Source organism: Salvia hispanica, chromosome 3 (assembly GCF_029641045.1).
Source record: "Salvia hispanica isolate PSC_SH4W2 chromosome 3, Shi_PSC_v1, whole genome shotgun sequence".
Taxonomy (NCBI): domain Eukaryota; kingdom Viridiplantae; phylum Streptophyta; class Magnoliopsida; order Lamiales; family Lamiaceae; genus Salvia; species Salvia hispanica.
Window position 1 is genome coordinate 48,208,101 of NC_142694.1, and position 72,089 is coordinate 48,280,189.

Sequence of the window (72,089 nt, forward strand, 5' to 3'; positions counted from 1 at the left end):
GAAAATTTCTCATGAGGAATCATCTTCGGACACAAGTTATAAATGTCTCCCGTTAGGTCATCATCATGTTTAGTTCCATTTCAATATACTTCCATGCTTTATCAATTATGTATTAAAATATATAATACTCCTACCATTTTTGTTTTAAAAGAATGAGGTAGTTGTGAGACAAATGGACCCAAATTGGGATTGACCTTGAGAATTAATTTACTGGGCTGAATTAATTGTGAGGCCCAGATCTATTTGTGATGGCCCAATTTTGTGGCCCGTTACTTACATGGGGGTGACCGATTGCTGCCGTGTGGCACCTCCACGAGGATTGCGTCTGCTGACCGTTGGATTGATGGTTGTGTTTGTTTACTGAGATAAACAATACTCTATCTCACTTCTCTCATTATGCGATGTCCAGTCACTCTCTCCCTTCTTTGATCTTCGCCGATCTTCTTCTCCAGTCACTCTCTCCCTCTGGTTTAGTGAGTGAAGAGCGTAGATCCTTCAACCTCTGTGTTGATAGATCGGTTTGACTTGAGATCGAACGGTTGAGTTCCAGATCTGTGTCGATTGGGTGAAGATCTTCGAGGGATTTCTTGTGATCAGAGAGATCTGTGACTCCTAGAGGATTAGGCGGTGATTCAAAGGCGTGGTGGTGATTTCGTGTGGAAGTTGGCCGGTGCGAAGTAGCAATCGGTGGCTCCCTAGGCTTTGGGGTTCGATTGGTCTCACGGTGCTCCATTTTGACTTGTTGGTGAAGATAGGGGAGGTCTTTGGTCCTGTGAAGTTGCGTGTGCAACCTGAGCCAAAATCCTACATCTTCATGACTCTGTCTCCCTTAGTAGCTTACTTAGATCTGTTTTGGATCTAGTTTTTGGTGTTACCAACGTGTGTGGTTAATGTGCAGGGTTATTATAAGTGGTGCCTAGATTCAAGTTAGATTCTGTGGAGAATCTAACTAGTGATAATAGAGCTTTAGCTTGTAATAGATATCTTGATTCTAATCTTTGATTGTAATTGGCCTGTGTTCTTGGGAGATTGAACATGTCTGACTTGCGGTGTAATAAAACAGGTCTCGGTAATCAGTGAATCCCGAATGGTCTCATCCCTACAGTTTTATCAGAGCCACGGGGGGAACATTCGGGCACACCGAGTCGCAAATTAAAAGGAGGTGGGCTCGTCAGAGTAAGACTCGGCCTCTGGTACAGGCCTTGAGGTAAGACGAGTATTCCTTAACGAAGGATACTCGTTCTGGTAAATTGGCTTGGTCCCTAAAACTTTTACAACTTTCTAGTTTTAGGTTTGGGCAATTATTGCTGGTAGTTGTCGCTGGCTGCGACATAGGCTATGTGCTCTTGTTTTCTTGTATAAGTCTAACTAGGATTTTATCGCTTTCAAGTTGCTCTTTCTGTTTTCTTTAAGTTCTTCCGCTGTAAGTGCTTTGGTGTTTTCTAAGGGCCCGTCTGGTAGGCCAAAAAATTATTTTCAGGGGTATGTGGTAAATGGGCTTTTCATGAGTGGGTGGGTAGAGTTGTTAGTTGTTTGGTTGAGCCCAAGAAAGTAGTATAGCCCAATTTGGAGTGTTTGGTTGAATGGGAGTAGGGCTGAAAACAATTTTCTCATACTAAACTACCCCTCTTCGCCTCCTCACATGCCTTCATCCGCCGCCGGCCCGCCACTTCTTCTTCCCCAACACTAAACTAGCACTCTTCATCCCCAATACCACCCTTCATTCTCCGTCTTCGTCCTCTCCACTGCCTCCGTCAGCTTTCTCCGCGACGCTGCTTCTTCCTTCACCTTCCTCCGCCTCCCCTCCCCCAATCTCTCGCCCGGCTCCAATTAAGCAAATCGAACAGATCGATGTCAAAGCTCAACAAGTCCAACGAATTGAACGGCGCAATCGTAGATTTCACGTATACCTGATTCGGATTTCAATACCAAAATGTGTGTCGGTCTGAAATTGGGAAGATGGTGATGACGATACCGTCAATTGGAGAAATAGCACCGCCAAAAAAGAGGAGGGACAAGAGCAACGGTTGCTTATTTTCGGAGGGAGCTGAGGGTAAAATGGGTGAAGAAATTCTTTTCAGCCTAATGGTGAAATGAGTGTTTGTAATACCTGCTCTCAACCCTGATTCAGTTTCATTAATACATGGATAATAGTATGGAGAAGCCTGAAACCCGCTTGCATTTACCGGGTCCTCCGAATAGTTTCAGTGCTACCAAACAAGAGATAGAAAGGGTGAATAGTGTTGTTTCACCCCATTTCACAGCTACCAGACGGGCCTTAAGTGTTGGCAAGAATGTGTTCCTATGAGTATATTGCTTATTAGAGAGAATTACCTGTCCAACAAGTGCTGTTAACTGCCTAGAGTGATCCCCTGCGCGCTCATACATTGAGTGCTTGCGAACTGGGAAATCCTATAGGCAAATATGATCCTAATCTAATTCTAGTCCTACAAAGTATATGGGCATATCCATAAGGTTAAATACTTAAATCAAAATAAATCTATTCCTATTTTATTGTAACTTAATCGTATCTTCCAATACCCCTATCATGTTAAGTACTTATCGAATATTTCGTTACGCAACCTGTATGATCTTCAATTTGATAAATAGTTTATGACTGTACCAATTCATCCTTCTTCAATTCATCATTCATAGTTTAAACTTGTACCAATGAGTCATTTCTTTTTCTTTATTGAAAGTTTAGATTCGTTTTAAGGAGCTCTTCATTCATCATTGAAAGTGTAGGCTCATTTCAGGAGCTGATAGACTGAACTTAATTGGCAGCCTAAACTTTATTTTAGTGGGCAATTATCGGCCCATTTTGAACTCCAGTTCATGAGCCCATTGTATTTAATTTTTTTCCTTTCTTGAGGCCCACTGACATTGGCCCAATTTACTCATTTGAATTTCCTCATTGCAAAGGAAAATTTCTCATGAGGAATCATCTGCGGACACAAGTTATATATGTCTCTCATTCGGTCATCATCCTGTTTAGTTCAATTTTAACATATTTTTTCTGTTATTTTATATTATGTATTAAAATATGTATTACTCCAGTCATATTTGTTTAAAAGAAGGAGGTAGTGTTTATATTCACCCACTAATATTCATTATTTACCATAAAAATGGGGTTGAAACCTAAAATTAAAATTAAGTTAGCAGAAAACAATTTGTACTATTTTCATATCACACGTTACGAAATGCGATAAATAAATTAAACTGGTTACCTCCCAAATTATTTAACTTTTTAAAGTAACTCTACATTTCTTATAAATAAACTAGTGTAGCAGCAATATATGTGTCGAAATCATTCACTAATATAGTTTATCAACAATAGTCAATAGATACAGTCATAAGTTAGTAATTTGATTATATAATCATTATTTCCAATTAGAAAAGTTGTTGCTCACATTCAACTTTATGTGAATGTCATGTAATATTGCTTCGAAAAATATAACTTTAACTGGCATGTCAAATAATGTCAGAAAACATAAATAAACTGATTTTCTGAAAATTCCTGATCATTACTAATAATATTTCCCAATCATTGAAAATTCAAGAGTTAGATGCAGGAAAATGCAAAATGCAAAAAAAGGCAGATAATTAAACCCACCCGTATTCATGAACTCAGTTCACAAATTTAAATAAATCACGGTTTTTTAACAGAAAATTTATAGGGCCACGTTATGGCTGCAATTTAGTGCCAAACAAACTGGTTTAGTAAAAATTCCGGTTCAAATTTCATAGTTTTACTTTTATTTATGTTCAGTGCTCGTTTGGTAAAAGAGTCGCGATAAGGAGCAAATAAAAAAGTTATTCCATTTGATAGCATAGTTTCATTTCACAGGTAACTGACGTATGAAGTTTGTAAAAAGCAAGAATGACCATTTTATCCTCACCAACTCGTTTTTACGCACGTGACCCAGGCCCTCTAAATAAGCGTTGTTCTAAAATTAACATGATCTCCCTATCGTCGTGGTTAGGAGTTCGTGTTGGAATCAAATTAATGATTCACATGAAATATTATATAAATCATACATGTCGAATATGATAGATAAACATAAAACGAAAGCATATATGGATTCAGATTCTTGGTGTTTGATGTTCTTGATGATTCTGAAGTATGAAAATTAGTCTTTCAAGTGTCAACGCATTCACAAATTCTCTGTAATAAGTGAATTAGTATTATACGTCTGATCAATAGGAATGAGAATCTATTGACCTATCTATAGGTTGCACTTGAGGATCATAACCATGTATTTAGAGAACAAGTCCCTAACTTTATTATAACTCTAATTTCACCCATAGCAAAATTAAAGTTATCCAAAGTAGTATCTGCTCAATAGTCATACTTTTATAGATAATCGTTTTTACCTTGTAACTTGTAAGTTATATAACCTTAGTAGATCACGTAATCGGGTCAATCAATAAATAGTCATAAATATTATACAATCTTTAGACGATTATGTTGGACCATATTAAAATTTCCCAACAATTCTTTTTAGCTCGAATAGGTTGATTTGGTTTAACCTCTCATCATCTGAAAATAGGGTGGTCTTTTTAGGGTGCATCTCTATATCTTCTCGGGTTCCAATTTTCATTTGGATTCCAACTGCTAGCCGCATTTACTTGAGCTACGTAGTTCATATCGCCTTTAGACCCTTAATTCTGGTATTGCTCCTCTTGACCATTTTCCAAATTTGTAAATTAGTCAAATTAGGCAACCGTAATAGATGCACAATAATGCCAAATTTGTAAATTAGTCAAATTAGGCAACCGTAATAGATGCTCTTATCCAGTTATAATATATATTAAATTACCTAATTAGTTAAACTTAAACTTATATCAAAGTGTTATACAATTTAATTACATTTTTTTTGTTTTAACCACATGTATACTGAACGAATCTAACTAATCATGTTCGACTGGGTTTGTGGATTAGGCAAAAAATCATCCAACGAATGGCGGAGTTTGAACCCGTGACCTCATGGTCACCACGTTACAATCTTTATTACTCCATATTATTGACATCTTTACACATATTTAAGAAAAATATTAGATTTCTTGCACCACTCCATCACTTTGTCATTTTTATAAAGGAATATACATAAACTTCTTTACACAATAACATCTTATTATCATTGTTCTGCATCATTATAGATGAGAAAATGATCTCAATTACAACTTGATTAGGATAAGCACAAATAAAATAGAGAGTCATTAAAGAGGAAGGACAATATCCGGCGTAACCGCGCGCTAGATCACTAACTTATTTCTAATTAGGTAGGACCACTTTTATTACCATTATTCAATAACAAATATGCTAAATCACATTACAAAAACACATCCACTAATGTTATTCACTTGGATTGGACCCACATTCACAATTCTTCGTTTCGAAATACAGTCTCTAACCATATTCAGAACTTCTCTATGAAATTGACTATTACTATCCCATGAATATGTTGGTCTCACCTAAGTCACCAACCACCTTTCAATATTACTCCTCCGTCCCCGATTAATTGTCACTCTTTTCTATTTTGGTTTGTCCCCCAATACATTATCACACTTCATTTTTACCATAAAACATATATAAAAAAGTGGGTCTCACATTCTACTAACTTTTTCAACCAACTTTTATTTACATTTATTAAAACACGTGCCTAGTCAAAGAGTGACACTTAATCATGGAAGAAGGGATTATTTTGCATATTAATTACATATTTACATGCATGTGTAAACGTGGTAACCAGTGCTATAATATTTCTATTCATTCACTTAGTTTGTTCAATGCATTATTCTCAGGGCTCACGTGAAAAACATAATTTATACAACTACTATATGATTCTTCAAATCATATCATCCAACAAAGAAACTGATCTTCAAAAAAAAACTTGTGCTTCTTTCATTTCGAAATGCCATAATTTTTCAACTTTTCCTCCATATAATATATACATTTCAAAACAAATGAAGAAAAAAAATACTCACTACGTCGGTAATTACGAGTCCATGTGGGTGCGTCTGCATTCCACTAATTCATTCTACTTACATTTTATTACTACTGCATAAAAATGAGACACATTTTAATTTTATCATCCGCTTTTCTTGTGGTATTTTTAAAATTCGTCTCCAACTCAACTGGGACTCCCAATCGCGGACTGTTGGAATATCTACAAACCAGCCGTAATTAGCGAATAGTCGGCGTAAAGGTGGGAGATGCCGGAGGCAAGCCATATTCGCTCGTCGAATGCCTCCAGCATTTCCTCCGGTATGAACGGCATGCGACAGAGCGGGCACGTCTGCCGATCGTGGTCCATCCACCGATCGACGCAGCTCCGGTGGAATATGTGCCGGCAGTTCCTCAGCCGCCGGATCTCGTCCTCGCCGCCGAATTCGTTCAGGCACACCGCGCAGCTCTCCGGCGAGTCAAGATCCTGCTCCAAATCTGCAAACTTGACCACCGGCAGCAGCTCGCGGATCAGCGCCGCGCTAGAATAATCGGGCGGCGCATACGACGCCGTTTCCGGCTCCAGAAAATTCCCCAGCCGTAAAAAAGATAGCAGAGCGCACACAAATTTCTGCACAAATCCTAATACCATCAGTATATATACCACAAATTTGGGAATTGGATCAGTGTATGCAACTGGAAATCCCATTCTCAAGAATGAAAAAATGAGCGAAATTTGGGTGTTTTTGGTTTCTGTTAGTGCGTGTATTGTGTGAAAAATATTTGGAAGTTGAAATGAAATTTCACTGTGTGTTTATATAGAAATGGAAGGGCTGAAGTGAAATGACGAAAGTGGGCATGGAGTTTTAGTTGTTGTACAATTTTGAACGTGTGCGTGAAGTAATGACGAAAGTGGGCATGGAGTCTTAGTTGTTGTACAATTTTGAACGTGTGCGTGCTTTCATTTATTTTCAGCCCCAAAAATTAAATGATTCATTAATTAGATGTCACTCCAGGTTATAGTTGAGGGACCCTTTTTATAATTCACTTTCTCTATGAAGTGTTTTATTCCAAACATAAAAGACTATGAGTATTAGTAGTATATTTAAATTAAATTAACTCTCTTTTTCGCAGATTGTTAGATTTTATTATGCAATAGGTAGAAGGGCGGGGGAGTTTTATTCTCTCTATTTCAGTATTTGATTTCTAATGTTACAATTATTTACAGAGATACAACATAGACATATTCAATTAGCTATTTAGAACTTATTCAACATAAACTATTGCAAACAAGTATTACGAGTAATATTAAATTATAGGTGTGACTGACTTAGAAAAAAGATGACGCTTTAAAAAGGAGCCAAAAAAGTGATCGTTACAGCACAAAATAAAGTGCAATTATTAACTAGTCAACTTTATTATCGTTATTGTAATATAGAACAAACAGCTAAAAACCAAATTTCTATTGTTTATTCTAAATTCATAATTATTAGAATATCTAGTAGTACAAAGTTTCACTCTTTAGTTGAAAAAACAAAATCATATCCAAGCAGTTGAGTTCATCTCATTTTGTAAATATCTCCACACAAACAAAACAAATTTCTTCTTGATCAGAATCGAGGCGCCAACACTCGAAATTTATATAGACATATAATGAATTAATGATATGTCTTACATTGTGTTCACGAATATTTGAATATTTTAACCACACGGGAATAACATGTCCCACTTTAAACCTTTTACAGCTTTTATCAGTTTATTTTTTTAATTTTTAATTTATTTTATTTAGCCGCGTGGAACTATATATATGTTTAAGATAATTAACTACCACTAATTAACTAATTCACTAACTCAATTAGGATTTTCTGTTTTTTATTAATCGGTAAATGATTATTAGAATTGATGAGATTAAGTCGTACTCTTTGTCAAATTAGGTGTTAATTAATTTATTCGAAAGGATATTTGCCATGTACTTGGACCTAGCAAGTCGAAAGTCGTACCCAAGCTACATACATATAACCTCATCAAATTCTCTTGTAAATTTTATATTCTATTGTTTTAAGTCTTTAAATTAATCCCAGCCGTCTTGATCGTAATAGGTTTATATACTCTGCAGTTTTGTTGTTACTTGTGTTGGATGGTAGGCATGTGTGAAACCACCATCTTTTTCGTTTCTCGACGAATATATATCCATAAAAAAATTTGTACAAGAAATTAAACATGCCTTAATTAGTTAAATTGTATACTATTCAATTGATACCAACAATTTGTGAAATATACATATTAGTGCATAAAAAATTGACTGTTGTCGTGAATATGTTTAATTGAATTAAATTCCAATATCCAGCCAACTTGACTTGTGACACTGTCTGTTCAAAATATTAATCAAGATTTTGCTTTTTAATTATTAATTAGATTAACTGCAATTAATTACAGGTATATGGAAAAAAAAAAACCCCATCAGCTTGTGCTCCACGTAGCGATTACATAAGAAAGCATCAAAAGCCAAATATTTCGGGTTTGAGTACATCGTGGTGCTACGTGTAAGTATATGTTCATTAATTTACCCATTAAAAAAATGCATTAAAAGAGACTACCATTAAGTAGGAAATGGACAAGCTTACAATAAGACTACACAATACGCGAGAATTAAACACTGTTAATTAATTATCATAAATTTTGTTGGCTCAGAATAATACTCAATTATAATTATAAATAAACAAAATCCACGTTCCCACTTTAAAGTAGCTGTTAGTTTACCAAATTTCTGAACATGCATATGTTTCATATTCACCCAAAATACTAGTCATAAATAGTACGTCACATATTTGCAATAACGATCAATTATAAAACTAGGTCTTGATTATGAGACGATGTCTAGACTGACCTATTAAGCTAGTCAAACTAATAGCATTTATATATAGTCATTTTTCATGATTTTTTATTATTTACTTTTTCTGAAAAAAAAATATATTCCGGACTTGCCATGGACCATGATGTGATCACGCATGTGTGCAAACTTAGAAGAAGAAAGCCGGGGCCAGGGAGTAGATTCTCCGGCTCCAAGTTAGAAGTTGCATGGGGGGCCGGATTTTCAGAGCAAGATATCCTGTCAACGACTATGACACGCATCATAGAGGCACGACGAGCATATCAGTCGGAGCTTAGAAGATGTAAGTACGTAAGAATCAATCTTGCATACATATACAGGTGTAAGTTATTGTACTCCATTATTTAATAAGATTATACTCATATCCAAATAATCATATACTCTCTCTGGTCTCCATTAGAAGTTCATTTTGTCATTTTTATGCGGCAAGTGGACCTCATATTCCACTAACTCACTCTATTCACATTTTATTATAGATTTGATATATAAAAGTAGGACTCACATTCCACTAATTTTTTCTACCATTTTCATTTACAAAATTAAAGAATTTCATAAAACCTGCGCCAATGAAAAAATGAGAATTCTAATATGGATAGGAGGGAGTAATAGTTATTGTCATATTTATTTAGTAGAAGAAGGTTAAAGACATTATAGTAAGCTAAGGTGAGGGCCCCAATGAAATCTTTGTCGTCTATTGGGCTATGGGAGGTTGCCTCCACGAGAAGAACATGAGGATTGTAACTAGAATCTTTGAATCAATGCTTATGGAGCATATCTCTATGAAGTCTCGACCAACAATTAGCAACTTGATGCATAGTGGAAGAGTGAGATGCCACAAGAATTCAATAGTAAATGTGAGCGTAGAATGCAATTGGAAGAGATTATGAGTAGGATACAAAAGATTGTGACATATTAAAGAGAATTTTTGACACGATGAAGTTAAGGAAGCAAATATAACAAGCATATAATATTGATGAGAAGGCCGTTGCCCATCTTTTAAATTAACAAAATACTTTCCATTATAATACTTAATCACTGCTTAATCACGTTTAGTTTTCAGAATAAACCCATTCAAGTGTAGACTCTTTTTAGATGGCCCACTAACTAATTAAAATTTTATATATTGAAACCCTAGTGATAAACAGCTTGTGAAATTTCTCCCACCTACCTTGATTAAAATTTTGGTTGCTTAATTAATATATTGGCCAGTGGGAACTGAAAAACGTCTCAAAAATTTATATCGAAATAATATTACTCCAATTTAATTCGATATAATTTTACTTCACTATAGGTTGATTTCAAACTTGTGACTTAATCCATCTAAAATGGACGGATGCAGATTGCAGCCATACTAAAAACAAGACCACCACTAAATATTTCACTTATTTTTACATTAATTTTTATAATATATAGAAGTACTATTTTTTATCTTGAATTTTATGACGAATTTTTTTATTTATTTTGACATATCTTATCATGACTACCAATCGAACCTAACAATATCGAGTGATGTAGATTGACATAGTCACATAGATGAGAATGAATGTAAACTAAAGAGAAACAATATCGCTTTTGTTAGAGCATCTCCAAGGGGGAAAGGTATATTGAGAAGGTATATTTCTCATTTACCTCCTCAAAAAGGTTATTATACCTTTTTAAAAAGTAATGGACTCCAAGGAAAGAAGGTAAATTCAAAAAGCAAATAAAATAACTAACTTTATACCTTTTCTATCAAGAAGAGGTAAAGATACCTCCTCAAAATAAAAGAAGGTATAATACCTCCTCAAATACCCTTTCCCTTGGAGCATGAAATTTTATGAAGAAGAGGTAAAAATGGTAGTTATTTCTCTTTACCTCTCCATTTACCCTCTCCCTTGGAGTTGCTCTTATGGATTTGTGGTTTCCTTGACTCATGATTTGGAGTATGTGTTGGAGGAATGTCCACATCTAATCTTTTGCTTTTTCAATAGATGTAAGCAATTTAGGAAATTTGTTTGTTGGTGGCGTAACTTCCCATGGGATACCTAGTAATCATCTACTTCAAATTCGAAATTATTCAATTTTAAAGCAACCATTTCCACATGATATTAATAATTTTAATCATGAACTTAGTGGGACATACCTATCAATACCCCAAGCATATACTAGAAGTCACACGTTTTTTCTTGGTAATAGTATTGCAATATTGTATGCGTCTGTCATTAAATGATTGTAGGTAATATTTTTTTAATTGCTCGACTTTATAAATGCACATTATAATATGCATTTGGATTTCTAGTAAACAATTTAATAAAAATTGGAAATATATTCATTTATAATTTACAATGTACTATACTCACTCCTTCACAAGTAATAGTTTTTTTTTTTCAATTTCGTTCTCGTCCACAAAAATTTGTTTCTTTTCATATTTGACAACACAGTCCACCATGTTTTCCTTTCACTTTTCTATTTGTCAGCGCGAAAATAACCAACAATAATCCAATTAAAATTTTAATTAATAACTAATAGTTTTAAAATTCAATTTATTCACAAAAACTATATTAATAATGGACGGGGAGAGTATTATATTATTTACAAAGTGATACTAAATCATATTCCAACTATTGCCCTAGCAAAAATGAGAATTTGGAGGTCGATGTTATTCTATTTCCTTCCAAGTAATTCATTTGGTTCGATATATGTGAGAGGAACTTTAGTAAGTAATCAATTACTATAAGAGAGCTAACTTCACCCACCACATCATGCTGTGTGTATTCTCGAATTCACCTTAATTTGCTTAATCAATTTTTATAATGCTTTAAAGGGACATGATCATGGAAGGAACTGGAACAATAATTATATATTAGCAATGTGATTAAGGGTTTTATAAGTAGACTAGTAGTCTCCTCATATCTGGCTTTTCCATAGCATATTAGATTTGAAATCAAGTCTTGTTCACGAACAGTCGAATACATTTATTATTAATTAAATCACCAGCTAATATTAAATTAAAAAATTACGATACGGATAATGATCACTAGAGGGCAGCCACTGAGCCCCATATTAATAAATAAAACAATTAGCGGCCCTATTTCTAAATAGAGAAGTGGTATATTTGAGATCTAAGGAGTGCAATTTAGATAACGATATTAGCAGAGACAATAGTGAGAAAAGTGGGTCACCGTGGCACGTGAGGATGTCAACTGCGCTAATTCGTTTGGGTTCGGAGTATGGACCAATCCCTCGGATAATCGGGTTGCTTAGATGTGGATTATTTGTGTTATGAATTTTTGAGATTATAAACTTTCAACCATAATCTTAATTTACTGGACTTCAGGTTAATCCATCGGGCTTTTCCGGCCAAAAAGGCTTTCAAACATAAACTCTCATAAATAAATCCTCTATAAAATGATTCTTAATTTTAGATATTTTTTTCTTAGTGTATTAGTTTTAGAATCATATAATATCCTCAAAGATAAATAAATTTATACAATATATAAAAGGGGAATTTTGGGAATATTCACAATATTGTCATTATAAAAAATTTGTAATATTAATGAAAATAATAAGGTTTTGATTAATTTAATTTGTTGTAGTTTCTTTGATTAATTTAATTTGACATAGTTTTGGGAATATTCTTTTAATAAACGTGGGACGTAAGTGGTAGTGGGAGGATATTTATGAATTCACAAATATCTGTGCACTCTTCCCTTACCATTAACTGTCTTCCACTACATTTCATCAATAAACTGCTACAGTATTAATTAATAACATCAAATATACCATCCATCCCAGTTGAATTCTGACTTCAGTGAAGAGAGAAGCCGAAATGACATTTTTTTTGAGATGTTTTCTTATCATCATTTTCGTTCTATCTACATTTAGGTGATAAAGCATATATCGACGGATGGAATGTTGGTATTGTTGGTATGTACTTCTGAAACTGATTATTATTATTAGTGTATTTGCTTTTGTTATTAATCAAATATCAATGTCCTTAGCCTTGATTTATAACCTTGATCTCAAAATATGATATCTTCAGGTATGCGTGTTGGTGATAAGAAGAGGTTAATCATTCCACCTTCAATGGAGTATGTACTGAATCTAAGAGATACTTGAAACTACCACCACCATCTTACGTCTCATTAGCCCATTGAAGTTAATTTATTTATTTTTAAAATATGCATTTTGTGTTATGATTGTGCTGCAGTTATGGAGATGTTCAAGTAGGAGCCGAAATTCTGCCAAACTCATGGCTAATACTTAGTTAACCACATGATGTTGTGTGTTTGTGGGCAGCTGTTGAGGATTGAGGAGGAACTTGGTTTAGCAGCAGTTTATGCAGGTGCCAACTTCCGAACGCCCGTTGAGCCCTATTAGACATGCCCCGGGATGCACAAAAGGCTTCGCATTTTCAACGATGGGGTCGAGTTTAGTAATTGCATGTAGGCTTGAATCATCTTAGGAATAATCTTCATACTACGTGTGATTAAGTGGAGTGAGTGTGAGGTTTACTATCTATACATATATAAAAGGTTAAATGCTTAAAGACGTTTAAATTGGCCCAAGGAAGAAAATAGTTGCAATAATTGTCCCCATTAAATTAGATAAAGGGGTAGAGAATTGAACTAATAATAATTTAGTATAAATTTGAATCAATCTATCTTTGTATTTTTTTGCTATAAATATGTGATATTATCTAGGGGTGGCAAATCGTGCGTGTCGGGTCGTTATCGTGTCGACACGATAACGACACGAACACGATAACAAAAAACACGAACACGACCCGTTAAGAAAACCTCAAACACGAACACGAACACGAACACGACCCGCTACCCTCAGACACGAACACGATACGAACACGACACGAACCCATTAACGACACGAACCGTTTCGGGTCAACACGACACGAACACGACACGAACCCATTAATGACACGAAAATAAGTATTGAAAAATGAAATAATAAGAATAATAATATTAAAATATTATGTGTTAACGGATAACACGAACACGACACGAACACGACATGAACACGACACGAACACGCATTGTTAGCGGATAACACGAACACGACACGAAATTTTCGTGTCCTTAATGGGTCGACCCGATAAGGACACGAACACGATAAGCTCTTACCCAAACCCATTAATTTCGTGCCAATTCGTGTCGTGTTATCGTGTCGTGTCAAAAATTGCCAGCCCTAATATTATCATAGAATGAAAATGTGCAATAAAAATGTCATAAGTATTATGAATACATGGATGCAAGATCTATAGGTGAGATGTCGTCGATTTTGATAAAGTTCTTGAGTACATCGGAGTTTATAGGGTAGTCGGTTACAGAGAACTCTTTTGTTGTTTCCGGTTGAAATTGATTATATATGATGATGATATGTAGAAATCGGAAGGGAAGGTGAGTTGTGTTTGTGATGCAAATATTTTTGTTTATGTTTCTCATTCGCCGTTGGCCAATTTTTATGGCAATTCTGATAGGACACCTGAGTCTTTTTTATGGTTTATTTGGGGCGAGAATAATTTTGTAGCTATTATAGTAATTAGAATCTTTTGTTATAGGTGTTGTAAGTGGATTCATTTTTTCTTCTTAGAGGTTAACCAAATGATGTTTTAAATGTCACCATTCATGTATTGTGAATCAGTGCTCTCCAAATTTTAATAATTTGTTATTAATTATTTCAAGCTTATGGTATGTTTTAGTTGTATAATTCATAGTTATTTTGTTTACAATTTTATATAATGATATTGTTTCTAATTTCTTTTAATTAATTTACAATCTAAAATCAATATTTAAAAAAAATTTAGTCTGTGCATCGCACAGGTGTAATACTAGTATAAATTAAAATCTGAGTTATCAATTCTAATTAAAGTTTGTATTTGTGTCATTATTTTGATTAAAGCCAAATAGGCATGGCCCAACTTCAACCTCCATAGATTCCTAACTGGCTCAATATAATTTTATAAATAAATGAATAGATGAGAAAAAAAGAATATAATCCCACTCTTTCCGTCCCGAAGAGTGTGAACAATGGGATAGGCACGGGTTATAATAAAATTTAGGGAAAAGTAAGAGAGAGAGAGATGACAGTGGAAATAGATCAATAATGTTAGTGGAGAGTGAGGTCGACACTATTGTAATGATATAAGATGTTAATGACAATTTTATAAGTTATAAATAAAATGATGTGTAAGGGTAATTTGTTGTTTGAATTTTCTAAAACTAGAAAGTTCATACTTTTCCAGAAACGAACGATAAAGGAAATAGTTCATACTCTTTGGAAGCGGAGCGAGTATATAATTTTCGCTCCCTTCACTCTCCCTGAGTTGGGCGAATTTTTCTCCTCTTTTCGTCAATATTTGAGGATTTTTTCATAACACAATTCCAAGCTATCTAGTGATCGTATACAAGAAGAAATAGTATTGTTGGGATATGGCTAACACCCAACAAGAAGAGCAACAAATTCAGAACAACGGAAAAAGGAAAATAATCGTAAATTGGAATTTATATATTACTTCTATCGTTCATAAAAAATAGATAAGTTTTATCACTTTGAGCCATCCACCAAAATTAGACTACTTTCTAAATACATAAAGTTTTAAACATTTAAATACTATTAATAATGTAGACCATATAATCCACTAATAGTACTCATCTCTTACTTGTCTCCCTCTCTCTGATTTTATTAATTTTATATTAAAATTTATATTATATATAATTATATCTATTTTTAGTGGATGGAGTTATCTTGGCTTTTTAGCACCAACATAAAATGAAGTCCTTGAGAGTAAAATTGTCAAATTGGCGAGGTTGACCCAGCCTAACCCAGAAACGATGAGTTCCAGTCAACTGGAGGCCTAGCTCAATTAGATCCATGACTGAAGTGGGTCGTGTTGGGCATTTTTAAATTTTGCAGCCCAACTGGTCGGCCTAACCAAGCATAATTATATTTATTTTTTCCTAAACAATTTTCATGTATTTTAAATTTCTTATTTAATACTACTCCGTATAATCGTTGGAAGATTTTAAATGTACATAAGACACATTATTGACTTTATAAAATAAATATAGATGTTCAAACTTCAAATTTAACTCAGGTGAATTAATATTGAGAAAATTAAATAGGAACTATAGGGAATGTGGGAAGAAAATAAATGGATAAAAATAATCAGGGTGAAACGATTAAATTTAGGGTATGAATATATAAATTAACTACTCTCTCCGTCCTTTAATTTTGTCACTTTTGATCATTCACGGATTTTAAGAAATGTATAATAGAAAATGGATTGAAAAAATTAGTGAAATATAAGTCCTATTTTTAAATATTAGTTTATAATGAAATAGAGTGGAAATGAGTTAGATGTGATCAATTTTATGGGATGGATGAAAATAAAAATATGTATCAAATTTTCAGGAATGACTGAACTAGGGTTTAGGCTTTTATGTGCGTGTGCCAATCAAGGCCGGTTTTGCTTTTCTGGCAATCCCGTCATATCATAGGATTCCAATCGAATCATGGGAGTTTGTTTAGTTGTATTGTTTGTTTGTAGAACTTTTTTTGCTCGCCAATCTCTTAACTCAAGCTCTTTTTAGCTTTTTTTTTTTATAAATTGGAGACTATAAAATCTTTGGGCAAGGGAATCCACATAAGTTTATCAGACTGCAAATATTGCTCAATACTTCGATTTACCACCTTTCATTGTCAGGCTGTTTGAGGATGATACGCAAAGTTGTGCTTAGGAGACGTGCCACTTAACATGTCAATTCACCCCAAAACTTAGTAAGAAAAATGTGATCATGATTCGAAATTATTGTGCATGGAAAATCATGTAGTTTGACTACCATATTGAAGAAAAACTTAACAACATTTGTAGCTGATAATCAGGCCGCCCAACACAAAATAATTAACAAGCCCAACTCTATTTTAGGGATTTTTTTTATTTATTTTGCACGTGATCTTGTTTGGTCTATAATGAATTAGATTAGACCCAACAAATAGTATTAATTATTAAATATTCTTTACCAGCATAGTATAAAATTAGTCTGAAATAGATTCTCGCTTGGTCACTTAGGCAAAATCAAATATGAAAGTGAATCAATAATGATTTTTTCATTTTCTTATCATGTTACTTAACCTTCCACTTTAGGCAAAATGAAATACAATGTAAGTCAACTAATTAAGAAAACAGTATAAATATTATAAAAAAATATGATATCTAAACTAGTACGGCGACCAAGAAAGTAGAATATCATGACTATATATGTTCATAATTTATGGGAAACGGATAAGTATGACTTTCTATGGTGTTTTGAAAACCGTTCCTTGTATTGCAAGTATTATGGATGCCATAATTTCTTTTAAAAAAGGAACAATTTTATGTCCCTATCTTAGTAAAATAAGTCTCATTTTCACATTGTGAACTAATAAGACTGACACAAAAAATCTCATTCGGAATCTTTCATATAAAAATATATCCTTCTTGGATTAAGATCGATTTTGTAATAGAAAATAGAAGTTAATTAATTTTAAAAAGTCTATTGTCTATTAATGTGGGATTCTTAATTTGTTAATTGAAAGAAGTATAGATAAAAGTCAAGTGACTACAATGGAAGAATAACATTTATAGCATTGATTTAACTGAACCTACTAACAATCGGTCATCAATAGAGAAGCAGAAATTAAAATAATACCCCTTGGGATTAATTAATGGGGTTTACTTGATGAGGGAGGTAATCTAATACAAAAGCTAACAAATAGTGTACAAAATATAATTATACTTTTCTCGCTCTATTAAATTAAATTCTATTTTCCATTACCAACATTTCGATTTTTATTCTCTCTATTAATCTTTTCCTTTACTAATTTTGCACCAAATTTTTGTACTCATGATTAAGATTATTATTTTTAGATTAGTTGTATGATTCTTTTACGTCTCCGTATGTCAAATAGTCTAAGTTCTTAAAGTTGGATTCTTACACTGCAACAAGCTTAATTTATGAGGACATAAAATAAGAGACATAATTACTTAAGTTAATTTTTTTTTTTAAATAGCTAAAATTGACAGTGCAAAGAAAAATGCATTAACTTAAGGACACAATTGTTTGCTACACTTTAACTTTTGTTTTATTAGGACGCTTTCATTTGCATGCTTTATTTCAGGTGAACACAAATATTAAAGACATTTTTTAAAATCTAGAACTAATGGAAGGTGATATAATTAGAAAGATAAATTAGCGTTTTTAATTAACCAAAAAAATGTACTCCCTCCGTCCCGCTTTAGCAGTCCCATTGACTTTTCTACGCTCGTTTTGTAAAAATGATAATAAATAGTAAAAGTGGATAAATAATAAAGAAAAAAAGAGAATAATGTAGATAAGAATCTTCTCTACGTTATTCTCTTTTTTACTTTATTATTTCTCCATTTTTATTATTTATTATCATTTTTACAAAACGAGAGTAGAAAAGTCAATGAGACTGCTAAAGCGGCACGGAGGGAGTATTAGACAATTTTTTAAGTATTAAAAAAAAGAAAGAAAACATCCTACTTGTGACTGACAATATATATAAACGTCTTTTTGTTAAGATAAAACACAAAAGCTACCAACTATTGGCGAATCTACGTACATTAAAACAAGGAAGTACTACAAGCTAACAAGGAGTACAATTTAAAATATTTATTATTTCTATTTTTTCTCATAATACATTTTTTCATATTTGACTAATATTAATTTTCTTATTAAAAATTGTCTTATAAAGTATAATTATTTTAGTATATTTAATTGCTTATATTTTCTATTTCTATTATGTTTAACTTTATTTTCAATGGCCATGTGTGCATTTACGATTTCCATGTAGGCAAAACGAGCGTAATGGTATGAATATAAATTTTAAAAGTCGCATTATAATAAACTCAAATTTGCAATCTTTAATGGTATAAGTCATTAATCATTCTACCATTAGACCAATACACGCTCATTATTCTATTCTTTTCAGATTCTTTAACTTGTATGCAAGTAGGCTGGCCATTGACTTAAATTTCAATAGTACAAATGAACTTTATCTCATTTATTATATGACATGTTCTATATTGTTCTTTCAAACAGAATTTATTCGAGAATAGATGATATTTATGACCGACCCACAAAATGTCTGTATTTTCCTGCCTTATGAACCAAAATTTATGAAAGTTTTTTGGTGAGGTTTAATAAAGATATAGACCTCTAACCAACATCAAATGCAAACAAACTTTGTATTTTTTTTCTTTATTGATTGTTTGATACGTATCACTTTCAATATTGTATATTGGTTTCGCATTTCCCTGATTGATGATTCCATTTCTAATTTAAGAAAGTCAGAAAATATAATCCGAAATCCAGTTAATCGAAAAATTTAAGATGCTAATTGCTTCAAACTATTAATTTTTATTCTTTGAGGCACTAGTAAATTAGCAAAACCGCTCGTGCAAAAACTACGGATAAAAAACAGAGATTCTGTTTTAAAAATCATTTTAATATGTGTCATTTTATTATTGATTTAGCATCGTGGCATAGTATTCAATTGCTTAGGCAACTCTTTAGGAGACTTTCGGACTTTCGGCCTTAATTCGCAAATCCGATCGAGTAGATTAGTCCGATTCCGCCAAAAACAGGTTTGGTATATCTACGGTCGCACCAAAAAAACATGATTATATTTATTTTAAAGGAATGAAACATAATTAAGAAATTTACTGTGCATACACTTAGGTTCATTTTGTATTATGTTATACTGAGTAAATAAATGTAATGAAATACAATGATGAATCCAAGAATAGTAAATAAAATAAAATGAATTTTAGATTTTTTTATTTTTCTTTAAATTAAAAATTAAAACACATGTGGCTAATTAAAACTTCACCTTAAATTTATTAGTTAAAAAAATTAAAAATTAAAATCTACACCAGTCTTCCGCGTCGCCTATCTCCCCTTTTCTTTCTGTCTTCAGTGTTCTTCCCAAGCACACCTTCTCTAATTCATTTATATCAATTATAAGACTACTGTTTAAAAATTTCATACGGAGTAATATTTTTTCCAATTAACTTATAGTACTCCCTCCGTCCCATTGAAGATGACCCATTTTCCTTTTTAGTTTATCCCAACTAAGATGATCCATTACTTAAAATGGAAACATCTTTATCTCTACTTTATTCTCTCTCTCTTACTTTACTCTATCCTCTCAACACACAAAATAAAGTTGCATAAAATCTCGTGCCGCCCAAGAAGTGGGTCATCTTCCTTGGGACGGAGGGAGTATAAAACTACAGCATCTATTACAATTAAAGTTGCATAAAATCTCGTGCCGCCCAAGAAATGAGTCATCTTTCTTGGGACGGAGGGAGTATAAAACTACAGCATCTATTACAATTTGTATTTTATCAATTATTAGCGTGCTTTTGCATTACAAGGAATTCTAGTTTCAAATTACTCGTAGTAGAAGTTGCGGTCAATCCTCTTTGTTGCAATAGTAACTTTTTGTGTTTAACTATTAAAAAAGTTATTCAATACAGCCACTACATATTTTATGAGTTTGAACTTTTTGCAATCCATTCCAGAGGGGAGATGTTTCTTGTAAAAAAGGATGTGTAGGGTAAAGAACAAAAATCGATTGAAACGTCACCGTTTAGACACTGTTGAATTCCCATGTAAAAAAGCCAAAACAAATAGCGTTTGCGAGGGTAAGCGGCGGAGGAAGGACCACCGCTTCTCTTCTTCTTCCATTGGCAGACAAAATTTAAAGGTCCCTTCACGTGGTTTGCGCGTGCTTCCATCATCACCTTTCTTCCTATATTGGCCCATCTACTTGATGTCCAAAGTATCTCACATATATGTCCATACAAACATTTTTAGAATACAAGTAATATAAAGATAGTTTAGTAATTACAAAAAATATTCAATCTCTTCAAAATATCTCACAACTTTAAGATTTTCATAACTTTCTTTGATTTAAAAGTAATTTATATTCAAACGACAAATTTGACAATATTTGTTGTATAGTTCATATATTTCAAAACTTATTGAAATATTAATACACCTATCATATTATATAATACGGGTTATGATCAATTGCTAACTAATTAGCAATCATAAATTAAGATCAAATCTTAGTCATTATATTATAAGATGTAGTAGTTTGAAATAAAAGTTATAAACTAAACTTAAAGAGTATTAACAATTCTTATATATAGTAGTTAAAATTAACTACTTTTTCTGTCCTCAAGATTATTTTAAAATTTTAAATTTACGTAACTCTCTTGATTTAAATTATTTTTTCGTAAAAAATATATCAAAATTAAAAGGTTTTTTTATAAGGATTTTAACGAGATACCAATTGCATATGTTCCGACGATAATCGGATGTTGAAATTTTATCATTTTTATTTTTATTTTCATACATGTTGATAAGCAAATTTTATATCAATAAATGCACCAAATTTTTTTTATATAATGCGTGTACAATATCAATAAAACTTTGTTGATATTTTCAAGTATATGTGTTGAAATTTTCATGTCATTATATTGATATTTGTAATACACTATTGATATAAAAAAAACCATAAAAATTATTACTGACTATTGTATCCTTTTGCAGATCATATTTTGTCTACTATTTAGTAAAATTTGTAAATTTTAATCTCATCCGTATATTTTAAGATTTAATAGTATAGGGTGGTCGTAGTTGTACATTGAAGTACTAACATGATCATATATCAATAAGACAATATATCACGCACAATTACTATATTAATATAATACGTGTACAAATATCTAACATAAACATATAGATGCACAAAAAGTACATAAATTAACATAAAATAATGTTATCCGAAAAAGATATTCTCATAAACCAATCTGTTAAAGATTAAAGGGAATAACTAGAAGAACTTCCTCTTTATGAATTAGTAATGATGGTTTAAGATTCTAGAGACACTGATTGGACTTGAATCAATGTATTGGGATGACTAGCTCTTAAGAAATTAGTTCGATTACAATTTTTGTTCTTAAGTATTACTCACAATTTTTGACGTGATTTGAGTGGTAAGTTATGTGATATCCTAGTTCAGTATTAGCGCATACTCCCTCCGTCCCAGATTAAGAGTCACTTCTTGCCATAAAAGTCCGTCCCAGTTTAAAAGTCACTTTTAGAATTTTCCATATTTGGTCATACAATTTTACCCCAATCTTCATCAAAATTACATCAAAATGTCATTATCTACATTAAAATAAACTAAAACAAAAATCAAAAGTCAAAAGGGACCCACCTTTAACTAACTCTATCATCTCACTTCATTTATTACACACTTCAACTCTTTCTTAAAACCCGAGCCATAACAATAAGTGACTCCAAATGTGGGACGGATGGAGTAATATTATATCTCTTTGACTCGAATTTAGAAGCAGAGCGTCGATTGAAAAGTCTAGGAACTAGAAGCATGTGAGGTGATAGATACTTGTTTGCATATTGCGCCGCCTAACGAGGGTAATAGATTAGTGAATAGTGCATATGAGACATGATGTGTACCATTCCCTTAATTACGTACAAGTGATTTGTTGCGAGTGATTGAAAAACAATGTGGGATCCCTAGAACATAGAAACTTGTTCAATAAATAGAAAACATGATAATTGCAACTCGAAATAAATTAGTAGTAGTTCTTTCTCTTGTATTGTTAATCGCAAGTTTTTCCCATTGGTCTTAGTCAAAACTTCTTCAAACAAACATTTTATTGCTTTTTTAGTTTTTTCTAACTTCGACATTAATTGTTGTCAATGTGGACCGATACCTAGTACTCTAGTAGTATTCCATATTATACATCTGTTCTATTGCAAATTGTACAAATTTTAGGATTTTTATTACATACTGTATTTTACGCCCTAAAATTTCACAATAATTGTTGAATTCCCTTATTAAAGATGTCTAAAAATATTTTAAAAAATATATTGCAAGATAACAAATCATCACTAACGGTGAATAAATGAAAAAAATAGAGATATTGTATGGAGTAGTTTGATTTAATAGTAAACGTTTAGTTATCAAAGAACAATATTATTAATTGCATTTATGACAATATCACGATTGTTTTTTGTTGGTGATTATGTGATTACAAGAGATAAACACTAGTCGGGCGTAATACAATCCAAAAGAAGGAATAAAGAAAAGTAAACTGAAACGAAATTACAATGAAGAATTCAAAACAATAAACCGTAAAGTATTTAGCCGAGTCGAGGAGTCCTCTTTCCGCAAGACGAGATACGCCCCGGTAGTGCTCTTCGAATTGGCGTTTCGTCCCCAAAAATAAAACGGCTACGTCTCTGATGAAGCAACACCCGCTATCAAATGAGCTCCGAACTGGATGAAGGAGAGGACAGAGCTTTCGACAGAAAAACAATGCGGAGAGAGGAGAGAGCGTATGATGCAAATGCTATGTGAATTCTAGTTTCTGGTGTATAGAATGCTAGAATGACTAGCCTATATTAGGCTTGGTCCACTGCATGGGGTCAACAGCCATGATGGCCGTCATCAGTGCTAGACTTGTAACGGACGTCGGTTACAAGACGTTACGAGAGCTGGAGCTGAGAGGATGAATCTAGACGCGTCTAGGTTCATTCACGACGTGGACTATCACGTGTCAGCCACGTTGACTTACCGCGTCATACTGACAAGGTGTCATCCCGCTTGGCTCGCTGACGTGGAAACGGTGGTGGTCTAAAAAGAACTAGACTCACTAGCCTTGGGTCGAGCCCAAACACCAAGCCCACGACCAGGCCCAAAGAACGTCGGTTACAAGACGTTACGAGAGCTGGAGCTGAGAGGATGAATCTAGACGCGTCTAGGTTCATTCACGACGTGGACTATCACGTGTCAGCCACGTTGACTTTACCGCGTCATACTGACGAGGTGTCATCCCGCTTGGCTCGCTGACGTGGAAACGGTGGTGGTCTAAAAAGAACTAGACTCACTAGCCTTGGGTCGAGCCCAAACACCAAGCCCATGACCAGGCCCAAAGATCAATTGCCAAGTCCAATTACACGGGCACGAGCGCGGGCTCGAGGCGGGGTGGGCCACGGCGCGCGCGTGTGGGCTCTACAGCCCATCTTAGTCCACTATAATTATTACATGTAATAATCTTTCTTATTAAATACTTGATTAATAAGGTTGTAACTTCCAATGTGGGATAATTAACTCTCTTAATTATTCCCTAAGCTTCTCTCATAACTCATTTAGTTTGCAATTTTTGCACAACTTTAATTCATTATTTCTCACTCACCGGGAATCGGATTTGAGAAAATGAATATACCACGGTCATCTACTCCGAACGCAGATCGACGCTATATCATTTAATTTCACAAAATTAAATGTATCGTTGAAATTATAATTGGTCAAAGTCCATTGACCGGCATAGATTCCAACATTTTTCCGATGTTACCGGCTCTTTCAATGTTTTTCGGACATTTTTTCCTCTCCTATCGTCCAGTCCAGATTGGGCCCAACGTCAAAATCTTGGCTCCGTCACCGCATACACATTGAGCTTGTTTACTTGGAAATATGCACATTTTTGGCTGTGAAGATATCGAAATTAATATTAATGTAGTATACAAAATATATATAGTTTCCTCCATTAATAAATTAAAGATTAACTATAGCTTATAACTTGACTTTAAATATTACAAAAATAGTTTGACCTAGTTGCAAATAAGGCTTTTATTTCAGAAAGAAAATTTCGACGCGAAAGGTTCGAATTCAACATACATATATATCAATTTATTTTGTAAATTATGTGGAAATATGTTCCCACTTGACATCAAAATAATATCCTTCAGTTCGGATGCCGGAAAATATATTACACGTCCTTTTCAGTGTAATAAATTAATTAAAGTAGTCCATTAATTGAGTGTGAAATAAAAGAAATGATTGACAATGTTCTACTAATAACTTTCAAACTCACCACACACATTCATTAGATTAAATGAAGTCCAAATGTAAACGAAATGACTCCATCTCCATGGATGGGCATGCTAGACGATTTCAATTTTCATGGGCTGACAAAATTCTACTACCAACATGTGAACTTCTTTAGAGGTATCGGCACATTTGGGAAAAGATTTTTATGGAAAAAGAGAAAAGGTGCTGGTCCCATTAAAATGAGATGTGGGGAAAAAAATAAAAAGAAGAAAAGATTGGTGGAGGGCTTTAATAGGGTGGTTTCAATTAGAATTAGTTGGAAAACATGGACCACCTCATCTCATCACCTCCACAGGGCCTAATCTAAGGAACATTTTCCACAACACTGAATTGGCATCTAATTCCCATAAATGATAAATCCCCTCTCTCTCTCTCTCTCTCTCTCTCTCTCTCTCTAATTCCACTGTTGTATTGAGCTATGAGCCCCACTATCAGAGGACAGTAAGAAGCCTCTGAAAAAGCCTGCTCAAACTCCAGTTTTGGGGATTCACTTCTTTCATTTTGAACTATGTGAATCTAATATTTGTTCTCTTCTAACTTAAATTAACCTATGTGATTAGTGGTGAGAGCCTTTGTTTGTTGTTACATCTACAAATCTTTCATGTCTCACTACTAGGCAAGAAACACCATCAAATAGTATTAATTGGGATTAGTATTAGTTTTACTATTTGAGAGTAATGATTGGGCCATTATTATTGATTAAATAATGGTTAGAGGATTAAAGAAATGTGAAAGTCCTTGGATGGTTCTAATTAGTATTGTAATTGGTGGGATTGTGAAATAATTGAGGGGGTTGGGGGGCCATGGGGTGGGATATCTAGGAAACCTATTTTGTATGCATGTGGTGTATTATATACCAACACTTTGCATTGACCCACTTCTTCTTTTGGAGAGAGAGAGAGAGAGAGAGGAGAGAGTGGAAATCATCAAATGTTGTGGGTTGTAGGTCATGATCAAAAGCCTATCTGATGATTTCTCATTTTTTACTTTAAACTTTTTTTGTATTATATCCTTTGGCATACACTATCTTCCTTCTAGGTTTGGTTTCATAGGTTGCAGTTTATTGTTGGGTTGTTAAAAGAACAATTCTGAGAAACTAGAGTTAAACTTGCTTCCACTCTCTCTCTCTATTTCTCTACACCAAATATCTATCCCTCTTTTTACAACAGCCCCAACCTACTTACTCTTCCATACCTAGTAAATCTCTCTCTCTCTCTCTCTCTCTCTCTGAGGAAAGATAGATGCACGTAATAAGCAATAAAGATTCAAACTTTTGAGGTTAGAAGGTCACGCACACACAAAAAAGGGCCACACTTTGTTGTTTGGTTGATTTAATAATTGTTATATCTTCTTCTATCTCCTGATTTCTTTGTTTATTGATGACTTGATTTTTCACTTTTATCAGTCCAAAGAACCATGATGATCATTGAAGAAGAAAGATAACAACAACCAAAACAAGATGGCTAGCACAAGTGAGGAGGGGAAACCAAGAGACATGACATATTGCTTCCCCTCCGCCGGAAACCACCTCCAACCCTTTCAGCCGATGCCGGAGATCTACAACCTAGCCTCCGGCGTCGACATGATAGGGTTTCCACCCAAGAATTTGCACAACCACTCCACCTCCAGCTTCGGCTTCGCAGCGATTTCCGGTGCATCAAACGAGGCCTTGATGGCCTCATCCTATCAGCACAACAACAGATCACTGATCGTCGACGGCGACGATCCATCTCTGAGATGTGTCTTCACCTGCGAAGGGAACGAGAGGCCGAGCCAAGGCCTTTCCCTCTCCCTCACCTCCTCCGACCCTTCCACCATCGCGCTGCAGCCGTTCGAGCTCCGCCACCACGACGATCTGAGATTCGGGCCGTCGAGCTCGAGATCGGTGAATTTCGAGCATCCGCCACCGCCGGGATACTCCCATGTTACGAAATCGAAGTATTTGGGCCCTGCGCAGGAGCTTCTCTCTGAATTTTGCAATCTCGGAATCAATCAGCTCAAGATGAAGCAATCACAGAAAAGCAGCGACCCCACCGCCGACAACGAAGAGAAGCAACCGCCGCAGCTCTTCTCCCTCGACCTGCTCGAGCTGCAGAGAAGGAAAACCAAACTCCTCCAAATGTTGGACGAGGTAACCAATTATAAATTTATTCAATTTTATATTTACAGTTTTACTTATTTGTACAAATTTATTTGTAGGTGGACAGGAGGTACAAGCACTACTGCGATCAAATGAAGTGCGTGACGTCATCGTTCGAGGCGGTGGCCGGAGGCGGATCCGCGGCGGCGTACTCGGCCCTCGCGGCGAAGGCGATGTCGCGGCATTTTCGGAGCCTGAGAGACAGCATCGTGAGCGAGATAAAGGCCACGAAGAGAGGCATGGGGGAGAAGGACGCGGCCGCCGCGGGACTCGGGGAGACGCCGCGGCTGCGCCTTCTCGACCAGACGCTGAGGCAGCAGAAGGCGCGGCAGCAGATGAACATGATGGAGAATCACCCGTGGCGGCCCCAGCGCGGCCTCCCCGAGAGATCCGTCTCTGTGCTCCGTGCCTGGCTCTTTGAACACTTCCTCCACCCGTAATTTTTCATCTCTTCACTCTTCAATTAATTTTATTTAGTACTATCAACCGGTCTATCATTAGGCCAATTCACGCACATATATGTTTGTTGGGTTTCATCGATTTTTTTTCATTTTTATCTTGTCATATTTTGTGTGGATTGGATTTGATTCTGTTGCAACGGACCCATGTATGATCGTCACTGTTTGATCGGTCGATGGAATATTTATATATATGCAGGTATCCGAGTGATGTAGATAAGCACATTCTAGCCCGCCAAACGGGCCTCTCGAGAAGCCAGGCGAGTCGCTTTCCATCCGTCTTAATCAAGATTGCGTGTTTAATTTATACAATCAAGGTTGGATTAATTAAATACATAGTAATTTATTTCACTAATAATTTGTCATTATCGATCAATAGGTCTCCAACTGGTTCATCAACGCGAGAGTGAGGCTATGGAAACCCATGGTGGAGGAGATGTACTTAGAAGAGCTCAAAGAGAAATCCACCGCAGATTCTGACGAGCGTAACCAGACACCGGAGGAGACAAAGCCGAGCCACGAGCAGCTGGTGCGAAGAGATTCCGAGTGCCTATCTTCCATCATCAACAACGAACCGAAAAAGGGAAAAACCCTCCAAAACGAGCAGCAACATTTCAGCGATTCGTACGGGGCAATGGAGCTCGATTTCTCATCCTATTCCAGCGGCAGCGTGTCGCTGACGCTGGGGCTGCACCAGCGCTGCGAAGGCGAAGGTGGAGGGGTCAGCCTAGCGTTCGCCACACCGGCGCAGAGCTCGCTTTTTTACCCTAGGGATCAAAATCAGATGGAGGAGTGCCAAACGGCGCCGTTTTCGCTCTTGGATAGTGAGAATCAGAGCTTGCAGTACCGGAATTTGATGGGAGCGCAGCTGCTTCATGACTTAGCTGGATGAATTCATCAGAATATATAATGGATTTTTGCATTTTCGGTGAAGTTAAGAGAATTTGGTGGGGTGATGGTGATGGAGAAACCTATAAATTGTGACATGTTGTATACATAAAATACTGGGATAGGAAACATTTATCTGCAATTTGGAGTTAGGTACACATTTGAGATATTTGCTTATATATATATTGCTACCTAGCTGATTAAGCTAGTGTGTTTTGCACTTCATCTCTTCGCCGCAACTGCAACAATTTATACCTTTTCCATCGTAACCTAGCTAATTGTGTTTCAATATTCATACCATGTTCATAAGAATAGAATTAGTTTAATTATTTAATTTCATTTTGGTTGGTTAATTTTCTTTTCATTTTATTGCAGTGTGTAAATATTATTGCTCTCAATCGATTGAGCATATACTATACATGAAGAGTTGTTTGGAGATTCGACAGCGAGATTTAAATCTGTGTCATTTTTGTTCCAATTTTGACTCTTGTAAACTAGCAATGAGGCAGCGCAAGGGAAGCCAAACAACCTGTCCTTGAGCATGTAGAGGGAAATATGTCAGTAGTTGTGCGTTGTGGCACCCATTAGATCATCATTCAAGGAGTCGTTTTTGCATGCTTCTTTGGTGTTTGTCAGGTCAAACAATGACATAAATGTCTTGAATCATTTCAACGTCTTCAACAACATGTTTTAAGGTAGAGCGTCCACTGTAGGCTTCATGGCCAATGGACGTTGGTACAAATGTGGTACTACCTCGCGGACAGAATCCATCCCAGATGGCTTACGTTCATGAAGACTTATTTGTATTTCCTACGGACCAAAAAAAGAGCTAGTTTTGCACATAAGAGAAGTAGGTCAGTAAATACGCGGAACGTGCTTTTGGCGTGTTCCAATCACGGCTCACAATTGTTAAGGGTCTGGGGCGTATGTGGTTGATGGATGTACTATCCATTAGTATATATGTATACATCATAATGCATGGCCTAGTTATCGGGGACGAAAAGCCAACACCCTTAATTCTACAAGATACACATATCCTTGTTAAATCATCGAAGGAAATAATAAAGTACGAATAACCCCCGTTTGTTGGAGTTGGAAACGATCTGCACAAATATGTGTGGATCAACTTAAGCACATCCTTAGCACACACCCATTTCTCGGAGGATTACTCATCATATTTCCTTTGAGACAGAATTCACATGAATTATATGATTCAAAATAAATTGAATTGAAATACTCTAACTTTCTCTACCGTGCTATTCTTTTCTTATTGATATAGCCAAGTTTGGAATGCCAAATATAATACTCCTTTCATTCCATAAAAATAGAAGCTCTTTCCATTTTGGTCCTTCCCATAAATATAGTCCACTTCTATTTTTAGTACTCCCTCCGTCCCAGATAATTTGGGACACTTTGACCCGGCACGGGTTTTAAGAAATCTAATGGAAAGTGAGTTGACAAAGTTTGTGGAATGTGGATCATACTTTTAAAGTATTAGTTTTATAATAAAATGTAAGTAGGAATGAGTTAGTGGAATATGGGGTCCACTACCAAAAATGGTAAAAGTGAAATGGGAAAATTATGTGGGACGGCTCGAAATGGAATACTGGGTCGAATTATTTGGGACGGAGGGAGTAACTTTTATCTCTCTAATGAGGGTGGGCTCATTTTCCACTAACATAGTCCAATAACTTTTTCTTTCTATCTTTATCCTACTTTATTAATTATGCATTAAAACTTGTGTCATCCTCAATGTCTCTATTTCTATGGGAATGTGGATAACGTAGCATTATCAGTACTCCCTCCGTCCCGCGCTAAAATGGCACAATCCTATGCCGGCATAAAATTTTAGGAGTTATTGGTTAATGTGTTTAATTGGAGAGAGAAAATGTGGGTGGGAGTATTAAAATAAAGAGAGAAAGAAAGATGGATATTTTAATATGAATGAGAAAAAGTGGTTGGTTGTATTAATTGGAGAGAGAAAGTTTCCAAATAAAAAAAACGTGTCATCTTAACTGGGACAAACTTAAAAGGAAACCGTATCATCTTAAGTGGGACGGAGGAAATATTACATAAGCTAAACTCTTTTATTTTATACATTGGGAATATTTCATTTGCATTAAGCATATATAAACCTTATCTAGAAAGACATTTTCATAAAATAATCTATTAAGAGAAAACGAGCCTTTGCTATTTGCAAATAGAAGGAAAAACTTTCGATGTCTAGCATTATAATGGAAATAATATTTTTTTTAAATAACATAATGAATAAAAATTGAGTAAATCTAGGATATATCCCGAGGAAAGATCTAACCTATAATTTCTTACGCGTTCGGCAACGATTCTTGCTCCGTTTCCAACAGTTCTTATTAATCTAACTAACTAATTAATTAACGTTATTGGGATGTCTATGATAAAGTAGTTATGGCAACTAGTTTATGAAATAAATCAGAGGAACTTAGTCCCAACTAACGGCCCAATAGAGTAATAGTAGCCCAGGAGTTATGTGGCCCAAGACAATTGACGTTGAGCTGCAGAAGCTGATCATGACTGTGACTTCTTCGGTTTGTTTGCACGCAGCCACCAACGACTTTCTCCGAGACGATGTTGGTGGTATAAGGACGCGGCTTGGTGGAGATATACAAATTTTCGAGATGAAAACATATTTCATAATCTTGTTTTTCAGAAAATTTTTCTTTGGAATCCTTTTTATTCTTCTACAAAAAATATTTATCCCGTTAATTTGAAATTTCTAAAATGATTCCACAACTAATCAAACACAATTAAATATGAATAGAACTTCTGACTCTGATACCGTTATTAAGAGTTAGCAATGGTTTGGCCCTGCTAGATGCTTCTTTTTTTATTATTTTCACGTCATCATTTTCTGAAAAAGCATATCTCCCTATAATGGAAGGGTCCTCCCAAAATGCATCTCTTTCCATTTCAATTCTATATCGTCATTATTTTGTTTTAATTTTTTAGCATTCTATATTTTATATGTTATCAAATTAAATAAATTAAATGTAAAAGATATTACGCAAATTTTCGTTGTATTGCAATATTAGAAAATAGAATACAACGAGATACAAATTATAAAAAAAAAAAAATGCAAACCCAGCTGTTTCTTAATTCTACTACTCCCTCCGTCCCAGATAATTCGGGTCACTTTGACCGGGCACGAGTTTTAAGAATTGTAATGAAAAGTGGCTTGAAAAAGTTAGTGGAATGTGGGTCCTGCCTTTATATATTAGTTTTATAATAAAATGTGAGTAGGAATAAGTTAGTGGAATATGAGGTCCACTGCCAAAATTAGTAAAAGTAAAATGGGACAAATTATGTGGGACGGACCGAAATGGAAAATTGGGACGAATTATCTGGGACGGAGGGAGTAATAGTTTTCCAAATGTCCGTCTTGACACAATCATCCGGTTCATCTCAATACAACTTGTAGAACTTATACAGCTGAGCGTAGCTGGCAGTTGTGGAGAGTTGTCGGAGTCCATTTTGTAGAGAGATAAAGTGTCGAATGAGAATATGGATGATGGAAAGTGGATGGATGATTGAAAATGATGGGAAGTGGATGTATATATAGAGAAATTCAAAAAAAACAAAAAAAAAATTAATGAGAGGTTTGATGGCCGGCCCTTGCTCCACGATGGAGAGCCGATCAAAGGGCCCTTCTCATCGGCATGAGCCGATACTTCAGCCATATGGGGTATAGGTGAGGCGGCCAATCAATGGCTTCTCCGTTGCAGTGGTGGGCCAATGGGGAAGGCCTCTCCATCAGCCAACTATAGTGAGTGCAAACATTTAGTGAATGCTTAGCGGGATGATAGACAAGAATATTGATCAAGAATTATAATCAAATGTGCATATTGAGCAATCGACGACCACAATTAATAAAACCCTTTAGTTGTTGTGTTGATTTGTTTTCTACTATTGTCACGCGCATGTTGCAGTTGAATTAACTACTATTATGGTCCACACGAACTATGATCCAACAGCACAATTTACAGAAAAAAGCTAGGAAATTTTTCTACAAAACTTTACTTGTTCTTTGATGTAGGTTTTTGTGGCCCACATTCTCCACAATGGCCCTAGACCAATGGGCTTATTACCTATTGCGTAAATTAAATAAATCATATTTCAACTATTTAATTCATTATTTCCACTATTTTAGTAGTTAAATGTGCCAATTCTCGTTAGGTTTTCACAAGCTAGGGGACTTACCCAACATAGTTTTCCCCATTTGCTTTTCCTGAGTCAATAGTATGATGATATGGATGTGATAAAAAAAAAAAACTAATCTATTCTAGGTGAAGGAGGAAATGAAGTAAAAACACATTGCATGTGTTCTACCTGAATAATCCTCCAGTTAGGTGTTTGATTTTTTCGTACTCCATTGTACATTTTATTAAGTAGCATGACCTATCATATGTATCAGTTATGTTGACTATTCAGACAACATAAATAAAATGGAAACTTGAACCCTTCAATTTTTGTTCGCCTTGTAAATTGTCAAAGATGAATAAAAAAACCACCTTACTAGGACCTGATTTGATGATCAAATTTGATGATATTATTGGAGCTACCTTTGTTAATAGAGCAACTAAAGTTATGCAATTAAAGAAAATACTATTTGGACCAAGGCTAGACGGAATCGGAGACGATATGGGACTGCAGGAAGATGATGACGACGACTACGGTGAACAAGAGTAAGGATTGCTCCTTTCGATTTACACATCTGTTATTGAACCTTTCGGATTTTTAGTAGTTGCCAATTTTCCATGATTGTACATTGCTTAGAAATTAAATGTGCATTATTATCGTTATTTATCTCCGTAATTTTCTACTAAATCTCATGGCTCCGATTATTGGATTGTGGATAAAATGATGCCTTATGCAAGCCATTATTTGCTTTCTATTTATTGTTATCACTTTTGTTAGTGCTACTTAAAGAAACGACAACCCCCTTTTGGCAGAGACGTCGTTTAGTTTCATGCATGATTCCATTTTTTTTGACACTTGAAGTTTGATGGATTTGCTATTCCATTCTAGAATTTGTTACCCACAAATTTTATTATATTATATCCTTTTTGTTACTACCGCCCATCAATTTATTTACATTTTAACGTTCTTCGTTGCTCTGTTTTGCTTTACGAATTTTTGAAAGCATTAATTATTATTATTATTACTGTTATTACTACTATTATTATAAGAAAATTGCATAGTTATAGTTTATAGCTCAGCTTTGATGTATTTTCCGTAAAGCCTAATTTTTGAAATATTGTTTAATTAATAATCGTTCTATGCTAAAATTAAACCTGAAAAAATACCAATCATCATGAAACTAAGTCTAATTTAATGTAGGCTAAAGGAGAGGGAGATTTTAGTGTTAGTGATAAATACGGATTTTGCATGTTTGAAGATTTATATTTGGGTCGTTTTGAATGTTAATCATATAAATTATGTTTTTAAATTGTATATTTTATATATTTTGGTATTTTGACGTGTTTGTTGATAAATGATACTGTACTATAAAATATATAGAAAAATGTGCAAAAAGGCCAAGGTGCCGCAACGCAGTTCAAGCCAATTTTTCTGGCAATCTTGAAGTTCAATCAGTTCTTAACGCATATCATTCTCTTCGTCTTTGAAAGAGCTTCATATGGGTATCTTGCAAGTCTCAATCGGAGTTCTATAAAGAAAGTTATGACCATTTTATGAACATTACGCAAATCAGTCAAAAGCTTACGGAAATTAAGCGAAAATTCATGGAAGGAAAGAAATTGTTGCCCTGTGAAGTCAAATCTCTCCTATTACTTGGAGGATTCGAAATTTACCATGTTTAAACTTTTTTCAAACCTATATATACCTCATAACTTAATTCATAATATTAATCTCAAAGTCTCCAATCCTTCTCCATCTCAAAACATAAATTCTTCCATTCCATATTTCGCACATAATTAATCCATCTTCTATTGAGCGGAGCTCTGTAGATCCAGGCAAGAAAAGATTGAAAATTGCATAATTCAACCTTGGGTTTTGTTTTGTTTTATTTCATGTCTAGTCCTTTGATTGTTGTTTTTTACTTGTCTATGAGTAGTAAACATGTAATTTTTGGTAATTATACTATGACTTTAAGTTATTTATTCAATTGATTTTCTTTGTTAGCGCTTGTAATTATTTCAATTTCTATTGTGCTTATACGTTTGTTTGATTGACCATTTTATGAATGCATGTGGATTTTACTACAATAATAGAGAGATGAGTAATTTAATTTGAAAGAGGAAAAATTGACATCTTAACCAAAAAGTTCATAAGATAAATTATTTCATTCAAAAGCTCAAGCGAGAGATTATTGGTTAAGATGTCAATTTCTCCTCTTTCAAATTAAATTACTCATCTCTCTATTATTGTAGTAAAATCCACATGCATTCATAAAATACAAAACCCAGTGTTGAATTATGCAGTCTTCAGTCTCGCTACTATAAAAGATCGATGAATTATATATGGAATATGGAATGTAAGAATTTATGTTTAGATTGAGAAGGATTGGAAGCTCTAATATTGATAAGGTTATGAGGTATATATAGACTTGAAAAAAGTTTAAACATGGTAAGAAAGTGTCCTCCAATTCATCAAAAAGATTGTATTTTCGAGTCTTCCAAGTAATAGGAGAGATTTGGCTTCACAAGACAACATTTTTTTCCTTCCTTGAATTTCTGCCTAATTTTCGTAAGCTTTTGATTGTTTTGCGCAATGTTCGTAGAGTGGTCATAACTTTATCTACAGAACTCCGATTGAGATGTGCAAGATACTCATATGAAGCTTTTTCAAAGACGAAGAGAATGGTATGCATTAAGATAAAGAACTGATTGGAGTTCAAGATTGCCAGAAGAATCGGCTTGAACTTATGCTACTGCACTTTGGCCTTTTTGCACCTTTTTCGATGTTTTTTCTATCATTTGGTCGACAAACACATAAAAATATCAAAATATATAAAATATGCAATTTAAGAATATAATTTTTATGATTGACATTCAAAACGACCCAAATCTAGATCTTAAAACATGCAAAACCCATGTTTATTAGTTGGATTTCATTAGACAATAATAGTGCATCCTAGATTTATCTTGGTATTGTAATTTAAAATGACTAACTATCTTATTTTATATCTCAAGAATATTATGAACTTCGATTATTTAAAAAAAAAAAAAAATCATCCTCCTTAATACTCCATCTGTCCTGATAAGTATGAACTATTTTATTTTTAATCGTCTCTGAAAAGTATGAACTTTCTAATTTTATAAATTCATATCTCTCTAATGAGGTGAGACATATTCTCCACTAACAATACTTTAAAAAAAATTTCTTTATATCTCTCTTACTATTAAAACCTGTTGAACTAAATGTTCATACTCTTTATGGACGGAGGGAGTATAAGTTATTAAATATAAAGTGGTATGGAATTTATTTATTTTATTTTCGAATTACTTTATTCAAACAGAAAGCAAACTTGGATAAAAAAACAAGTGCAACTAAATGAAGAATAAATCATTACCTCCAAGAATGAAATAACAAATTCTAATAGTTTTTATTCGTAATTTTTCAAAAATTAAATTAAATAGATGGAAACAGTAATGGGCATATATGTGCATAATATTAAGAGTTTATTTGTACCCGAAGACCATCCGCAACACGGGATGCTCGTTCTGTTCCACCGGCACGCAGGGACGGATGTACATGCATCCTACAAGGGGTAAATGCCTCACCTCAAAAAAATTCATTAGTGCTATTTTGATCATTATTTTTAAAAAAAAAATTGAAATATCATTATAAATGCCCTTTCTAAAATCCTTGAAATGTCTTTGTATGGAATTTTGCTCCACCTATACAGAATTTCTGGCTCTGTCTCTGCTGGCACGGAATGGGGGAACGCGTTGCAAGCGCCCCATGCGTGAGTTGAGTGAGGAGTGCAACCTGTTCCGCCACGAGCCCCTGAGTGAGGGTCCCAAGTCCCAATGTCGTCCGATTGAAATTAAGGCAGCAAAGGCTAGAAGGAACGAGCCACGAGCCCCCCTCCTACCCCCCGTCAATATGGGGTTTTATTTGGCCATCTGACGAAAGTCCTAACTACCAACACTAGCCATTACAGGCCAGAACAATTGGAGTCCCCTAGAATTATGCCTCAAGGAAAAAATACAATTTTAATTATGTAGTTATAGGATTTTGGTATTTTTGATTAAGTAATATGTAGCAGTTAATTATGTCTTTAAATGAAATATTTTTTAAGTAATTGTATTTTTAATTTAAAGAAATAAAATATTTTAATTTATAAATGATTATGTGAAGGAATGATAGATTATGTGTATTGTGTTTTCAATAAAAAAAAATAATGTAAAAAAGTTGTGTGAAGTCCATAAAAAATACTCCCTCCGTTTTTTAAAAATAGAGAGGTTTGAAACGTTACAGGTTTTAATGCACAATTTTATAAAGTAAAAGAGAGGTGGAGAAAAATTGGTAAAGTAAGAGAGAGGGATAGATAAAGTGAGAGAGAGCGGGAGAAAAATTGGTAAAGTAGGAGAGAGAGAAAAAAAAAAGTAATGAAATTAATGTTAGTAGATTATGGGTCCACTTTATTAGGGGTGTAAAGATTTCTTAAAATGGAAAGTTTGAAAGTTGCTATTTTTAGGGAACGGACTAAAAAGGAAAGAGTTGCTATTTTTAAAAAACTGAGGGAGTATAGTGAATAAATACCGAAAATACCGAATTTTTGGTAACCGTGATTTTCGATAAGGTATGATACCTTATCGAATTTTTCGGTAAGGTAACGGTATGAATTTTCATATACCGTTATATATCGCGGCATACCGAAATTCGATATATACTGTAAATTAAGGTATATACCTGAAATATAAATATAATTATATAATATATTTTATATTTTTAAATTGTAAAATCTATGGTGAAATATAAATATAATTATGAATAAAATATATTTAATATATTTTTTAATTATAAAATATAAATAATATAATAAAAAAAATCAAATATTCTATTTTTATTGATGCTGAAAGTCAAGTATACCGAAAATGAGGTACGATATCGGTATGGAAATTTCCCATACCAAAAATAAGATATACCGAAGTTTGGTGTATCGAAATTTTTGGTAAGATAAATGTATAATATTTTCGCATACCGAATTTACGGTAAGATATACCGTACCTACCCACCCTAATCCTTTTTAACAAAACAAAATTATGCTACTACTTTGGCGATATCACATTCATTAAGAAACTAAAACAAGTATTCCCTCACACATATTTAAGATGTTCATCTTTTTTTTAGTTTATTTCACTCAATATGTATATTTTATATATTAGAAATAAATTTCTCTCCTCTTTACTCGTTAAATATTTATTTATATATATTTTTTTATGCTTACTCCCATTAACCACTCTTCCTACAATCTTATGTTAATAAAAAATATGAATGCTTTTGAGGACGGAAGGGTAAGAGGGAGCATAGAATATACGTCTAATCCAATTATAATTTCCACTTGGCAAAATAGGTGAAATTGGGTTGGGCATCCAACGAATAAATGTCGTTTAACAACTTTAAGTTTTAAGGGAAAATTTAACTAACCCTCTTACGTTTGACTTGTTTACAATACAGGAGAAAAATTAATTAGAAATATTAGAGGGGTAGCTAACCTACTATAAAATTGAAAGTCGGTTCTTTTTCCTAACTTCGTGGCTCATGTATAATTTATAGTAGTAGTATATTAATTTATTCGAGAGAAATATTTAACGTTCTTCCGTTAACTTTTTCTCAAAATAACTTGCCGACACTTTATTGATACACTTCCACGAAAAATAATTTCGTATTTTTATTTTCATCCATACTCCATTAAAAATGAAAAATTATTATTAATACATTATTTATTTTTTATTTTTCTTTTCTATTTTATCCACATTTCTCTTTCTCTCTCACTTACTTACTTTTATTTATTTTTTTCTTATATTTTATTAATTTATATTAAAATTCATATTATTCATTAATTCATTAATATGACTAAATAGTAACTAAAATTTCTCCAAATATAAGTTTCAAAGGGTAATGCTATGTGGCCACATTATGGCTAGCCATAAAATGGCATTTTAGTAAATTTAGATGGTACGACTATTAATGTTTCAAATAAGTCATTTATTGCTCAAACAATTTTACATTATTACCCTTCTATTTAATTCTAGTTGTTTTTTTTGTTGTTTCATTTCTCTAATCCAAAATTTACATTTTCATACGTATTTCTTTTATTAGATTAATTCATTCTTTAATTTTTTGTTTTCAAGAATTTATTTTTACACTGTTTTTTTAATTTAAGATTAAGTTTTTGTCCTTTTAGAAATGTTTTCCTATTATACCAAGTTGGAATCAATATTAACTAAGTTGTGACACGAAACTATTAATTATACTAAAAATATAGTGTATTATAATATAATTTCATATATCAATATACTAATAATTGTTTTATAGTTGTGTTTATATAATTTTCTTTTTTGTTTTTTATACTCCATTAAACACATTATATCAGGTTGCGACTTGAATTTTATTTTTAAAATAATAAAATCTTAAAATAGAATAATTTTTTTTAAAATCACATGAAATTTCCCGTTCCCCTTGAGTCTACTCTCTTACAAAAACTAATCCTTCCAACATTATTGCATTAGTATATTAATCTATCAGCCTATAATATACTAAATAAAACATTATACATAATAGTTTATTATATTAATATACTTTCCAATTATAAATTGTGATATAATATAATAATAATAGTAATTAATATTATTATGTTAATATAGATTAGAATATGTTAGAATTTTTTCAATTTAAATGAAATTGAAAACTATATTTAACTACCACACCATTCTTTATTCAAAATAATGTAAAACGCATAATATCAACATGAAATTTCTTTTTAAGAAACTTTTTACCGTATTTTGAATTACTACTTTGTTCTTGGCATACATGGATGAGGGTAGTTGTTACTTGCCATTAGTGCATTTTTTTTATCATGAAGTTGTTGTAATTGTATAGTTTTCAATAAATTGCAATTGCAAATGAATATTATACTAGATTCAATTGATAAAAAGTTCAGTAATTTAATTTAAATAGAAGAGATTATGCCGAATTTAATTTCCATTTAAAATAATAATTAAGAAATTTAAATAAAAACATTAAATGAAATGAAATATAAAGTTTAGTACTCCTTATGAAATAAATTGATTTAGGAACTAATTTGATACATGCTCTGTAGTTTAACGATCATTTATAATATTAACTCATGATTATTAATATAAATAAAAGTACGTATACAAACATTTCGAGTATTTTATGTAAATATGAAAAATAAAAGTATTATCACTATGCGTTGGTATTATAAATATAAGAAAGAATTAAATTAATTATCATTAACCTTAATAAATGTTGATTTTTGTTTATATAAATTTCATGCAAAAAAAAATGAACCAATTGAATAAATTATAGTCTCTTCATATTTATATTTCATAACTAAGGGTACAATTATACAAATAAAATTGATATTTTTTAGAAGTATTGATTTCAACAAAAATGCATTAAATACACTATCTTTTATTAATATTTTATTTTTATGGCAGGCTATAATGTGTCTATTTAGCACTCAATTTCAAATGCAAAAAATCAATTATATGGTGGGGGGGAGTAGGTACGCATTTCATTTCCCTTCCCTAAATGTGTCGGTTCAAAAAATGAATAAACTAATACCAACAGTAATACTCCATAAAGCCATCTTTATTTCCGAATCTGAGATTACCATTAACATTTCACACTATTAAAGCTTTGAAACTATTGCTTACTTGTCATTTTAAAACGCACTAGGAGTTATTAGGTCATGACTATTTATTAGCTTTAAAGAAAAGGTAATTACTATACAATTAATTTATTTTATCATATCACTGTTATTATTAAAAAATATTTAAAAGAAAGAATACGCCAGATGTCTGAATTCCAATAAAGGTCCCCCAGTTCAACCCCACCCACCGCCTATTCACTCATTATAAAGTTTTCACCAAATGAATCGACAAGCCTAAAATAAATGGGGCCAAAAATAGGTACATCATTAACTAGAATTACAGCCCCAATCATTGAAACGTTGGACAAAAATTTATGATTTATTTAATTATAGTCACGACCCTCCTAATTCAATAATTTCAATAATCCATGTTGACTCACACACACACAACCTTGCTTAAAACTCAAGTTCAAGAACCCTTGTGTTGTGTCCAATAAAAATGGTCCGCCGCAATTTACAAAACACAAGCTTTTTCAAATTGCATAGTAATCAAGATTTCTTGATTTTACACACGATTTATTTATTCATAATTAAAGAGATCAAAAATTTGGGCTGATATTTACTCAACTAGTTCAGTACAGCTCACTAGAACATACACTTTAACAACACTAGGAAGTGCTACTACATCAATCTTTTTTACCTTTTCTTCTCTTCTTCTCTAAATCCAAGAAATTGAAGGCTGAATCGAATAAATCAAGAAATTTGAGAGAGCAAATGTTAAGATACATGACGATGATACCTAGCCATCCATTGTTATACTTCACTAACTTCTCCTTCCTCGCAAACGCCCACGTCGATCACCAACCTCTTCTCCTTCGAGCTCAGCACCCTGCAACAGTTTCTCCTCGGAGACTGCCGTGGGATAAAAACAACTCACAATCAACAAACACATATGACGAAATAGACATATTAGTTCATCTCTTGATAGTGAGATTTAGAGTTAGTATTGAGTGGTCAGCTTTCACTTATAGTTTGTCTTTGTATTAGGTACATTAGTACCAACTTGCACATGCTGAGTTTTTTCGACATTTAAAGCATGAGACGACGCAGCAACAGCAAGCAGGAATTGGAGAAACGTCTAATCTAACATATGTGGGAGTGTTTAACAGCAATGTAGAATTATTGGGATGGAGATATTCACTTACCCTGTCCCACAAATGTGGATCGGGTTTCTTGTAAACTTCAACAGTCTCAACTTCGCCCGGGCTGGTCATCTTCCATCTGCATTGCGGGTGAGGAACATGGTGCCGTGTGTACTGGGTCAGTGTTTGGTTAGTGCTCGACTCTGTTCTAGCCTTTGAGAAATAGAACACAAATGGCTTCTGGCACGGGTTCCTCATAACCGGGCGTGTGTTGAATGCATAGGCCGTGTAATCAGCTCGTCTGTACCAATTCAAGAAAGTCCTAGACGGCATCTCTATTTCTCTAGGCGACAGCACCCCACGGAATACCTGAATGGCAAAGCCCCAAGACACAGATACAGTCCATCCCTTCTTCTTCTCGTAGCAAATGGATTGCTGCATAAGGCCAGCTGAGTCGAGCTGCATTGGGATTTTCAGCCGCTTTAAAGCTTCCAACCGAGTAGCATTTGGGAATATCGGTTCCACTACGTCTAGGTGGTGCAAAGACACCAACGGCGTCACCGGGTGCGCAGAAAGAAGCCCAAACAGATTGCCATAAACATCATACTGCATTAACACCCCACTAAATTAGACTCACTCTATTATAGTTTAGACCATACCAACAACAATCCACTATCAACTCTCACACACAAACAAGACACTTGTCAAACATAGTAGAAAACATAATTCAACTAAGGAGTGGGTTAGGAAAGAAAATGATGCAATATACTAGTGTATCAACATTCAACAGCAAGGGTTGAAATTTTTGACCCCACGAATTTACAACATGATTAAATGAGTGGGACCATCATCATCACACCCCATTTTCACCTCATTGGATACAACTCCAATGCGATAAAACCCGTGAGCTACAAGCCTACAATGCTCTGTTATCAATGTTCATCTACATCCCCTAAAACAAAATCAAAGAGACTTGAAAATGTAGAGACAAAACTCGTTCTTGTTTGACAGTATAGAAAGTCATAGAAGAGGCATGGTACAATGTAGAATCAAAAATCAATCTTTACACAGATTAGAAAGAATCAAGTCTGATTTGAAGCTGAATACAAGAAACGCATGCTCCCCCAAAATAGGCAAAATTGAAACAGACCACATGACAAGTTCTAAAAATAACGATAAATCAAAATTAACAAAACCAGAAAAAAGGGGAAGAAAAAAACAAACGAACCAACTCACCTGGTGAAAACCGAGTTCCTTGGTGAGTGGCACTCCGAGTTCAGCCATACACGCCTGCATTCTATCATCGGAGCCGTACAATCCGGGGTAGCGCTGAATGCACCGATCCTGCATCTTCTCGAGAGCAACCGCTAAAGGGTAGCTAATCGCGAATCCGCCGCCGCCGTAGGCCATGCCGTAGGAGAAGTAAATGTTCTGCAAATGGCTCTCGCTCAGGCTCCCGATGTAGTAGTACTGATTGTGGTCGTACTTGTTGAGGATCCTCACCAGATTGTCCCTCACGAAAACGGTGTCGTCATCGCCCATCACGAACCACCTCACATTCTCCGCCACCCCCAGCCTCACCGTCTCCGATACGATCCTCGAAATCCGGATTGCGGAGCGGTGCCCCTGCTTGTTTTTATACGCGAATCGCGAGGTGTCGCCGGATATTTTCAGCTCCGGCAGCCGCCCGCTCTCGTTCCGGTGCGTCTTCACCGGGCTGTCCAGCCACACGATCCCCCGCATTCCCCTCTCCGGCCGCCACCACAGCTTGATATACTCCTTCCGCTGCTCCCAGAGCTTCGCCGACGCCGCAATGCCGAACACGATGTGCTCCAGCCCCGTTTTCGGCGGAGGAATCGAGGCATTGGAGAGATGGAGGGTTTTGTGGAAGATGTCGGCGTCGTCGGCGCAGGGGAGGGCGGCGGTGCCTCCGGCGCCGTGGGAGGAGGAAACGAGCTTCAACGTGTAGACGACGTAGGTGGCGGAGACGAAGAGAATGAGCCAGACCATCATTTTAGGCAGGATTTTGGGCTGCGACGCGGCGCCTCCGGTGGAAACCCTCATCGGCTCCCAGATGAATTTCTCAGGGCTATTGTGAGCCGCTTTCATTCTTATTTTTCTTCAATTTTCCCTCCAATTTCACCAAAAACCCCCAAATCCGATTTAATTACTCCAATGCGGATGAGAAATAGGAGATTGAATTGAATGAATCTGGCAGTGTAAGACGACAAGAAGAGGAGAGGAATCGAACAACGCAGATCTAGAGAGAGTAAATGCAGATAAAGAAGATGGAGCATGCACAGGTGGCAGGGGCAGGCTGCTGCACACACACACACACACACACAGTCTCCTCTCCTCTCTTCTGTGTTGCAGAGACACCCTTTCACTACTTACATATAATATATGTATCTATATATTGGCACCGTATACGATGCCATTGCTCTCGCTTTTCAATTATTTTAGTTGCTCTATTTTTTTAATCCTCATACCTTATATAATTAAAAAATGAATTAATTTTATTTAACTTACCAGAATTGTGTATATATATGTAAAAATGAATTAGTTCTAATTAACGAAGAGATTAGATAGATACAAAATGGAGTGGATGTAGGAGGAAGAGATCCAGTAAATATTGGTAGCGAGTCGAATCGAAGAAGGCGCGTGCGCGAGGGGCATAGTAGATTTGAGGCGAAGTAGTTTTAAAATTAGGAAAAACAATTTAGGCTGAATATTATATTAAGAGTAATGCAAATTATATTTATTAAGATTAATTTTATTTGTGTTAATATAGTCTTAGTCCAGTGCATTTAACTCCAGGATCTCCGATTTAAATTTTTACTGTTATAGGAACGAAATACAATGTTTATTGAAATAGTCTAAGTTTTACCATCAAAATTAAATTAATTATACTCTCTCGATTCCTCATTTATTATCAGCTTTTACCATTTTTGCTTATCCATATTTATTGTCTATTTTCAATTTTTACATACTAACTGATAATTACGTCATACTTCCACTAATTTATTTCACTAATATTTTATACTTTTATATCCTATAAAAAATATGAAAATTTTCTATTTATAAGAAGTTGTTCCCAACTCATTATTCATATACATCAATTTATACAGTATATATTTATATTAATTGGGCTCATTATTAAATACTATAATAATGTGAGTCCCATTAACCAACGACATTACTTTAAATATATTAAATATATTTCACTTCCACTCTCTTAGTTTATCAATTAGAGTGAACTTCAAAAATGGTCCCTAAACTATGTGTTTATCTCGAAAATGGTCCCAGAACTTTAAAAATATCACCAGTAATCCCTGGACTAAGGGTTAATATAAAAAACGGTCCTTTTGCACAGTTTCGAGATGAAAATGCCCTTTTGAGGGGTATTGGAGGGTTTGGGCAATTTGGTCTTTTTACACTTTTAACATTTTAAATCTGATATTATTTCAGTTATGTACTAAATCTGATATTTTTTCAAATTTATCATTCTTCTTCCCTTTGTCATCCTTCACTTTGTTTCTTTATTTCAATATTAGATTTAATTTTACAAAATTAAATTTTAAATTTCAGTTTTTAAATATCAATAAATTTTTTTAATTATAAAAATTAATAGTCATAATTAATATTTGATAGTGTCTAATATTTAATCAATAAGATATGACAATGCCTTAGTTTTAATCAATATTTAATAGCTTTAATCATAAATAGATCATATAACACGATTTATTCTGAAATAAATATGCATCTAATGTAAGACTAATATAATTTTCGTTTATTAATTTGAAAACAACCAAAATGACTATAAAATTTCAACAAAAATACTCCTATATAAAATTCTTAGTCAACTTCATAATATTCAATCACAAGCAATTATAACAACCGAACGAATTAATAATTTTAATTAAAAAAAACTATTGATATTTAAAAATTAAAATTTAAAATTTAATTTTATAAATTAAATCTAATATTGAAATAAAGAAACAAAGTGAAGGATGACAAAAGGGAAGAAGAATGATAATTTTGAAATAATGTCAGATTTAGTACATAACTGAAATAATATCAGATTTAAAATGTTAAAAGTGTAAAAAGATCAAATTGCCCAAACCCTCCAATATCCCTCAAAAGGGCATTTTCGTCTCGAAACAGTGCAAAAGGACCGTTTTTGATATTAACCCTTAGTTCAGGGACTACTGGTGATATTTTTAAAGTGCAAGGATCATTTTTGAAGTTCACTCTATCAATTATACTTTAATTTTTATGTATTTCATATGTTACATATTTTTTTAAGACGAAAGAGAGCAATAAAACTAAATTATAAAATTGAGACTCATTAAATTAACTTTTTCAATAATTTTTTTTTTTACATTTTAAAAAGATGTGTGTCAGTAAAGAAAGTCAACAATAAATGAGGATGGTGTGAGTAGCTTTACAAAAATTATTATAGATTTAAAATATCAATTTCATTTTTAACATTTTAAAATTTTTATTAAATCTATCATTCGATTCACTTTTTGACATAAGATTAGTGATATATGAAGAAGGACTTACTTTTATACTACGGGACAGAGGGAGCATGTTATTTTTCCACGAAAATTACCTACGTAGTTTTATAAGTCTCTGTAAATATGACGTCATTAATATTATAGGAAATTGAAGTACGTAATAAATATGATTAAAAGTTTTAAGTATAGATTACGAAGATTATGATAAATTTAAATGTTTTACTATAAAAATTGGGATAGAAACCCAAATTAGAAGTAAGACAATAAAGGAAATCACTCGTTCCAAAGGCCACACATCCACAATTACAATAAATACTAGTCTTTTGATCCGTTTAATATCAAATCCTCGGAATTTGGGATTTTCGGAAACACAAAATTTAATGAACAAAGCATTAAGTAAAAATATAGAAACATGGAGTTAACAAAAGGCACAAACTTTATTATTGTTCGGTCAAATACTGAAACGTTTATAACGGCAATTGCAAATTGCAATGTTATGTAATTTGATAGTAGTATTTGTTTTTATTTTTCGTGATTTAATAATAAAACTAAACATGAAATTAAATTCACTATTAAATAATTAGGGTGAATTATCTAGATGAAATCAGAAAAGCAAAAATAAATAAATAAATAAATCTTGTAAAGCAAAAAACATTTCTTTTAATTAACATTTATGTTTTGTAAAGTGGGTAAGAGTAAGATAATATTAGGAACCAGTCACTGTTGCGGAAGTTAGTTTGAGTTGAATTAAAATATTAGTAATTGATTAGAAATGGACTGATCCAAGTGTGGCTCTTATCAAAATCTATCTACTTAAGGTGAGTGTGTGCGTGGTCGTTAGTAGTAAGTTAATAATATTCCTATCGTTAAAAGATTTAAAAAACTTGGGTTTGGATTTGATTAGTTCAATTAATAACGGATTAAACATGATTCATAGTCACAAAATCATGAGATTAGTTGAACAGTTGGACTTGGTCATATTATCTCCGGTTAGAGCATTCCCAATGGAGGTGGCGAATTCTCGGCGATAAATCGCCGGTTATCGCCGAATTATCGCCGGCCATTGTGGCGAAGTCGGCGATAATTCGGCGATAATGTTGCCGTTGCTTCGCCGAGTGGCGTTCTAACGCCGGATTATCGCCGAGCGATCGCCGGCCACTGTGGCGACGCTCGGCGATAATCGGCGATAATTAAAATTTTTTTTTTTTTTTTTTGAACCCAACGGCTATTTTACATTCCACCCCTATAAATATTTCCTCCACTTCCTCCATTCATCACCCACAATCTTCATTCTCTCCATTTTCAATCTCTTCTCCCAATCTTCAATTTTCATCAAAATTATGAGCTTTTGGAAGAAAAGTTCCCGATCGGGTAAGGATAAGGGTAAGGGGAAAGAGTCGAGTTCACAAATTCCCAACACGGATGAAGCAAACGAGCAGTGGATGCAGTCGTTGTTGGCGATGGGTTCTCCTCCCGGCCAACTTCCATACGGGGGTCCGTCTCCTTTGCAGACTCCTCCGGCGCGGAGACTTTCTCCGTACTTCAACTCTGCCGGCAGAATGCCCTTTCCAGCCGACGATGTGTATCGGCCCCAGTTCGACACCCCCGGATCAACCCCAGGCGACCAAGAATCTCAGGCCGCGACACTGAGCGCGGAGGACTTCGAGGTGGAAGAAACGCCCACCGAGCCGCCTTCTAGGAGCGGGAGGGGGAAGGCGCCGGCGTCGTCGGCTGCGACTGATACGGGTTCCGATGAGAGGCCGAAGCGGGTAAGGACTACTTACACTCTGCAAGAGTCCGAGCTGATAGCCGACTGCTGGGCGGACACGTCACAGGACGCGGAGCGCAGCAACTACCAGACTGAGATCATATTCTGGGAGCGGATTGCCGCGAAGTACAGGAGCCACAAGACTGCCTCAATGAAGGACCATGGCAGCGAGGCGATCCGTCGGCATTGGGAGCGCCTCATGAGGGACTGCGGGCACTTCAACGGTATTTATTCTAACTTGATGACTCACATGACGAGTGGCCAGAACGAGCACATGGTCCGAGATGAGGCCATCCGGATGTATAGTAGCCAGTACTTGTCGACGAAGGGCTTCAAGTATTGGAACATCTACGATAAGCTGAAGGATCTCCCCAAATTCCGGACGGGAATGCACGACGCGCTGCACGGGAAATCGGTGCGCTCGCGACTTAGCGTTTCGGAGAGCGAGGGGAGCGCGGCCCACATCGACTTGAGTGGGGATGGTCCGCACGAGCGCCCGGAGGGAGTGAAGAAGGCGAAGGGGAGGCGGAAGGGGAAGGGCGCAACGTCGGAAGTCGCGTCGGAATCCGTCATCGACTTAGAAAAAGCCACTTATTCGAGCAATGTCGCCAATCTGACCCAGATGTACACGCTGTACTTCACCGGCGGCGGGACCCCTGAAGAAAAGGCGGCCCTCTGGAAATGCATCCAACACCTGCAGAGTACGCTGGGGCTCGATCCCGACGCCCCTCCGGCCCCTCCGTCTTAGATTTTTTTTTTTTAAATCTTTGTTTATTTGCGTTTTTTATTTGTAGTTTTTTTTTTCTCGTTGTATTATATTTTCCAATGATTAATACAACGATGAATTGTTCATTATTAGTCTATTTATTAAATACATTTGTAGGGAAAATTAAATAATATAAAAAATAATGATGTAAAAATGAAATGTTGAGTTAGGGAGAAATAAGGGAGAAATAAGGGAGAAACCAATGTAGCACTTGGCTAAAAACTGGGGATAAATTTTGGTGCTGATGTGGCGCTGATGTGGCAGGAGTTAGGGAGAAATAAGGGAGTTTTTAGGGAACTCCATTGGGAGTGCTCTTAGTATTTCCTTCTTGCAGGTAGAAATATATAGTGGGTAGAAATTAAAGGGAAAAAATTAATAAAATATAGTACTATTATAGTATTATTAGATTTTAATGAATGATATATATAGAGTCACATGGATACACGTATCGATGATATTGTTAGATTTGACTCGTTAGTACTCCCTCCATCCGTTCGTCACACTTTCATTTTTAGTTCATCCCATAAAAAATGTCACATTTCTTTTTTAAAAAAAATTCTCTCTCACATTAATATAAATATATTATTTTCTCTTTTCACTTAACACACAAAACAACACCTTCTAAAATCTTGTATCAATTCTCAAATGTGACATCTATTATGGGACAGAGGGAGTATATTTTAACTGAGCTCGTTAGCACGTGAACAAGTTTATAAGAGCATCAGCAGCGCGGCTCGCCACCGGCTTGATCTCGTCCCGGCGAGACGAGTCGGCGGCGAGACCGCGTTGCAAAACGCATCTCGTCGCGCGTTGCGCGTGGAAGGGGCTGGGCACGAGCTGTCACGCCACGCGCCAGTGCCACGTGGCGCGCGCTGGCGCTAGGCGTGGCGCCCACTCGCCGGCCCGCGAGTGGGCATCGTAATTATGACGTCATAATTTTTTTTAAATTCGATTTTTCAAAAAAAAAAAACAAAATCAACCGGTCGAAAAAAAATTTATTTTTATTTATTTTTTATTTTATTATACTATAAATACTCCCTTCCCCTTCCATTCTCCATTCTACACACAAACACTACACTCATCTATTCTTCTCTCAAATATCTTGTCTCTTTTCTCTCCAATTTTTGAAAAAATGTCCGGCGATGGAAACTCCGACGGCGGCGGCCGCAGCTCCGGCGGGTTCGACTTGAACTCGTTTGGCGATTGGACGGGCATGTACAACGTTTTGGGTACTACCGATACCGGTTCGTCGTCGGGCACCCAAGGCTCGACGACTCCGCCAGGATCGACATCAATGCCGAGGTGGCCAAGGAGGAAGAGGTGGTGGACGGCGGCCGTCATCCATACAGCCAAATGGAGACGTTAGCTCTATACGACGCTTGGATCACCGTCTCGTACGATCTTGTCGTCGGGAATCAACAAACCAGCTTGTGTTTCTGGAAAAAAGTCACCGAACTTTACAACGTACGAAGGCCGAAGAATACCTTTTCCCGCAACGTGAAGATGCTCCGCGGCCATTGGGACCGATGCGACAAAGATGTCACAGGGTAGAAGAAACGAATTACCAAAGCGGAGCCAGTAGAGCCGACATTCTGAGAGCGGCGTTGCGGGTCTTTGAAGACGACGTCGATAAAGATTTCAAGCATGTCGATGTTTGGTCGCAAGTCCACCACCTTGAAAGGTGGGCTGGCGGTGTCCAGTCGGGCTCGAGTCTAGTGAGGGCGGCTCAGGCAATACCTCACAAGAGGGCACACCAACCGATGATGCAGGGGGGGTCTTCCGGTTCACGACGTCGGCCGCAAGGGACCAAGGCGGCTAGAGCGAGGGGGAGGGGGAGGGGCCGTGGCGAATCAAGCCAGGCGGGCTCGGGCTCCGGCTCCGGCACGGGCTCAAACACCCTAATGTCCATGTACCTGCTTGCCACGATGGCTGACACTTCAAAAATGAATCATCCCAAATTTGAAGCCCATATGGACGGCATTGAGCATATGAAAGCTCAACTTGGTATTCGGTCTCGATCTAACTTGGGTGCACCGCCACCGACTTCAGGGGATGATTCGCCGGTGGAGTAGTTTTTATACTTTAATTTAGAGTATTTTAATTATGTATTTTTAATTTTTTTAGGATTTTAATTATGTATTTTTTTATTTTTAGGATTTTAACTTATGTATTTTTTTTATTTTTTAGGCCTTTAAATTGTAATTTTTATTTTATGTAATGAAGTGTGTTTTTATTAATTGAATTTGTTGGAATTAAAAATAAAAAATGAAATTGAATGAATAGTTAAGAGATGAGATGGTTAAGAGATGGAGGGATGCAGGTGCTGTCTTTTAGTTAAGAGATGAACTGAAAAGTATAGTTGAGTCCATGAATAGTTAAGGGATAGGATGGTTAAGGGATGGATAAGAGATAGCGTTGTGAATGACCTAAAGTTATTTATCTTGAAATATAAAACTATTAAGTGGATACAATTATATTTCTTTCTATTAAATGATTTTATTAAATATTTATCTACTATTATCGTAATTAACAAATGAATATACTATCTCCGTTATACAAAAAAAGTCACATTTTGCTATTTTTGTATGTTTTACAATAAGAGTCACATTTTACTTTTACTGTAAACAGTAAATAGACACCACATTCCACCAACTTATTTCATTTATATTTTATTATAACACTAATACTATTACAAGTGTAACCCATAATCCACCAACTTATTCAACTCACTTTTCTTTACCTTTCTTGAAATCTATACTCACACCAAATGAGACTTTTATTATGGGAAGGAGGCAGTATTATTTTAGATAAAATCATTTTTTAAAAATTGTTTAGGCTTGAGACATGTCTTGATACCAAACATGCCAAACTTGAGAACAACGGTAAACCACTCGACGATTTTGCTCCTAACTTGAGACTGCAACAAAAATTTGTGAAAGTTCCATTTATTAATTATAATTATTTTTTTATGTGATGATGTGGATTGTAAACAATATCAATTTTCAGAGAGAAAAAAGAAAAGAAAAAGTAATAGTATATTTTACTTATCAAGTCGTACTGTCGGTGGGAGATTTTTAGATGAGTAGATGGTGAGAATTGAAAGATTTCTCAAATTCATGATATACGAAAACTTGATTGAAAAACTGAAAATCAAACTCCAAATTGTAATTAATAATTAATTGTAGTATTTAGTTGTGAACTTCCACGACCTCATCGTAAACTAATATTATCGTGAGTTAAAATTTGAGGGATGGTAGTTTTGCATTGAAAAAGGTATAAGTATGAGTACTTTTGACATACGTAACATTGTAACGTAAAGAAGTGTATGTAATTTCAGATACCTCTGAAAATATGATCTCAACAGTCAACTGAATTAGTAATAGTAATTAGTAATAGTAATAGTAATAGGTATTCTGTATAGTATAAATGTGGAGTAATAAATTAGTAAGGTGAAGATTGAGTTAAGTATAGGCTGTATAGCACGTCGATGAAGGAAGGAACAGCCAATTAAAGATAATTAATGCGACTGTGTAATACTCTCTATGTAATCAAGCTAGGAATTTACTACGTCAACAGAGAGTTTGACCACATTACTGATAGTAATACTATTAATGTAACTGTGTAGGCAAAAATAATTTTGTTTTTTTTTTTAATTTTTATTGTATTAACATTAATCTTTAATTTATTTATATTAAGTTTATCTTTAATAAGATAAATCTTATTCTTTTAATAGTAACATTCAATCAATTTTTATTTCAATCCTTCTTTTAATTTTTTTACCATTCTTACATAAAAACTCATCGTCCACCGCTAAGATTATTTTGCTGGAATGAAGTATGGGTCCTACTAAAGTACCACCACTATCTATCTTAGTGGATAACAACTCAATATGGGCCTCGTTATATGTCTCATATTTTCATTTTGATACATCCCTTATTGATTGTTTCACTTTATTTTTATTACTTTTGATAATAGATCCGTATTCTATTCATTTTACTATTTTACTCTCATTTTATTAGAATATTAATATGTAAAAGTAGAACTTACATTTTACTAAATTTTTCAGCCTTCTTTCCTCTGCATTTCTAAATTCAGTATTAAAGCGTTATACTTATTGAGGTACAAAGGGATTACCTAATATGGATGGTTGGATCTAGAGAATGAACCACAAAGACTAAAACATATGAATGTTAACTTTCTTTATAAAAATATTAATTTGGATTAAAACATACGAATGTCAATCGGAATTAAATGAAATATTATGTTAACATTATCGGTCATCTGGTGATAATATTTAAAAATCTAATTGTATATATCAAGATAGATTTTTAATCTAAATTTCTCATTTCTTTATTCACAAGAAGTGAATACTATACACTCCGTCCCATTGAAAATCACCCACTTTCTTTTTTGATTTATTCTAATCAAGATGACTCATTACATAAAATGGAAATACTTTTATTTCTACTTTATTCTCTCTCTTACTTTACTCTGTCCGCTTAATACACAAAATAAAGTTGCATTAAATCTCATACCGCCTAAGAAATGGATCATCTTTCTTAGAACGAAGAGAGTACTAGTTTATGTTTAAAAGAGGAGTAATAATATAATATTACTTTAAATGTAAGTGAATATTAATTTACTTTTCATATTTGTCAAGAATAGAAAAAATTAAATTTATAATTGTCTCAAAATTATCTAAAATTTCTTAATTTGAACACTATGCGATTTGCATCTTACACTCAACTGTCCTTGCCTTAGATTGAACTTTTGTGACCACTTTTGTTAGTGACTCATGATATTGATTGTTTCTTGATATAATTAGTCGTCATTGATCATATGCTACTGACGACAGGTAAAGAAACTAAAACTTGAGGGTTGGACATGATAAAAAAAATTTAACAATAACGAAAATATTTAAATAATTAATTAAAGAAAATATATTGCAATTTAAGTTGCAATACAACACCAAACTTTTATCTTATTTGTCAAATTAAATATTCCAGTTTTTTATTTTAATGATCATCTCACTGACTGAAGTCCAATTTTGATCCTTTATATTTTGTCCTAATTTTTTTTTTAGTTCCATACATTAAGTTTATAACCTTTTGGTCCCTAACATATTATTTTTGTACATTTTGGTCCAAAACAATGTCATAAACTAAATGTATGGGATCCGAAAAGAATTTTATGGAAAATGTACGGGACCAAAATTAGAATTTAGTCCGAGATTATAAATAAGTTATTAAATTGATCAAACATTTTGATTGCCACTTTTAACAGAAAATGATTATTTTGAACCAAAATAATATATTTGGGACCAAAAAGTACCAAAACTATATATTAGGGACCAAAAGGTCACGAACTTAATATATGAGACCAAAAGAATTTTATGGCAAATATAAGGGCCAAAATTGAACTTTAGTCTCACTTGTATAATTGATTGGCTGAGATGATAATTTAGATATTAAAAAAATCACAAGAGACTTCACTTGATTACATTCAAAATACTCCCTCCGTCCCGGATAATTCATCACAGTTTTCCATTTCGGTCTGTCCCATATAATTTGTCCCATTTCACTTTTACCATTTTTGGTAGTGGACCCCATATTCCACTAACTCATTTCTACTCACAATTTATTATAAAACTAATATATAAAGATAGGACTCACATTCCACTAACTTTTTCAACCTACTTTTCATTACAATTCTTAAAATCCGTGCCCGGTCAAAGTGACCCAAATTACCGGGACGGAGGGAGTATATTTTACACTCAAATCACAAATTTTACCTCAAACTTAAAGAGTGAACAAAGATGGCATAGAAATAAGTTCATGATTTGTTAGTCTCTCTTCCGATTCAAAGTCTTAAGCGATGTACTCCCTCCGTTTTATAGAAATAGACTATTTAGAAATGACACAAATTTTAATGCATAATTGATAAAGTAAGATGGAAGAAGAAAAACGTAATTAAAATTGTGCAGTGGATGGTGGGATCCATAAACACTAAAGTAACAGAATAAGGGGAAAAAATTGTCATAAATGGATATGGACTATTTCTATGGAACATACGAAAAAAGAAATACGGCCCATTTCTATGGGACGAAGGGAGTATTTTTTTTTTTGGAATATTCTGTGACACATTTTTTAAATAAAAATATCCTTCTCTTTTTACTCTACTTAAATCATAAAATTCTTGTCCAACTCAAGTAAAAAAACAACTTTGTTAAAAAAGCAGTAATTTACATTTAAAACGAAAATATATTTCCCAAAAAAATATGAAATACAAACCATTCTTTAAATGCAAATAGCAAATTAGAGTGTGGGCAAGTTTATTTTGTTGGTCGAGACGCTGGCTCGGTCAGTTTTAAATACTATACCATTTTATGCGATACAGATTTCCAGAATGTCTTAGTACGTGTGTTGAGATGAAAAAAGTACTAAGTGGGTTTATGTTGGGAAATACTTTGGAAGAAAAACACTCGAGAAAGGTGGCATGGAGCAAAATTAACAATCCTAAAAACAATGATGGTTTTGGATTTTGTGACCTACGTATGGTTAACCTTGCTTTTGGTATAAAAGCACGTAGGACTATTTTTAAGCAACCAAAATCTTTTTGGAGTAGACTTCTATGTTCAAAGTATAAGTTTGATATAAGTTTGAGCCTTCACTGGGATTTGATTCATGTACCTCCATATCTTACACTCTTCTCTGGAGATTAGTGTGCAACTCTTGGGCAATGATGCGAGAGAAGATTGTTTGGGCGTTGGGAACAGGTACGGAAGTGAAATTCTGGAATCATCGATGGATTCCTATTTTAGATAGTCTCTTATGAAGTAGCCATACAACGTATCCCTAATCATCATCTTCTTAAAACGGTAAATTATTTTGCTGAGAATGCAAGTTGGGAGTGGTCTAAGTTCCAACATACTCCCTCCGTCCCGGATAATTCGGGTCACTTTGACCGGACACGGGTTTTAAGAATTGTAATGAAAAGTGGGTTGAAAAAGTTAGTGGAATGTGGGTCCTACCTTTATATATTAGTTTTATAATAAAATGTGAGTAGGAATGAGTTAGTGGAATATGGGGTCCACTACCAAAAATGGTACTCCCTCCGTCCCGGAGTATTAGACTCACTTCTTTTGGGCACATGATTTAAGAAAGTGATATTTAAATAGTTAAAGTGGAGAGAGTAAAGTATGAGAGAGGGAAAAAGTAGGGGAGAGAAGAGAGAAAAAAGTAGGTGGAGAATAAAATAAGATAGATGCTTTTTGCTAAAAAAGGAAATGAGTCTAATATGTTGGGACATCCCAAAAAGTTTTTGAAAGTTGGTCTAATACCTTGGGACGGAGGGAGTAGTAAAAGTGAAATGGGACAAATTATTTGGGACGGACCGAAATGAAAAATTGGGACGAATTATCTGGGACGGAGGGAGTACTTTGCTAGAAGAAATGGTCTAAGTTCCACATTGCTATTACGCCCCCGGGTGAGGCACAAGGGGATGATGTAGTTTTCAGGGGCCTTCGCCATCAGGCACCTTTTTCCATTAAATCAGCTTGAAGGTATGGGAACAAGTCAAAGCTTGCAACGAGTTGTGCCATGGGGTAAAATTTGGAGTTGGTATGAGCCACAACGTATTAAAATGCTTCTATATAGTGGGGTCTTGACCAACGTGAGAGAAATAGGAGGCATCTATCAGAGATGGATTCTTGTAATGTGTGTGGCTGTGGAACTGAGAGTAGTTTACACATGTTACGATAGTGTACTTATGCTCTAAGAACATGGAAGGGCATTATGAGATATGGTGGGGAAGAAAGATTCTTTGAGCATTCATTGAGTTGACATATTGGTTGATTCAAAATATTAGCTCTAAGAGATTGATTGGGAATAATCTTAGATGGAGTTTAATTTTTAAAATATGATGTTGGCACATTTGGAAAAAGAGATGTGACTTCATTTTCAAAGGAATTAGGAGAGGACCAGATGTTGTTATGATGCAGATCGTTAATATGGCCAAATGGGTGGTGGAGGCTCGGATAGTCTACGATAGAGCTCTAGGTATTTCTCGATCGCCTATCTTAGTTGGTTGGCGGTTACCTTCGAGAGATATTTTAAAGCTCAACACGGCCATCTTTAAAGCCGAATGCGACCAATCTTCCACAGTCGGACCTTCGTCTTCAACTATCATGTTGTGCATGATAACACACGCATATATGATGTCGATGAGGTTTTACACAAACCAAGAACGACCAGATGCTTTGATAATCACGAGTCGTGCTTGTAGAACCCTGAACGTTCATTCAACATCTTTTCGAGCTGCATCTTGCCTTTGCGCAAAAAGAGCCCGTTTGGGGTCTTGCGGCGTGTTCAGGGTCTTCACGAAAGTCGGCCACCTCGATACCATCGGCGAGATAGTACCCCATGTTTTATTACCTATTGTTTTTTGTGAAGGCTATCGTCAGGGATTTACCTTCTAAAACTTGATTAGATACAGGGGATTGGTTGAAGACATTTATATCATTGTTTGATTCGGCGATCCCAAAAATTGCAAACCAAAAGCATAGGCAGTAGTCGGCGAATGCCTCTAGTACAATCGTCGGATGGGTGCCTTTGTGGCCGCTAGTGTACGCCTCTTTCCATGTTATGGCAATTCTTCCATTGCCAATGCATGAAGTCAATGTTGGAGCATCTCGGGGAAGTCTTGTACTACTCGTGAAGACGAAGCAATTGTTGACAATCGTTGATGTTGAGTGTTCGAAGATTTTGAGCACTAAAGGTTTCGAGAACGCCACTGCAAAATATTTTCATGCAATCACGGTCAGTGGATTCTGCAACAAAATTGATTTAAAACATGTCTGGTACAAAATCTTCAAGTCATCCTTTATATACGTAGGGCTAGTTAGAAGATGAAAAGACACATTGTTAGAGCATTCTCGCGACATGTCACATTCCATCCGGATAGGCGGTTATGTGAGTTACAATTTGACGGATGTTAGTCTGCATGATAATAAGATACTTGTGTACACAAATACAAGACTCTCATAAGAAGATTACGAAGAACGATAGCCCTAGAGGTGTGATAGCTCTTAATTTGTACTGTATGTTGTACATCAAGAGAAGTATCACTGGTTTTCCAGCAAAACAATTAGTTATACCATAAAGACCCTTTTGCACTTTATTTTATATTAGAGTCATATCATAGTGGTAGCATTGAACGTTGATGATTTATGGTTTGAAAGGATATATTGATTTAGTCTCTGGCCAGAATAGACCGGATTCTTGTAACTACGGGTATGTTTTGCTAAGCTAGGTCATCATTTATGTAAAGAGGCAATGAATTCTGAATTAGAATAAAATGTCAGACAATGAAGTTTACAGACTTTATTAGAGAAAGAGTGTTAAGTGGAGAGAAAGAGAGTTAAATATTCTAATTGGAGAAAAAAAATGAGTGAGTGTATTAATTGGAGAGAGAAAGTTACTTTATTATTTTTAAATATAAAAATGTCTCATCTTATTTGTGACAAACTAAAAAGGAAAGTGTATAATCTTAGGAATATAGAGATTATTATTTTGGACGACTGACCGTTACTTTTCTTTTTAAGGAATCAAGCATCGATGCATTATAATCCCTACGTCTCAAGGAAGATGACCTCTTCCTTAGCGACATATTATTTTATGCAAGTTTATTTTATGTATTAAGTGTAGAGAGTCAAGTAAGAGAGATGAAATAAAGTATAAATAAATATGAATCTATTTTAAATAATAGTTCGTCTTATTCCTCTTTGGGCCCTCCACTTTTGGGAATGGTATTTGTATAAACCTTGTTTACATGATATATATGGGATAAGGGACCTACTCAACCCTCCACTGTGAAGATGTTCGATTAAAAAAAAAAATTAATAGTTCGTCTTGAATGAAATATACTTCTCCTTTTCTTTAGCGTGTGCTATCTTTCACTTCATACTTTTACCAATCCGCAGTTATATTATTCCAAAAAAGCACATATTAGGAATATTTTGTTTTTTAATGATATAAAAGTTAAAGGCCAAATATTTTGGGATGATGAAACCTATACATTATCAAATATCTAACAGTGGATGATGATGGATACCCAGACTTTTTCTTCGAATATTCATTTTATTTTTGCCTTTTCTGATTTTTTGGATTTATAATCCAGCTCAACAATAGATTTGTAATTATGTACTACTGTATAAGAAAGTTTAATCCTTTAACAAAGATCATTAGGCCCCTTTTAAATGAGGCCTACAAGAAAACTTTGTGACCAAATATGATTAATGATTCCCTGTAGTTTTTTTTCACTCTTTTCTATGTATTACTCCCTCTATCCCCATAATTTGTCATCATTTAACCTGACACAAGTTTTAAAAAATTGTAATAAACAATGAGTTGAAAAAGTTAATAGCATGTGAGTCCTACTTTCATATATTAGTTTTATAATAAAATGTGAGTGAGAATGAGTTAGTGGAATATGTGGTCCATTACCAAAAATGGTAAAAGTGAAATATGACAAATTTTTAGGGACGGACAAAAAAGAAAATATGTGACAAATTTTTAGGGATAGAAGGAGTAACAACTATAAGTACTACCTTCATCCTTCTTGAAAAAATAAAAACTTTTGAATTAAAATAGATTATAATATAATATAATTAATAAAATGAAAAAAAATAACTAGTAAAGTACTCCTTCCGTCCCAAGGTATTAGACCAACTTTTCTTTTTGAGATGTCCCAACATATTAGACTCATTTCCTTTTTTAGCAAAAAACATCTATCTTATTTTATTCTCCACCTACTTTTTTCTCTCTTCTCTCCCCTACTTTTTCCCTCTCTCATACTTTACTCTCTTCACTTTAACTATTTAAATATCAATTCCTTAAATCATGTGCCCAAAAGAAGTGAGTCTAATACTCCGGGACGGAGGGAGTATTAATAAAGAGCAAAATAGTTAAAGTAAAAAAATGAAGAAAAAATTGTAAAAATAATGTTAATAGATTGTGGATTTCTACAATATAAAGTTTAGAAAACATTCCTTCTAAGAAACGGATTAAAATAAAAATAATTTCTATTTTTAAAGGAAAAAAGTAATTTATAGTATGTCACATGTCTAGACTATCAAAAGAAAACAAAGGCTCCCAATAAAATCTGATTTAACCCAAAAATATAACAGAAGGACGCTCACACAGGCTTCCGTAAATTTGCAGAAATCACAGCGTATACAAGTATGAGAGAGACCAATCTGCTCTTACTATAATATCTTGAGATTACAAACAATCCTGTTCATGCTGGTCACAATTTCACTATGCTGACTGTAACATCTTCTTGTAGTCCTGGAAATTTCCACTGAAAGGAGTCACCCGACCATCGGTTACAGCCCATAATTGATCCACACTACCAGAGATCAGATGCTCGTCGTGACTCACCTGCACAAGACATACCAGTTAAACTAAAATCCACACGCTGATGATTGTCGGTCCTCAAATAAGGCTTGTATGATATGTAATAATACCATTAACACGCCTCCTTGGAACAAGACAAGTCCTTGGATCAATGCTTCAACGGCATCCAAATCCTATAATTTGAACATTAAACATCAGTACCAGCAAACAAGAATTTTCTTTTTCCCATCTACTAAATAGTAGTTTCAGTGAAACATCTATTTTCAGTGCCCATAGTAAACACTTCATAACTATAATACATGACTTTTAGAATTCCTTCAAATCTTCCAAGTGCTTGTTTCATATTTTTATGATATCTTCGAGACTAGAAGATTACAGATGCCTTTTCATGAAGTATCATAAATATCTGAGAAGGAAATGATGTCAAATAGTTTATCAGAAGAGCAATTTATCACCAATCAGTGGGATACTTGGAGACTGTCATAGCTTGATGACAAGTGAATTCACAAAATCGGTATTTACTGGGGTATTGCGCTTGGACAGAAGTATTGAAATTGCTAAGGGAAAGAAGAGAAAGAAATAAGCATGTGAAGGAAACAACAGAAGAGATCTAGTTTGTTCAATCGTTTAACCCTTAAAAATTAAATGGGACACAATAGAAACCACCAAAAATTCACAGTTGTTGCTTTTGATCAGGATTTCTAATGAAATATACAAACTACAAAATTAACTGATCAGATCTTCTAATCAATATTAAATCAATAACTAAACAAATCAGCCTCCCCCAAATAAAAAGAAAAAAGAAATAATGCAAAAGATAAGGACATAATATGCACACAATCTCCCACAAGAATCATAAGGGAGAAAATATAAAAAATTTAGTTAGTCATCTTACAAGATGGTTTGATGGCTCGTCAAGCAGCAAAATATGTGGCTTTTTGAAAGTAATCTTAGCAAATGCAACCCTGCTTTTTTGACCACCTGGCATATCATTTAAAACAATTTATATAAATGTTTGAGTACTCTATCAATTGTTCAAAAACCTTCTAAAACCATAGTCATTAAAGAGAGTGAACCTGATAGTGTGTACATTGGCTGAAGGGCAAGATTCCCTGTTACACCCAAAGAGCCCAGATGCCCTCTTAACTTCTGTTCTGGCACTCCCTGCACACCAACATATACAAGGTTATCTAGCAAACAAAATCATACAAGACCAATATGATTAGGCTTAAATTTACTAGCGGGCATTATGTATTTAAGGATAGACTTTAAGTGCATTTTAACCATTAAAACATTTAATATTTAAGCAAAAGAAACATTAAGTGTATTTACTATTTAATCATATTATTCTTTGGATTAGGTCTGTAGCTAACACTTGAACCCCATAAGTGACATGTTTAGGGATGTAGCCCCACATAAAGTATCTCGAGCGACAGATCATAATCAAGCCAAATAAAAAATCAAGACTTGACTTTGACCACATTACATTAACCACAGTGATTACTGAATTATTATTAACCTGAGGCACTGATCATATGTTTGCAATGATAAAAATGGGAAAATGCTTATCATTCTAATGACGGGTGAGATTTACCGGAAAGCAGCGCATCATATACAGAAGTGGATTTGAAGAGAGGTCTAAACCATCAACGTGATGCTGGTTAAACACAGCAATGCGGACCTGAAAGAAAACATAAAAGAAACATCATTCTCAGGAGTGTAGATCAGTGATCAAGAATAACAAGCATCAATCCATTTGTTAAGCAAAAGTAAGCTTTTGCAATTCTTTCGTCATTGAATAATAAACATATATTTATAAAGTTCTACTAGGCACAGTCTGGTGCAGATAGAACAATGCATTACAATTTGAAAAAAGCAAAGAAAAGAAAATGGGCAGATGGTGTAATAAAGCATGGATAACAATGAAACATAGATATATATGTCATTTGAAGTTTGGACAGGGTGGAATAACCAGCTAGTAAAAATAACTGTAAATTGTCTAAATGAATCAGAAAACAATAATTACAACTACTAGGAGTACCTTTGCTGAACGGAAAACTGTCCCAGAGGTTGGTTGAAGCTCTCCCGATATAAGTTTGAGTATTGTTGACTTTCCAATTCCATTAGGACCAACCACTGTAATGTGTATACAGTCACAAACAAATTCCTCAAGTATGATATTAAAATTCTAACTCTAATGGAACTAAAACTAGAGGACAAGTAGGTTTTCAATGTGCTCACTTATCATGACTACAATCTGATAGTGAAAACTTAAAAACAATTTAGAGATAGGTCATATAAATCTAAATTGCATTAATCAAGTTGCAGTAACTTCATAAATGACTTACTGGCTACTCGGCTATCCAGATCGATTCCAAAATTCAAGTTCTTAAATAATATAGGGCCCCCAGGATATCCAAAAGATGCATCACTGCAATCATAACAAAGATACTTGGATTAATCATTAAACTATCTGAACTAAATACATATGCACTAAATTGTTAGAATGAATCAGATGTTGAACCTGAAGCTTATGATCGGTGGGCCTGGTCTATCATCAGGAGATGGAAATTCAAACTTGTAGCTGAAAAAAGGAAAATTAAAGTCAACGAAACTCATGAGCATTGGTGCAAAATCTCATCTTTGATCCACACAAGTATGCAGAATCAACAAATATAAAACCTAAAATTAGCACTAAAACTGAAAAACAAAGTACAATTTGAGTTAGAGAATCCATACTCAGGGTCATTTATAATTTGATCCACATGACCCAACCGATCTAGTGCCTGAAGGTACAATAGAGAGAATTATCAATAAAAAATAGAGTAACTTTTAAGATTCAAAAATAAAATGAAACATGCTACGTCTTTTAATTATTTCATCTTCATAATATTAGGCCTGAAAGCATCTGGAAGGATTTAACAAACGAATCTCCTGGAAATTGTAAATATCATAACAGGACAGCTAAAAGCATAATTACCTTAATTCTTGATTGAACGAGAGACGCACGCTTTGCATTATACCGGAACTTGTCAATGAATGACTGAAATTCAAAGTTTAAAAAGAAAAGGCATTTATCAAGTTCTCAAGAAACACAAACAGTAAGAAATTTCTAACAAGCACATAGACAAATAAAAATATACTCATAAAATTAGTACAATTCATTTATGAACAAGAACCTGCATATGTGCTCTAGCACGTTCATGTGACTCGAATGCTTTTGTCTGGTTCTTGAGTTGTTCTTCTCGTGTCCTCTCAAATGTATCATAGTTACCTCTGTACGCAGTCAACTGTTGTCCTTGGAGATGGAGGATATCTGTAACCACCTGGAAAAAGAAGGCAGTTAATAAAAATTGTTCAAGAGTAAAGCACAAAAAGAGCAATTACAGATGGTATGGATTTCTAAGGACATGAAGTCCTACGGTGTTCAAGAACTCTCTAGCATGAGAAACAACAATAAATGTCTTTGGCCATTTCACCAGGTAAGTTTCTAGCCATAGGACTGCATGGAGATCAAGATGATTCTGCCACATAAGTAAAACATATGTTAGTGACATATTTACCACTGCTTGATAAAAAAATAAGCATAAAGTACCGTTGGCTCATCAAGAAGTAATAGATCAGGCTCAATAAACAAGGCACGAGCAAGCGCTATTCTCATCCGCCATCCTCCTGAAAAAGCTTTAGTTGGCTTCTTCTGCATCTCCGGAGAGAAACTGAGACCCTATAGAATTTCACACATACAAAGAAATCAATTGTATGCTTCTATCAGCAACAAGAAAGAGTTGAATCAGCCAAGTAATTTCGCCGGAGTAAATAGAAGTGTGGACATCAACAATCAATATATGATCATAGAGAGAATCAAAATAATAACTGGTGGTTACAATCAGGCCACGAAAACTTAGCTTGTTACTTGAGAGAAAGATACAGAAGAAAGCACGTCGAGTTCACGGAAGGCGTGCATCATTTCGTCAAAGTCATGAACTTATATGATTGAGGAATATTCACCCCTTATATTGATTCATACCATACATCTAAGTGCCAAGAAAATACAATGCAAACAAAATGCCAATGAAGAAGGTACAATTAACTATCCAGGGAAACTACAATACCAAGGTACCAATAAAGGAAAAACCCTCTTAATATAACATGACAGAGTCAAATGAAGCAAAAGCATGCACAAAAAGTGGAATCATTTACATGATAGAACCCATAAACAAACATAAGTCCTGTAGCATCTTTCTATGCGCCATATTTCCAGGACACAGAGCTCCTAAGATAGTTCCAACATCTAACAAACTTGGGAAAGAACTATAAAATCCAATAAGTAATCTAACCGCAAGAATGGATGCTGCTCGAGCCTCAGCAGAATAAGCGTCAATGAAGTCAAGCCTTTTATATATTTCTTCAAGCCTCTCAGAAACTGAATCTTTATCGTATCCTTCAATTACCACCCCTTTGCTCTTTCCAGAGTCCACATCTTGATCAAATTCTTTCTGAATAATTTTCAGAAGATTTCAAAAATGAAGGAAATCAGTGGTAATTGGTAAATAAACATAGAGTTCAAAACATTGGCTGAAGTAATCACTTTTGCACTAGTGCCACTTTAAATGCAATATTTCAACCTGTAACCCAAGTAAACGTGATTCTTCCTCCAAAAGCTGAATTCTCTCCACATCAGCATTCAACACACACTGCAAGGCCGATGTAGTATCACCAACTACTTCTTGCTCAACATGTAATATCTGGCAATTCTTGGGAATACCGTCAATAGCATGCATGGCCATGTACCGAAGAAAGGTTGTTTTTCCAGTACCATTTCTACCAACGAGTCCTGCATCCAAAAGTAACATAAACCAATAGCATAAACACGATCAGCAAAAATTATATTTTGGAGACTTATAAGTGAAACATGCATGAAGTAAACCCACATAGGTTTGAAGATCTAGATTGAGCACAAGAAAATTAAAAATTAACAACCAAGACTTCTCCTTCAAATAAAGTAAGCTCATTGTTAAATTGCAAGTACAACTAACCATAGTGCCTCCCATAAGAGAGTGTTATACAACCATCCACAATAAGGTCACGCCCTCCAACAGATATGTTGAAGTTTTCCATGTGTATATCTCTGACAGCAGGCCCAGCACTGTTATCATGGTTTACAACTACAGCCGGCATCCCAGCTTGGGCTGCTTCCATTTCCTTCAAGTGAGTTTGGTATTGTGCCTGTTAAGAAGAAACAATTATTAGTAAGCTGAATACATGTGCAGACAACCATCACACCGATACCATCCCCTTTAACCCTACTTCTCCTAGTAATTATCTTTACCTCCCAATGAAACTGATTAATTTAACTAGAAATTAAGTTAACTAGAAATGCATATGAAAATACATGCCACTCTCAATGTTCACATTTGACTATTTGAGGCTTCCTGAATGAATTAATCAAACATAAAAATATAACATTCCGATATAACAGTATGAGATCAATGTTTCTCCACTATACTTATACCTCTCTCTGTCTATCATCTTTTCTTTTCCTCCTTTCAAGCTTCATCTTATCACGCTCGGTCAGAAGAGGACCATCCACAGGTTCCGGTTTCTTCTTTGGAGCGACTTTTTCATCCATTCCATCATCCATTCTCAATGGTGCCAAAAGGCTTCTAACGGTGGGTTTTGCTTTAACCAATCCATGCTTCCCAAACTTCTCAGATATTGTACTACAAACCTACAGTAAATTTCACAACAAAGCCTAAATTTTCGGAGGCAGAAAATCAGAATTGCAGTTCACAAATAAAGAGGGGGAAAGAACCTAATAGGTAAGCTAGTTTAAAAATTCGACTATTACTTTCAATAGTGATAAATGAGAACCTACATTGATTACATTGGGGCATTCAAAACATACCAAAAATTCGACATTTTCATAAGAAAATTCAGGATAGTGGGGAATATAATTAGTTAATAATCACTAAACAGGCAGAAATCTACTGAATACACTTGCATAAATGTAAAATCTAATAAGAGGAACAAAAATTCGAATCAATTGCAATGACATTTGAGAATAAACTTTTCACCAATACTAACAATAGCAGCAAAGAAACAAATCGTGAATTGGTATTAAGATGTGGCATCGATGCATACCGCGCGGCACTCAGAGAAGTCGGAGACGCATCCGCAATCGATGAGGAGTTCGCCGAGGGCTTCCAAGGCGCCTTCACCGTCGACGCCGAAATCAAAATCCTCATCGGCGAGGACATTGACGATGTAATCGACAATTGGCTGATCGACATCCTCAACGCGCGGCCCCAAAACCTCATGTAACACCGCACTTGCCACCTCCGTCATCTTCGCCTCACTCTTTAGGGTTTAGGGACAGTTATTTTTTAGATATTGCAAAACGTAAAATGGAGGCTGGAAGTCGCCCTACGCCTTATTCAATTTTGCAAGATTCATCACAGAAAGTTCTCAATTATTTTGTTTATTAGTACTCCTCCCTCCGTCCCACAAAAGACGTCACATTTCCTTTTATGGAAAAAGTCCTCTTTCAGGTGAATATAAATATCATATTTTCGCTCTCCATTTAACACACAAAACAAAATCTCCTAAAATCATGTGCAGTACCACAAGTGTGACATCTTTTGTGGGACGGAGATTGTACTATAAGGGGCCGTTTGGTAGCTATGTTTCGCCTAGATAAGAGATTAATCTGGGTTTATTTGTGTGTTTGGTAGTTATGTTACCAAACATAGTAGCCCGTGTTTTATTTCCGGCCCGCACAAAGTCCACTGAAAATCTTATGTTTTAGTCATATTTGTAACTACCCAAAATCCTATGTTATTTATCATGGAAGCCTAGTTAAATTAGCAAAATACAATTTTACCCATCAAAATTTCTAACTCATCAATTTTACTTAGTTGTTGTATTGAAGGACGTCATTTTCCTATTAAATAATATTAAGAATTTTGTTGATGTCAATTTGTTGTTCTAATTATATTACTTTGTTATTTTATTTACATTATATTATATTATAATATTCTCATTATATTACTTTATGTTCTCATTATATTACTTTACATGAAATCGTATTATATTCTCATTATATTACTTTATTTACATTATATTATATTATACTTATAATTACGTAATACTTGAAGACAATTACTTTTGTTTTGAACATAAATATACGATGTTGTTCAATCCACAAACGCTTTAAACTTCAAAAAAATTGAACATATAAAATTTGGTACTTGATAAAATATTTTCATATAGAATTTGTCCAAAATAATAATTGATTATTCATAAAATTTGTCCAAAATTATTAATGCTCACAAAAATAGAATACCAAAATAAATATAAGTTTTTTGATATAAAGATGCTAATTTTTGTAAGGAGTTTAGCTTGAAAAGATGTTAATTTTAAACAAAACGATTTTATAGGAATAATTAAGGTAAAATGATGATAATTTAGTAATTAACTTAAACTAATGAGGATAATTTTGACAATCATAATTTTAATCCTTACTTGTGACTTATTGTACCAAACACTACAATAAGATAACTCACAATTATCTTAATCTACCAAACACCCAATATATGTAAATTAACTAATCGAAACTATGATTACTATCATAATGGTATCATGTCTAGTCGAAACATGACATAGATACCAAACGAGCCCTAATAATAGTCACTTAGATCACTTCTTAGAGCATCCACAATGATTCTCCTCTTGCCACATCATCCCAAGCAACTGGACAAGCAATAGGCTAGCCACATCATCAACACTATTAATAAACAACTAATAAATTTACGGAATTAAACATAAAATGTGAAATTAAACATACAACACATATACAGGAAAATTCATTCATTTCATAAAATAAAAAAATTTACATTAATTAAAAAAAATATCATACAAAAAAAATACATAAAACCAAAAAAAACGATCGTCGTGCAGTCCTCCGCACCCACAACTCTTCAATTAAATCCTTTTGGAGTTGTATATGCGCATCCACTTGGCGCATGTCCACATATGCCTGGAGGCGGCCGGCTTCATTGTGAGGTACCCCCTTCGTACGTTGGGGGTGGCCACGCCGTGGCTTGGACCGGCTTCATCGTCATTGGCCCAATTAGTTAGTTGTACACCTTCATCTTCGACTATCATGCTGTGCATGATGATACAAGCGTACATTATAGAAGCAATGCAGTCGACATGCCACAAACGCGTTTGACCCCTAATTGCCGCCCATTGAGCCTGAAGCACACCAAATGCGCGCTCCACGTCCTTGCGCGCCGATTCCTGCCTTTCCGCAAAGTAGGCCTTCCTGTCCTCATTTGCGCATCTGATCGTCTTCACAAAGACGAGCCACCTAGGGTATATCTCATCCGCCAAGTAGTAGCCCATATCATGCTGGTTGCCGTTGGCGACAAAACTGATGGCCGGACCGACGCCCTGGCCCTGCTCGTTGAAAAGGAGCGACGAGTTGAGGACGTTGAGGTCGTTGTTCGACCCGGCTACCCCAAAATAAGCGTGCTAAATCCACAGCCGATAATCAGCTACGGCCTCGAGGATCATCGTGGGATTCTTTCTCTTGTAGCCGGTGGTGTAGAACCCCTTCCAGGCAACGGGGCAGTTCTTCCACTCCCAATGCATACAATCTATGTTGCCTAACATTCCCGGGAATCCATGCTTCTCCCCGTGCATCTGCAACAGGTCCTGACAGTCTTGGGGGTTAGACCAAAACTCATGAATTAAAAGGCTATTATCCATAAAAAATTAGACAATGGAAAGTACTCTCTCCAACCTTCATTAAATGTCTAATTTTTCCTTTTTTGTCCGTCCGTTAATATATTTGGTCAGTGGACCCTACATTCTATTAACTCACTTTATTCATATTTTATTATAAAATAAAATCAATATATAAAAATAGGCTTCACATTCCACTAACTTTTCTACCCACTTTACTAGATAAAGTCAGATAAATTCTTAATCATAGACAGAAGAAGTGTTTTTTAAGCTATTACATTGGTGAACAAATTCTATTATCCCACACAAATTTGGCATATACTTCTACCGTCCATAAAAAATAGTTCCATATTTAGACGGGCATATGAATAAGGGATCTTATTTCACTAATTTTATTAGAGATGCTTCTAATCATATTCTGAAAAAATTAAACAAAAAACATCAATATATTTTTATTGAATCAGAAATAATTCATTGTAATTGAAATACATAAAATAAAGAGAAGAATTAAAAATCAGACAACTCTTTTAGAAATGAGTTTATACTGCTGCCTCATCCTCCTTATAACCGACATATCCAAATCACCACGCCCGCCCAGCCGCGCCTTGTGGTTGCTGATCATCACCCCCAGCCGCCGCAGCAGCCACTCATCCTCATTGTAATACGCCTTCACGCAGTAATACCCGAGCTTCAAGCAGAACGCCACCCCCACCGTGCAGCAGCACACGATGTCCAAAATCCTCGAAATATCATTATAATACGATATAAAATTCAAGGCCAGCAGATAGCCCACGCACATGAACACCAAGCACGCCTGCAGCAGCACCACGAAGGCCCGGTCGGGCAGCACGAAGATGATGATCAGCGTCGCCGAGATGAAGGCCAGCGTGTTCGTCGGCATGAAGTAGCTGTACTTGGTGGTCCCCATCACCATCCGCCCCGGGGGGTGGTCGTTGCCAGCGTCCGCCAGCTGGCGGCGCTCGGTGTTGGTGTTGCCCTCGGCGGAGTAGACGCCGCCCGGGGGCTGGAGGACGCCCTGGTAGGTGGTGGTGGCGATGAGGACGGCGACGACGAGGATGGTGTTGCGCATGTCCATGGTGAGCTCCTTTGTGATGAAGAAGTAGGCGCGGGTGAGCATCTCGGCGCATTTGTTGGCGTGCTTTCCGAGGAGGTAGTTCACCATCCGAGAGGGGCGGCGGGGGAGGCGGTCCTCCTCGCCTCCTCGTTCGCGCGTTGTCAGAGGCGCTGCGCCGGCGGTTTTGAGCATCTCTACGGCGTCGCCGTTTCGGTAGTGGATGGCGATGTCTAGAGGCGTCTCGCCGTAGTTGTTGGCTTTGTTTACTTTCACTAATGTTGTCAGTAGTTGGAGTAGCTCCTGCACCAACAACCACTTCATAATCACACATTTAACCTATACTTTCACAAAAAAGTAGTGTTGTTGTTATTATTCTCTCCTTCTCTCGTTAATTGTCCACTTTCACTTTTGACTATAAATGGTAAGTAAGCTCATATTCTATTAACTCCTTCCTCTAACATTTTATTATAAAACTAATATATAAAAGTGAGACTCGTATTTCACTAACCTTTTCAACTTACTTTCTTAAAACTTGTGTTGGAACCAAAATGGACAATTATTGAGTGACGGATGAAGTATCATTTAAAATTAGTTACCTTTTATTTATAATAAATTTTCTATCTAATAAAATACTCCCTCCCTTTCCCCTGTGAAATAATCCCCATTTGGGATGTCCGCGATTTACAATTTCATTTACTTTTTTCTATTTGAAGTAAATAGACCCCACCATTGATCATCTAATTTCATTACACTCACATTCAATTATAAAATCAATATATAAAAATGAGGTACACATTCAACTAACTCATTTCTCTATTTCTCTTTATAAATTTAAAACAATTTCTTGAAATCTATGACAAGTCAAAATGAGACTATAAATAGCGGATGGAAGAAATAAGACTCGTTTCCACTAACAATATTTTATCATATTTCTCTCTTACACCATCTTACTTTGCCAATTTTATACTCCCTCCATTCCATAGTAACGGAGGCACACGAAGATTAAAAAAAATTGTGTTAGGTGAGTTAAGTAAATGGAGAGTAAAGTGGAAAATGAAAAAGGTAGAGAGATGAAGAAAGAAAAAAGTAAGAGAGAGTAAAGTAGATATGGAAAAATGTGTTGACTTTTACTAAAAAGGAAAATGACTCTATTACTATGGAACGTACCAAAATGACAAAATAACTCTATTACTATGGAATGAAGGGAGTATTAAACTCATGTTGTATCCAGCCAAAACTATAATCCACCTATCGCATAAAAATATGGACATTTGGGACGGCATGAAAATTAATGCACAATTGATAAAGTAAGAAAGATAGATGAAAAAAGTAATTATAGTATTGTTAGTGGTGAACGAGACCCACTCTATTAGAGAAGAGAAAGAAGTTATAAAAAATAAAGGAGCTAATGTTATAGGACGACCCAAAATGAAGAAAAGAGTTTATATTTATTTAGGACGGAAGGAGTATTTTATTGTTCAGTTCTTTTTTCCCTATTTTGACATTTTAATTCGACTCCGAAATTCATGCCAGATCAACACAATAACGACACCACGCGACGATAAGGCCAAGTAAAAAAGAAATTAAGGATAAAAGAGCAAACCCTGCATCGGCAATAACGAGCTGCAACGTGAAGGGTTGTGTTCCCATTCGCATCCTTGATCGACAGATCCGATTCCTTAGCCACAATCACCAGCCAATTCACGAGCAACCGAGCCGCCTGCACGTTCTGATTCTCCAGCGCCACGTGGACCGCCGATTGCCGCCGGTTATTCAGCACCGCCATAGACTCCGGGCACTCCACCAGAAGCCCAGCCAGAAGCTCCATCTGGCACGCCTTCCCCGCGGCCGCATGGTGCAGCGGAGTAAGGCCGCCCTTGCCCTTGATGCAGACCAGCTTGCTGTCCAGCTTCACGAGGGCGAGGGCGGTCGAGACGTTCCCCTCCACCACGGCCAGGTGGAGCGGGCTCAGCCCCTTCGGGTTGAGCTTCTTTCCGAGGGACGGCATCAGGTTCATTACCTCCAGGGCCAGCGCGGTGTTCCCACTCGCTGCTGCGTCGTGCAGCGGCGTGTGGGCGAATTGGACCTTGTCCATTTTCTGCAGCCGCGTGGGGTCGTCCTCGAAGGCCGAGTAGAGGAGGTCGATGCAGCACCCACAGTCGCATTCGCAGTCGCAGTCGCAGATCTTTATCGGGGCCGTGTACTCGGTCCTCTTCTCGCACTCGCACTCGTGCATTTTCGCGGTTCGCGTTCATGAGCAACCGGAAGCTTAGAATTTATACACGGAGTGTGTCATAAGCTACGCCTTTTTTTTCTTCTTCTTTTACTTTATTGAGGTGTGTGAATTGCACCAATTGCAGGTCTCTACTTTTGATAAATTGAGGGGCGCCATTTGCGTATGTGAGTTAATATATTATTGAAATTTATTAGCAAGAGCAAAGAATCATGAAGGTTACTCTATTTAATCAAATGCAATGATTTTATTATTTTTGTCGTACGATTATATA

The 72,089-nt window shown here is 35.1% G+C and overlaps 4 protein-coding genes and 1 pseudogene across 9 annotated transcripts; 1 reads left to right on the top strand and 4 right to left on the bottom strand.

The window, feature by feature from the left end:
* Window positions 1–5,881: 5,881 nt before the first annotated feature.
* LOC125216900 (brassinosteroid-responsive RING protein 1 pseudogene) lies at window positions 5,882–6,726 on the bottom strand (annotated as a pseudogene).
* An 18,519-nt stretch (window positions 6,727–25,245) lies between these two features.
* LOC125216808 (homeobox protein BEL1 homolog) lies at window positions 25,246–28,530 on the top strand. Of its 6 annotated transcripts, none has more exons than XM_089068898.1 (5): window positions 25,246–25,386; window positions 26,230–26,955; window positions 27,024–27,400; window positions 27,622–27,682; window positions 27,802–28,530. In XM_089068898.1, the coding sequence occupies exons 2-5, from the start codon at window positions 26,284–26,286 to the stop codon at window positions 28,312–28,314; spliced, it is 1,623 nt and encodes a 540-aa protein (XP_088925024.1). In that variant the 5' UTR covers window positions 25,246–25,386; window positions 26,230–26,283; the 3' UTR covers window positions 28,315–28,530. The 6 variants fall into 6 exon arrangements, with proteins under 6 accessions (XP_088925024.1, XP_088925023.1, XP_088925020.1 ...); XM_089068897.1 differs by lacking the exon at window positions 25,246–25,386 and adding an exon at window positions 25,684–25,770; XM_089068894.1 differs by lacking the exon at window positions 25,246–25,386 and adding an exon at window positions 25,701–26,110.
* A 12,212-nt stretch (window positions 28,531–40,742) lies between these two features.
* LOC125210565 (uncharacterized) lies at window positions 40,743–43,772 on the bottom strand. Its single transcript, XM_048110106.2, has 3 exons — window positions 42,531–43,772; window positions 41,358–41,900; window positions 40,743–41,064 (listed from the first exon to the last, which is right to left on the bottom strand). Exons 1-3 carry the CDS (start codon window positions 43,401–43,403, stop codon window positions 40,966–40,968), a joined length of 1,515 nt encoding a protein of 504 aa, XP_047966063.1. The 5' UTR covers window positions 43,404–43,772; the 3' UTR covers window positions 40,743–40,965.
* A 15,755-nt stretch (window positions 43,773–59,527) lies between these two features.
* ABCF3 (general control non-repressible 3) lies at window positions 59,528–66,199 on the bottom strand. Its single transcript, XM_048115987.2, has 18 exons — window positions 65,904–66,199; window positions 65,275–65,490; window positions 64,799–64,988; window positions 64,388–64,596; window positions 64,100–64,258; window positions 63,358–63,486; window positions 63,185–63,286; window positions 62,942–63,088; window positions 62,743–62,805; window positions 62,502–62,548; window positions 62,287–62,346; window positions 62,111–62,193; window positions 61,804–61,898; window positions 61,357–61,443; window positions 60,839–60,926; window positions 60,658–60,743; window positions 59,873–59,935; window positions 59,528–59,786 (listed from the first exon to the last, which is right to left on the bottom strand). The coding sequence occupies exons 1-18, from the start codon at window positions 66,105–66,107 to the stop codon at window positions 59,664–59,666; spliced, it is 2,151 nt and encodes a 716-aa protein (XP_047971944.1). The 5' UTR covers window positions 66,108–66,199; the 3' UTR covers window positions 59,528–59,663.
* Window positions 66,200–68,934: 2,735 nt separating this feature from the next.
* On the bottom strand, window positions 68,935–71,933 carry LOC125216055 (uncharacterized). The gene is made up of 2 exons (XM_048117665.2): window positions 71,186–71,933; window positions 68,935–69,882 (listed from the first exon to the last, which is right to left on the bottom strand). The coding sequence occupies exons 1-2, from the start codon at window positions 71,816–71,818 to the stop codon at window positions 69,022–69,024; spliced, it is 1,494 nt and encodes a 497-aa protein (XP_047973622.1). The 5' UTR covers window positions 71,819–71,933; the 3' UTR covers window positions 68,935–69,021.
* Window positions 71,934–72,089: the final 156 nt, after the last annotated feature.

Excerpts from the sequence above, each read along its gene's own strand:
- ABCF3 (XM_048115987.2), bottom strand. The coding sequence starts at position 66,107 with ATGACGGAGGTGGCAAGTGCGGTGTTACATGAGGTTTTGGGGCCGCGC. Across the intron at positions 63,287-63,357 it reads TACTTCTTGATGAGCCAACG|AATCATCTTGATCTCCATGC; the intron begins GTACTTTATGCT and ends CTTATGTGGCAG. Across the intron at positions 59,936-60,657 it reads ACGAGCCATCAAACCATCTT|GATTTGGATGCCGTTGAAGC; the intron begins GTAAGATGACTA and ends TTCAAATTATAG.
- LOC125216808 (XM_089068898.1), top strand. The coding sequence starts at position 26,284 with ATGGCTAGCACAAGTGAGGAGGGGAAACCAAGAGACATGACATATTGC. Across the intron at positions 26,956-27,023 it reads TCCTCCAAATGTTGGACGAG|GTGGACAGGAGGTACAAGCA; the intron begins GTAACCAATTAT and ends ATTTATTTGTAG. Across the intron at positions 27,401-27,621 it reads TTTGAACACTTCCTCCACCC|GTATCCGAGTGATGTAGATA; the intron begins GTAATTTTTCAT and ends ATATATATGCAG.
- LOC125210565 (XM_048110106.2), bottom strand. The coding sequence starts at position 43,403 with ATGAAAGCGGCTCACAATAGCCCTGAGAAATTCATCTGGGAGCCGATG. Across the intron at positions 41,901-42,530 it reads AGGAACTCGGTTTTCACCAG|TATGATGTTTATGGCAATCT; the intron begins GTGAGTTGGTTC and ends GTGTTAATGCAG. Across the intron at positions 41,065-41,357 it reads ATCCACATTTGTGGGACAGG|TCTCCGAGGAGAAACTGTTG; the intron begins GTAAGTGAATAT and ends ATCCCACGGCAG.
- LOC125216055 (XM_048117665.2), bottom strand. The coding sequence starts at position 71,818 with ATGCACGAGTGCGAGTGCGAGAAGAGGACCGAGTACACGGCCCCGATA. Across the intron at positions 69,883-71,185 it reads CTCGTTATTGCCGATGCAGG|GAGCTACTCCAACTACTGAC; the intron begins GTTTGCTCTTTT and ends TTGTTGGTGCAG.